General features: G+C 44.1%; 2 protein-coding genes across 2 annotated transcripts; both read left to right on the top strand.

The window, feature by feature from the left end:
• Positions 1-29,824: 29,824 nt before the first annotated feature.
• Positions 29,825-35,224, top strand: prdm8b (PR domain containing 8b; the record flags this gene model as incomplete). The annotated part of the gene is made up of 4 exons (XM_080852309.1): positions 29,825-29,934; positions 32,068-32,292; positions 33,056-33,287; positions 33,882-35,224. The coding sequence occupies exons 2-4, from the start codon at positions 32,074-32,076 to the stop codon at positions 35,222-35,224; spliced, it is 1,794 nt and encodes a 597-aa protein (XP_080708435.1). The 5' UTR covers positions 29,825-29,934; positions 32,068-32,073.
• A 14,568-nt stretch (positions 35,225-49,792) lies between these two features.
• Positions 49,793-57,783, top strand: fgf5 (fibroblast growth factor 5; the record flags this gene model as incomplete). Its single annotated transcript, XM_080852667.1, has 3 exons — positions 49,793-50,006; positions 51,390-51,493; positions 57,415-57,783. 3 exons carry the CDS (start codon positions 49,793-49,795, stop codon positions 57,781-57,783), a joined length of 687 nt encoding a protein of 228 aa, XP_080708793.1.
• Between the last annotated feature and the right edge of the window lie 14,306 nt (positions 57,784-72,089).

The raw sequence follows: 72,089 nt of genomic DNA, 5'->3' as shown, positions 1-72,089 counted from the left end.
CCCTACCCCACCACAGCAGCTGCAGAGCATGACACCATACCAGGCCAAATCTGCCATAGCCATCAGATGTCTCCTCAGGTGTTAAAAATATTTAAGAATGAAAAACCATATGCAATCACTTATGAAATGAAAGGCACTCTGCACAAGTATTTTTTTAATCAGACAGTTGGATAGAAGACACTGTCAGAGCACTGAGGTATTTTGATGTTTATAGGCCACATGGATCACAGAATGAATGTCTAAACCATTGACTGTAGACCTCTACATGTTGTGTAATGACCTGTTTACTGTACTGTATGTAATTTCCTATATGCACAGTCTTTAGTCTAAACTAATACATTACTCAAATGTAGTTTGGGGTGTATGCAGTTATGTTTAATTGCACCATGTGTTGTCTATCACAGTAGTTCTGTATCCTCAGCCAGTGTCATTGAAAGTGAGACTAGTGAAAATCAAACAGCAAAGTTAATGTTTTTAAAAAAATTCTGACATAAAGACATGTAAAATGTTTCACCACAGAGATCTATCATAATTTCTCCAGTTCATCTCTGTGAAAACACTTGCACTTATTCTGTGAGAAACGCTCAAATACCAAAGTGACAAATATGATGCCATCTGTGTGTTATACTCACAGGCACAAAGGGAATGAACACACACACACACACACACACACACACACACACACACACACACACACACACACACACACACACACACTCTCTCTCTCTCACTCTCTTCTGCCCTGCCATGCAATACGGCCCCTTTTACTATTTACTATCATACACCACACCAGTTGCAATAATCCAAACTGAATATTCACAGAAAAACTAGGAATCAGAGCATGTTGCATGCTATATCATGCTGTAATACACTTTAAACTAGTATATTATCTATCCACAGTTTGCATGTTGTGATCTCCTATACTCTCTGTATGTGTCTGGTTGTTGGAGGAGAAATACCCTTAACATAAAAATGACATCATAGGCCTTTGAGCTAAGTATCATCATGTTTAAACAAGTAAAGCTCTTACACAAGTTCCTGTTCTCTTGCACAAACTCACTCATGTGTCTCTCTGTTTGCCCAACCAAGGGGTTTTTCAGTATTCCGTCACATGTATGCTCTTAGCATTTCTATCATGGACACCTGGCTTGCGACTTTGGGTCATTGAAAAGCGCATTACAAATAAAAGTTATTATTATTATTATTATTATTATTACCTCATCAGTGGGAATCTTCATTTCACGTCTGGAACATTTCCTATGACAGGTTTTCAACAGGAAGTGACTGACAGGTGGCTCAGATTTGGGAGCGTAACAATGGGCAACTTAAACGGTGGTATTGTATCCAATTCCTCCTACAATACAGACCTGTTACACAACCTCAAATATGGCACACAAAAACTAAAAAGCCACTGTCCGCATCCACAACTTCAGTGCTGAAACAAAATGGCATTGACACTAATTATTAGGCTGAAATAATCAATGCCACAATGTTTCTCCCCCAAAGCACTGGCCTGCCTTTAAGGAGCCCGTTTACTGCCCAGATGTCAATGGGCCTCATTAATAACTATGTGGAGACACAGGGGGATCGGTTTCCCTGCAGGTTTGTGGTCTTCTCTTCAAAATGGCACCGACAGTTGAGGCCTGTGGCTGTGGTGGCTGATGTGGTTACAGCCCCCACTCCACCACTTCTCCACTCTGCCCCAACACAAGGTCTACAACAGACAACAGACAATTGTCTCTATTACACCAGGCATGCAGTGCCAAAACAGTGATGTTGAAATAGGGCTAGCTTGAGGGTGTGTTTGGCCAAAGTCACTTTTCTGCTGAAATATTCTTATCAGAGAAATTGTGAAACAATCCTGAGATCTTCTCAGGGGCATGTGCAGGACACATTTGTTGTACACAGTTTTATGATATATTTGTTGAACAAACTGGTCTACGACTAAAACTTTGAATGCTGGCTCTCTCCATTTTAATCCACTATCAATCTTGTATCATGTATGTATAATTGAATCTTGTATGCATCATGTATAGATGAATGCTTTTTCCTGATATGTGTTTTAACTAGTTATTGTATTTTTTTATTTTTATTGTTGTATATTGTATTGTTGTATTTCATTATTTTTAAATATGTCGTAATAAAACACCTGCATTACTACTGTGTACATTATATTTAAAGTGTATAGTATCTTACAAGGTTTTCCTCTTATATTATCCTTCAGTGTTAATTATGAAAATATTTCAAAACAGATTAGTCATACAAATGATTAAAGTAACTAGACTTCACAATGTTAATAACATAAGTTAGTTGTTGGACAATAAAAAAGCATTGGAGTAACCAGTGGCGCACCCACCTGTAAGCAAAAAACACATACAGTGCATACGCGTTTGATTGTTTAAAATCCAAAAAAAGAAAGCAACCTAAGTTTAACTGAACTTTGTACCACACACAAAAAATAGCAGGCAGTGGAGCCCAACTCAGCCATCACTGAGTTAGCATAGCGATGCCCAGTCTGGACTTGGCACATGTGGAGCTAGAACTTGAGCTAGCACAACAGGACAATGCTACAGGGAACTGATTCAGAGACAGTGGACTTATGACCAAACATTCACAATATATTTAAAGTTCTACTGACGATGCCTGTCTCGACTGCAGCGGTGGAAAGGACATGCAGCTGCTTGAGTGGTACAAGGCATACCTTATGAACAGTATGACAGACATATTGGCTCAAATAATAGGATTGTCTCTAATAGTGTTAGAAGGCTATTCATAAAGACTTTAAAATCGTAACAAGTTTTATTCTTTTAAGTGTTAGGCTGAGGTTGTAAAACCAGGACTGGGTTAAATTTGGTGCACATAATAAGCTAATAACAAAGAAACACATTTGTTTCAGCATTTATCTGATCAACATTTATGCTTTCTTTCAAAATGGGGTTTGCTAGCCCTCTATCATTTAATTAACCGCTAGCAGGTTAGCTAGCTAGCATCTGATATCCCATTTACACCTGACACACGTTTTTGGTGATCTGATTGCAGTCGGATTGTGCTTGACCACATGTAAGTACAAGTGTAAATGCATTCAAGTTGCATTGAGAACGGATGGTGATCTGATCGGCCAAAGCACCTCTGAAGACAGTCAGGGATACGTTGTGACCACACTGAACGCAAGTGTAAATGCAATTGCGTTTTCAATCCACATACAACAACTATGTAGGCGAAAATACAAAATTGCACACAAACTGTTCCAAACTGGCAAGGTAGCAGCCACAGCTGAAATAAAAGCAGCTGCGTAATTTAGCATTCTCCTCTGCTTTCGTCCAGTTCTTCCCTGTTTCATAAAGCAAGCAGGTGCAATAAGATGCACAGGTTCATCTTCTTTTCTTCTTCCTGTATCTTTTTTATTTGCTCTATGTTTTTGGACGAGAGGAGCATGTGACGTGACGTGAACACAACGATCTCAGTCATATCTCAGCGTGGTCGCCAGAGACATATATATTAATACCCGGTGTAAATGTAATCAAGTTAAAATAATATCTATATACTTTCTGGATATGAGACATATTTTAATGCCAGGCTGTGACACAGAGCCAGCAGAGTGAGACAAACATTAGTCTAGGCTACACAACACGACACACACAATATATTGGTACATTTTGAGCTGCGGCTAACTTCGAGCCAACTAACATTGTCAGTGCACACGCAGGTTGTTTGTAGCGCCATCCCCTCAACGTTACCTTACTGGATCATCTTCCATGTTCATACACAGCCAAGGGCGTCAGTTTGTTTTTAAAAGTGGTGGGGACAATAACCATAAGCTTGAGAGTGGTTTGAAAAGTGCTGGGTACCCTTATGTTATTCATCCATTCAACGTTGCATTACAATATGAGTCTACAGTGTATTGTCAGGGGTTGAAAATCCCATTCAAACAATAAAAAATAGATAATCTTGATGTTGAAAACAGCCCCAGCTTGCTTATTTTACCAGATCATAACGGTCTCAATTTAAGACATACCGTTAGCTAGGCTAGCTGTAGGGAACGTTAACTCATCTGTGAATAGCAAGCTAACATTTGCCAAGGTCAACGCCTCATCTTACCTTATCACTGTTACCAGTCGGTGGCTTTCCAAATTAAATGTAGGCTTGAGTAATTGACATTTAATAACACCAAAAACAAAATTAGACTGACGAAAGAGATTGACAGAGGCAGCGACGAGCTGTGCCTCATCCGTGTTGGGCTAGGGCTGACTGCACACGTCACTACGGTTGCGTGCCTGGCGGGGCGTGTTACGTGTATGTATGCACATCCAAATTTAAGAATCTCTACCTCAATTGGCACAGCTGAGAACACTTTGGCTGTGTAAGAACCAATTTTCAGGTGTTCATGGATAAGGTGGAGATATTTTCTTACGTTGATCTTCCGAAGTCCGTAAAACACATTTAAGTGAAACGGCTTAAAGAAAAAAGTATTTTTAACTAATTTGCTCCGTACGCAGCCGGGCAGGTGTGCATGCTGTGAGGATGTCATCGTAGGCGCCTATCGCATGATTTAGACACGATGATTTCAGTTGAGTATTTTTTCGGTCGCAATTGGTTGAAACATTTTTAAAAGTGGTGGGGACAAAATTCAAATTATGAATAGTGGTGGGGACATGTCCCCCCCGTCCCCCCCGTAATCGACGCCTATGTACACAGCTGTAGTTAGCTTAAAACATTACGCACACACATAAGGCAAGTTCGGATCTTTTATTTACTTATCTTTGTTCATCTAAACGAGAGCTGCATTTTCCGTTGCTTCACACTGCAGGACTTCCTGGTTTCCGGGTCGAAGGACCCGATCTACGGAGGCCGGGGTGGCATTGTAGTGCCAGCCTCGGGCACGAGCCTAAACTTGTGCATGGATTGTGAATTATTGTATGGATTTATGGTAATAGGGTATTTGTATTATTAATTATGATAAATGTTAACATTTACTTAAATTGTTAACATTTACCTAAAATTGGTAACTGCATGGTATATGTGATGGTTGCAATGTAAAATGGTTGGTCTCTTCCAGTGGGGGGGGGGACAATGTACTGTATCCAGCCCTCTGATAGGAGGTAGAGGCGAATTAGGGTGTCACAAGTCTAGTATGTAGTCATGATAATGTGCTTGTTATACAAGGCTGTGAATTAGTTAAACTGCAATACTATTTATATGGGAAACACTTTGGGAAACCGAACCCAATAAACACCTTTTTTGGCATAATTCGTCACATTAAGAGCCTACGTGACACAGGTGAAAAGGGGGTCAGAGTGATCTTAAATAGGAAGCTAACTTGTTCATGAAAAATATATGGCTGATGTTTTTAAATCAAATATTGAGCCAAATCGTGTTTTGGCGGGAGCGTTCATTTAAACTACATAAACAGGCTAATTTATATAACAAGATAATGTTCCAATCAACTGATGTCTTTTCAAACCTGACTTGTTTCAGAGTGCAGTCCCACTGTCCGATACTCCAGGCACTTCCATTCAACCCTGTTTACCTCAATAGATGGTTTCTCTACTTTTACTGAAAATGAGCTCTATGGCGGCTCAACTTCCTCGAGTGTGGGTGCCATGGACGAGAACTAACCACTGTTTACTTGTTACTCTCTTTTAAAATCTATTTCACAGGTCTTAGTGTGATTTAGTGCACTCAAAACCCTTTCAGACATTTACACACACAAGGCCCATGATGCATTTTTGTCTGAGTGAATCCAAGCTGATCAAATTCAAATGATTCTAATACATCATATGACCAATTGTGCATCTGAAATGGTGGAAGAGTGTTGCTAACATGAGGAGGGTACCTTGAATTGGTGATTATGGAGATATATTTAAAAACCCGTTGGGTTGAGAAGTTTGATTCCAGCTATTTGTCATGGGCATTAGAGTTGTATGTGTAATTAAAAGTGACAGGGAAAACAACACAACTAATTGTGATACGCACTGAGGTGTTGAAACTCATTAGGACTGCAATTGCTGGTTAAATGCAAAGGTGCAATCATAGCCCAATGTTCCACTTATTTACAAACAAATAAGGAGACAATGATACAGAAAAACTAAAAATGAATGCAAAATTGAGAAAGGCAGAGTAAGATATTGTGGTTTAATACTTTCTTTCTTTCTGGACTTAAATTGTGTCTGGGGTGGCTATTGTCAGGTGTCAAAGATGATGGTTGATTTTCAGTTTAAAGGAATTTCTAAAAAATGACAAGACCTTATTAAATAATAATATAATAATCTTTTAAAAATAGCAAAATACTACATTTAAACATCATGACATTATATAAGACTAACTTGTCAAATTGTCCTTTTATTCTTCTCTTTAACCTGTAGTTAAGTAGCTATAATATAGTATAGTTTTTTTTAAAGTGGACACAATACTACGTTAAGAGACAATAAATAAATAAAACATCTCTGGACCAAAACTGAATTGGGCCTATACCACCTCTGCTTAATTGGTTAGCTCAAATCCTCCAAACTAGAGGCAGGGCGTTCATGTAGGCTACAAGACCTTGACACGTTCTACAAAACTCGCATAAAGAATTATTTTTCAAAGCGAATTGATTTCTTCAGATATCCTCATCATGTGAGGGAGTATTACAGGAAAGGGAATCTTGCCTAAGTAAAATGAGAAGTGCTCCTTATCGAGGCTAATCGAGGCTAAAACGAAGGCCATATCAGACTGAGCTGTGCGCCGCTCAATGGGCGTGCGAGATGAGCAAAGGCAAGGTTGAAGACATCATACGTTTTGGTCAGAATACCAGAGGAAAATATGGATTGGTATTTTGTTTTCTTTCATATTTTGATTAAATATGTTGGGCATAGAACCGAAATGTACATAGTAAATAGTAAAACTCGTACAGGTACTTTTGATAGGAGAAATTACTCAGTCAACATTTTGACAAAAGGAACAGAGGACCCGCGTAAAAAGCCATTATTCAGGCTAATTAGTTAGTGATGGAATGAGTTCGTTCATTTAATAACTGATTTGATTATGATAAAAGTTTCCCTTTGTGTTGCACGGATGAGTCGCAGATTCCAAGGCGTTCAGACGCGCGCGTTTCCCTCATCGCTGACAGCACAGTGGAACGATTAAGGAATTCCAAATCAGAGGATTAATCTAGCCTGAGAGTCTTTTTCAGTTCTCCCTTTAGAAACATGTTTCACAGAGACAGCGCCTCTGCGCTGATGGATAATTGGATTAAAAACGTCTTCACTAGCCTAATACATTTTAGACTACGGGCCGGAGCAGGTGATAAAGTCATCTCAAAGTACCTTAACTTCTCGCCACAGAAACTGTAGATATGTCAAGAATTTTAGCAGCAAACGGGCTCTAAAAGGAAGGTGCGTCTCTCTCTCTCTCTCGCTCTGTGTGTGTGTGTGTGTGTGTGTGTGTGTGTGTGTGTGTGTGTTTGTGTGTGTGAGGAATAGCTTAATAGCGAGCTCCACGGGGGCAAAACTGATTAGTGTCAGAGAATATGCACGTGTCTCTTCTACTCAAATACTGTCGGGGGAGCGAGAGCAATGGCCTATTATGGCTGGGACTGAGGGAAAATCAAAAGGAATATCCAAATATGTCAAACATTTGAATAAAAAAAACAGTTCATGCATCCCAAAAGCCATACCCCTACATCACCTGTCAAATGACAACGTGGTAACATTTTACACCAAATGAAATGTTATCTATTAATCTATTAAATACTATGCAACATAGCTCCATAAAGTCTCAAAGGAGGCTGTCAATTACATTTCCTTATGGACAATTTAGAATCAGTCTCCCCTCAAAATATTGGGAGTTGAAAAAAGAAAAAACACTTCCATGACGATGATAAACTAATGATCTTACTGACAGTTAATATGGACATGTTTAGAGTAAGTAAACTTTCCATTGAGATGACTGAAGGAGTTTCTTTACACAGAGCATCCCTCTGCCAGAGTGAGTATGGGCAGTTCCAATACCGCCGTCCTCTTTTACTGACTTTCATTGATGAAGTGACAAACCGCTCAAAGTGGGTAATTTATCTAGGGCTAAAAAAAAAAAAATGAAATAAACAGCTACAGCCCCGAAACCAAAGGCAATGCTGCCATTTTTCTGGACAGAATGAGAGTGGATCTCGATAGAAGCTTGGCCGGATCCAGGCCACGTCTGCCCCAGAGACGGCCTCTATCAGGGTTGAAGAGGGACATGGGGAGGACACTGGTCTGCCCGCCCCCCTGCGCCCCAACCCATCATTCTCTCTTCCTCCTCCTCCTCCTCCTCCTCCTCTGTCCAGTGGAATGAGCGGTGCTTTCGGGGCGGACGCACATAGTAGCGGCTGCTGGTGCTGGGCTTGTCAGCTCAATCAGCTGCTTCTCAGGAGATCCTCTCCTCTCTCTTTTTGTTCACCACTCAAAACACACACACACACACCGTCAAACACACACACACACACAAAAACACATAGACACACACCCATCCTCTTTTCCTCCTTCAGTCCTTAGTCTCACTCCACCTCAACAACACCCCTCCTCCCCCCCCCCCAACACACATACACACTCTCACTCTCTCTCTCACACACACACACCCACCCATTGTAAGCACTGTGTGAGCAGCGATGGAGAGCGTGCTGCCGTGCTAACCCGGCGGTTATCTGGTGGATATTGGAGTGGACAGGCTCACATTAGTGTGAAAGATTGACCTGTAAAGACCACTCAATCAGGGCAGTTAACGCGGCCCCTCTGTGATGGCTGCATGGCAGTGCCACCCTCTCCCTCTGTCTCCGTGCCCATGTGCGCATGGGTGCCCAGCCGGGTGTCCATGTGTACCTCACGCTATGCAAGGGAGGGGAACGAGAGAGGGAGAGAGATAGACAGAGGGAGGAGAGATACTTTGATTTTAAAAATTATTTTTCAAAAATCAATGAATTTAGAAAAAAGCAGGTTAAATCAGCAATAGATTTGAGAAAGAGAGAGAGAGATTTCAATTTCTCCTACTTTCCAAAGCATTTCTGTGATATTTTCACACTTTCTTCCGCCAAACATTACACAGAAATGGCAAAGTGTGCAAATGGGTTAATGTTTTTGGTCAGCAGATTCTTGCAACAGACCTATTTAAACTCCTACCCATTTCCTCTACTGCAACCAGCACATATCCATCACAGGCTGTGGGGATGCAAATTAATATTTTCATAGAGATTTCCTTTGTGTCTCAATTTGAATTTTCCATTTGTAGAGGCTGATTGTTTGTTTTCTCTCTCCCTTCTTTCTCTCCCCCGTCTCTCTCTCTCTCTCTCTCTCTCTCTCTCTCTCTCTCTCTCTCTCTCTCTCTCTCTCTCTCTCTCTCTGTGTGTGTTTGTGTGTGTGTGTGTGTGTGTGTGTGTGTGTGTGTGTGTGTGTGTGTGTGTGTGTGTGTGTGTGTGTGTGTGTGTGAAAGGCGGTGTTGTGCTGGCAGCTTTGTCCATCAAATGGCACCTGCTCCTCTTGCTTGTTTGCTCAAGCTCCTGTCCAGACCGCTGGAGATAAATGTCAGTGTTGTGCTGCAGCCATCTTTGTTTCTTCCCCCTCTGATGAAATGTCTTTTAAGCCCGGCAAGGCACGCAGCCAACAACCAGCCTGCATAATAGATGCATAAATACAAAGCAATGAGCACAGAACACACACACACACACACACACACACACACACACACACACACACACACACACACACACACACACACACACACACACACCACGTGCATTCACACACATGCATCCACATGCACATAAAGAGAAATACACACACACAGGTCTTTTAACACAAGTGATAGAAAATCATAAAACAGCACTTGATATATGTGAAAATACACAACCTCAAAAATTGAAGGCTGTTAACACACTATTTCTGAGACTGACACACAGAAACCATATCCAGGCACATACACAAATATAAATACAAAAAAAATATAACAATGAAATACGAGAGAAATACAATACATTGGAGGCTTTACATGCAGTTGCAACACACATACTTCTCGAGAGTGCTTTTCCTGGTCATGGAGTTTTTTAACGTTAATTTAAAATGTCATACAAACACTTTTTTCACTTTTTAAAGGACTTGTCATGATGACGATAGGTGTGTGTGTGACAAAAAATTATTTTAGAAAATTCAGGACATTTTGCCTTTTATGCATGCACTCACACGTACACACACACACACACAAACATGCCCCCCACACACATATAGTCTCACACACACACAGATGGAGTGTGTGGGAAAGAGAGGAAAAGATGAGGAGCAGGAGGAAGAGGAGGAGGTGGAAGAGGAGGAGGAGGATGCAGACCTTGACAGATCCCAATCATTAGGACGCCACGCCAACTCCCGTTAACTCAGCGCTCCGGCCTGCTCCAAGAGCTGCTCCTTCCCATTTCCTGCCTGCTGCCGCTAAACGGTGACAGAGCATGATTGCTGGGCGGCATCCCTTTACAGTGTGCTGATTGCTGACCCTAAAGTCCCTGGAGGGGGTAAACCCACTTTCAAAGAAGAGAAAGTAGAAGAAAGTTTGTGAGTCCCGCTTGCTGCCTAATGTGCCGCAAACATCACTGCCGCATCCTAAACGTCCGTGTTCCGAAGCCAGCGTTCTTGGGTCCTCTCCCGCTCCCTTTGCCCCGGGCTCTTCTGAAGAGATGTCAACGTTTCACCCTCGCACCCCCACCATCCCCACCTCCACCCCCAACCCCCATCTCCCCCCACCACCGAAGGTCTGAGTTGAAATCAGAACGTCAACACATCTTCAAGACATTTACTTATTCATCTGTGCAGGAAAAGAAGAAGAAAAAGAAGAAGAAGAAAAAAAAATTCTCCACGGGAAGGTGTTTGTCTGCGTGCTCTTGTTTTGTTCTCTGTTCTCCTCTTCCTCTTCCTCTTCCTCTGTGTTGGCGGGGTAGGTAGGCAGTGAGCCCGTGGCCTGTGTGCTGGTGCGTGCCAGACGCATGCATTATTAAGCGAACACATTGAGTTGGATTGAAGTTACCGAAGAATCCCATGGTGAACAAGAATCACAACGTACCGTGCGCGTGTGTGGTGTGCATACCTGACACCTGTGCCAAGAATACAGAGGTCCCACCGCCACTGGTAGATAGAGGGACAGCACAGGTGTGTGTGTGTGTGTCTGTGTCTGTGAGTCTCAGTGTGTATGTATTAGTGTGTCCGAGTGCACGTGACTGTATGCTTGTGTGTCTGAGTGTGTGTGTTGTATATGTGTGTGTTTATAAGCGTGTGTGGGTATATCTGCATGTTTGAGAGAAGAGTGTGTGAGCTTGCCCTTTACTGTACAGCCGACTGATTAACAAAGGAAACACTGATCTGTGATGAGCTACACGGGTTAACTCTGCAGAGGTTAAGTGCCCGAACCCACACACCCCACTTCACTGCTCTCCCTCTCTTCATCCTTACCAACCCTGTAACGCCCCCCCCCTGTCTCTTCATCCTCCTCTCCTTCTCTTTAATAGATTTACCTAGGCAGTCAGTCTCCACCTCACACGCTGGGAATATCTCCTCACTCAATCTGACAAGCCTGCCTCTCCACATTTACTGGCATGTCAGGAAACGTCCAAGTCCTCAGACGACTGCGAGGGCTGCACCTCGTGCTCACACCCCCACCCCCCATACACACACACACACACACACACATACACACACACACACATACACACACACACATACACACACCGCACACACACACACACACACACACTTCTCACCCCACCCTCCTCATGTCAGCTTGGCTGACAGCTGCCATTTCCACTCCTCCGTTCCTCTCTACTACATTCCAAGCCCCCACTCCACACAGACTCCATTAAGCCTTTACCTTTCCTATTGAAAGTTTTATTACTTTTTAATAATTCAGATTATTTGTTTGTGGTGTTTAATATTGTCTCCTGACTGTAGTCCATCTTATAGTCAAACAAGTTTACAGGACAGGATATGAAAAATACCTAACTAAAGCATCCAACATAAAATAAATAAATTGAACATTGAACTCTGTGATACATGTTCATGTCTCAGGGGGTTTGGTTGTCCTGATGTACATTTTAGAAATTAAATTAAAAGTATCATCACTTATGCAGTAGTTTGAGCATAAGGTTTTAAATGAAATGTACTGTATGTGTATATGTGTGTGTATATTTGTGTGTGTGTGTGTATACAGTATGTGTGTGGATGTATTCTGTTAATCTGAGCAGGCATAATGCTCTTTTAGTATCAATATGCTCATCCAGGGCCTCCCTAAACCACCGTGCTGGAGAGTGTGGTGAGATGTCGACACACCTCTGTAAACCCTAACGCTGTCTCCCGTCCTTTCCTCTTCAGTAGCTCTCATCCACATTCCATGGCGTCCGTCCGAGGTGCCGGGGCCCCCGTGCCAGCGCCTATCAGAGATAATCATATCAGTGCTCTCAGCCAAGCACGGGGATTTTTGGCCGAGCACAGGGGCCTCGACTGTGGCCACAGCTGCATGAGATGGCCACTGGCCACTGGCCACTCTCATGCTCTCTCGCAGTCCTAGAGCGCATCGCCGTGCCTGCGTCCGCATCCGTGCCCGTTCTTCTGCGCCCACCGCACCGCGTCATGCCAATCGCTCGCTCGTCCTGGAGCTGCACCAACCAAACACATTTTTCAGACAGATGGACTCACACACACCTTTTTCTGGCACCCCCTTTTTACGCTGCCAGTCGCTGAACAGAGGAGAGGAGAGGAGAGGAGAGGAGAGGAGAGGAGAGGAGAGGAGAGGAGAGGAGAGGAGAGGAGAGGCGAGTGCTGCATGCAAAATGTGTCCCAACTGGCGGGCGGTGCGTCTCAGTGTGGGAGACACACAGCCTCGCTCGGGCCACTCACGGATCCCCTTGCCCTTGTTACAACACAGACAGGAACAACAAATCCTTTTAGATGAAACAATGTCTCTTAAAAAGAGTTTTTGGTGCTTTGTGTTCAGGTTGGATTTGGCTTGGCTTTGCTGAGACATGGGAGTCAACTCTTAGATACATCTTTCCGTATCCGTGTATATCCACGGCCTGTTGATGAAATACACATGGGGAGACCAACGCGATGATGGATGCTGCAGTTGTCATGTTGTTTAAAACCACTGAGCCTTGCCTTTCAGGCGGAAATGTCTTGTAACCTAGCAGACACCAAAACAAGCATGAAAAGAAAAGAAACAGCTAAACAGATGCCTGTAAATAACAATGATGTTTGCTGCTGCTTGCCACCATTGTTCATAGCAATAAGGATGTTATGACAAATCAAACTGAATTAGATTGTGATGACAGGAAATTTCCCCAAAAATGATGTTGTTGTAAGCTCAACCAAGCAACTCCACATGCCTTGTGAGAATTTTTCCTTTGCTTTTGTGCCATTGATTATGGTGAAATGTTTTTTTCTTATGATTGAAGTGTTAAAAAACACGGCTATCAAGACCTTCCTGCAACCTTCCACTCTCAGTATAGGCCATTCAACACATTTCAATGGCGAGTCCTTCCACCACCACTTCATGATGACACCATCATCCCATCATCCTATCCCATCACCATCACCTCTTATCATGCCTGCTCTCCATCCTCCCCTCCCTTGCACGAGCATAAACTTTTTTAAATGGAAAGTAGCTTGGCCGAGCTGACAGGGCCACAGAACAGGCATGCCTTTCCTTCAGAGGCCCCTGCGGTCAGCTCCACCGGCCCCTCTTAAGACAGCATCCAACTTCCGAGAGAGGGGGGGGGGGCTATTAGCTTAATCCTGAAGGACTTTGACAGTAATGAGTAGTGTGGATGCGTGGCCGCTCCACGCTATGCGTTTTTTCTTTTTTTTTTAAACGGTACCACACTTACGATACCAGCAAAGCCAGGGCCAATCTCCGCAATATTTAGCTGGACATTGAGCCGCAGAGCGTGGAGTGGTCAGCGCCCATTAAGCTAACAGGGAAGTGCTCCCTTCAGTCGCGAGACGCGAAGCGTGGACACTACACGACGCCCCAGTTGAAGTGGAGGACAGAGAGCAGGGAGCGGAGCAGAGGGGAGCGGAGGGGAGGGGAGGGGAGGGGAGGGGGGCAGTGAGATGCGTACACGGTACATACTTGCTCTGGCCCAGGAACATTTGGCTGTTGGCTGTGGAGGCATGAGCCTCGTCTGTGTGGAGCCATCTTGGCCTGAACGATGAAAGGGGTGGGAGAAAGAGAACAATGAAAAAAAGAACAATGAAAAAGAAGAATCAATGCTGCCCCCCTCCTTCACTCTCTCTCTTTTTCTCTCTCTTTTGCTTTCACACACACACTCTGTTCTCTGCTCGGGCCAAATGTGTGTAAGTGATTAAAGAGAGAGGGGAGAGCTTTTTCATCGCCATTTCTGGCCCGTTTCCTGGTTAACTCATCGCACGAGGGCTTCTTCCACAGCCTGTTCAAGGCAGTGATATTGCGCCTTCATTCCGCCTCACTGTTCTCTATAAAATGGAGGGTCATTGCGGTTTCACCTATACACTGCTTTTTCTCATTTTGACACACTGCCACTTAATGCATCTGCCCACGCATGTAAAAAGGTTTTTAGGCTTTGATATAGTTAAAGCCCTCTTAGGCTCTGTTAAGTTATGTCAAATTGATTACATGACATGGCTCAATACCACTATTTTTTCTCTGAGTGAGTCAGACCTTCAACATCAAATTGCATTCTAATGCAATTTAATGAGTTGAAAATATCCTAGTTCCGAGAGGTCTCGAACACAGCATCAAAGGTCAAGTTATCCCGCTACATTAAACGCCACACCTCTGGTTCTGGAACACTCGCATTCTTTCTAAAAGCACACACTGGGGCAGCATTATTCCGCCTCTGTTTGGCTTAGTGTAAATAAAAATTAGTGGTCTCATTCTTCTTACCGTAATGACAGCATAATGGGATGTCCGTTTTAAAAGGGCTACACACTTTCCCTGTAGAGCGCCCACATACACAATCACACATACAAATATACATACACTCACACACACACACACACACACACACACACACACACACACACACTCACACACACACACACACACACACACACACACACACACACACACACACACACACACACACACACACACACACACACTTCCTGCAAATACATGTGTGATCTGGGTGGATCTGAGAAAAGAGTGGTGCACCCCAAAACCTCCATCTCACCAAGCATTGTGGCAGGGAGGAGAGCTGCTGTCAGGCCCACTGACCGGAGCCCAGCGTTGAAGGACATGTGTGCACCGTGTGACCTCTCCACACAAAGCAATTTGCTGAATGTGCTCTCGGCATTCTTGCGTTTTAATGGGCCTTTTTAAACGCATGAGGCCATTCTCCCCCCAGGAGACATAAACTGGACCGCAGCAGCAGCAGCTACAACTACAGCAGCGCCCCTAACAGGAGAACCTCCTGGGGACCCCCCCCCCAAGGTCTGGACATTTGGGGGGGTTAGGGGTGAGAGTGTGTGTGTGTGTGTGTGTGAGATGTGACCCCGCATGTCCACCACTGGAGCGGTCATCATTATACGATCCCACCGGGCCCACCCGGGGGGGCTGTTTTTCAAGATGTCAGGGATTGAGTGTGTGTGTTGGGGGGGGGGGGGCGAGGTTGTGGGCCTGTGGATAATTGTGCTGGGTTGGAGAGGGTCAGAGGTGAACTCACCCCATGTCGTTTCACCCTTCAGTGAACACTGAGGGTGTATGTCGCGGGGTAGCAGGGTGGAAGGTGCTCCTACAGCCTATAGCACTGAACCCCCCCTACACACACACACACACACACACACTTAAAGGAAGCTGTCTCCACCAGAGGGCTGTGGATGGCTGAGGAGGGTATCCCTTGGATGTGGACTTGACGTTTGGACCCCACAATGTTTCACATCCAGAAACCCCACCTAGAGAGACTAATTGATGGGAGTGGATTTACTAGAGATGAACTGCAAAAATGGGAAACTAGTTGGCAGGGCAGATATTAGTGTGCAACTGATTAATTGTGAATACCACCACTGGGGTTTAATTGATCGGTATATTATCTTCCTGTTTCTATAAGTTTCATTTTTTTTCTCTTTCTACCTTTCTGATACATCTAAAAATCAAAAAATACCTTCCCCAAACTACCATGTGTGTGCGTGTGTGTGTGTGTGTGTGTGTGTGTGTGTGTGTGTGTGTGTGTGTGTGTGTGTGTGTGTGTGTGTGAGGGACTTTGGGACTTGATTGACCTTTACCAGGTCAACAGTCTTGGCCTCCCTTTGCCTCTATTACGGGCTCAGTCCTGGACCCCCATACCCCCAACCCCCCTACCCCCCTGCCCCCCTACCCGCCCGCTGCTGCCCTCTGTTAAGAGGATGTTGTCCTGGTGGAATAGGAGCTGAACATATGAGACAACCTCGTCAGCCAGCTTCATGTTTTGATGATTTCAGGGCAATTACCAGGAGAGAACGGACATGAATTAATTTATTAATTTCATTTTCACCGCACAACCCTCACCACCTGTCTGCTCTCTTTGATGTAAGGGTGCCTTTGTTTTTTATTACCTACCCCATCTTTTTGTCTCTCTTTCTTTTTTACCAAGTAAACATTTTTTTTTCAGATGAAACTTTGATGAACTTTCTTTGTGTGTGTGTGTGTGTGTGTGTGTGTGTGTGTGTGTGGGTGTGTGTGAGTGTATGAACTTTCATCCCACTGCTGCCTCCCTGCACTGGGGGCCCAGAAGCAAGGCCGTTTACTCCACTGTTGGCGCTGCAACTCGCCATGGCAACATAGCAACATGGCACAGCTGCATCTGAAGTTGGGTTATCCTCAAAAGCACACTGTGGTTTCACCCCCAAGAGCTTGCCTCTGCTGTGTTTGTGGTTTGTGTGTGTGTCTTTGCTTGCAGACTTTTGTGTGTATCTCGATATTGACGGGCACATGTGTGCAGGTTCATGTGTGTCCACATGAATATTTGTTGAACTGTGTGACCATGTGCATGAATGTATGTGTTGGCATGTGTGTGTGTGTGTGTGTGTGTGTGTGTGTGTGTGTGTGTGTGTGTGAGCGTGTGTAGTGTCTGTGTGTGTGTGTTTGTGTGTGTGTGTGTGTGTGTGTGTGTGTGTGTGTGTGTGTGTGTGTGTGTGAGCGTGTGTAGTGTCTGTGTGTGTGTTTGTGTGTGTGTGTGTGTGTATGTGTGTGTATGTCTCTATATCTGTGTCTAGATCTCCGTGTGTGTTCCCTCCTCAGACTCTCTCTCTGTCTTTGATTCTACCTCCTGCGGTCGTCTCGAGCCGGCAGGGGATCGGGGTTCTGGGCGTTTGGGAGGCAGAGAACTGTGAGCTCTGACAGACCCTCCTTCAGGCGTTCAGCCACATCAGTCGACATGTCACCGCCAAACACCCCCCCCCCCACACACACACACACACCACACCACACCACACCACACCCCACTCTCCCCCGACCCCAAAAATGAAATAAAACAACCACTTAAATATGTACACAACCCCGTGCCTCTCTCCTGTGGTGCCTGATCATGTCATAGAACAAAGCACTAAAGGGACAAAAAAGACAAAGACACAAATGCACACACATACCCGCCGACACACACACAGAAACACACACAGCACAGACACTGTGGTTATGTTTGCTTGTGATTATTGTTGGTATAATTTCATTTGTTTCAGACTACAGCTGTTATATGATAAACGTTTGATTTAAAAGTTGAGTGTAAAGGGGTCTTCACTTTTTGGTAATGATTCTAATTAATGTAGATAGTTGGTTGGATTTATTAAGATTTAACCTTAGATTGTGTGGGTGATATGATATCAAAAGCTATAGGTACAATAGCAAACCAATGCCATGACTGATGATATTAACCCTCTCTATGCTTCTGTTCATTTGTGTACAAGATAGAAAATATGAGTCAATATTGAATATGTAATGCTTACTTTAAATGTGTTTAAAGCTTCAATGTGAAATATTAATTAATCATTAGCCAGAGATTTGAAAACAAAACTCTGCATTTACCACCACTCCACCACCCCCTACAACTCTGCCCAGCCACTTCCTTACATTTGTGTAAAGGTCTGATTAAGATGTGTCATTGAGCAAAACAAATAATCTTACTTAGTGTCGCTTTAAAGTGCTGCAGCATTTTTAATCCAAGACTCATCCATGAAGAAACATTGCTCTTCACTGCAATGCTAAATTCAAGTTGTGCCCTGGAATCAGACAGTCTAGGAGATCTGTACCAGTACATGGATTATGTCCTGTCTTCCTGTGTGTGTCTTCAACAGTCCTCTCCTCCTCCCTTTTTCTCGCTCTGTATGACTCTCTCTGTCACCCTGTTTTTCTTTTTCTGTTGCCTGTTCTAATATTTATTTCCTGTTCTCACTTTCTGTCTGTGGTAATGCATTGTACAGTATGTTCCCGTGCTTTAAGAGTGACATTAGACTGGTATCCTCCAGATCCAGGACCTGACTTTGAGCCTCTGACTGGCTGACACTTTGTCAGTCCTCTTTTTCCTTTCTTCCTTTCTCCATGTTTTTCTGCTTCTCAAACTTTCCTATCACACAGTCCCCCTCTTTCTTTGCCTCTCTCCCCACCTCCTATCCTCCTCTCTTCTATCTTCTCTCTGTATTTCTGTAGTGTGTACTTGTGTCCTGAAGTGTGTGCTGCACGGTATCAAAAAAAAAGCTCAAAGGAAGAGTCTGGAAGTAGCAACAGCTCCTGCTGGTGGCCGGTGTGATGACAGTGAGTGGAAGAATCTGGACTGGATCTCCACAGACAGACCCTGACGGGCTCACATGTGATGTACATGTGGCTGAGGCAGGGACGTGCAGTCATAGGTGGCAGGGGAGGCAGAGCCTCACCTGTCATTTTGAAAAGTAAAAAAAAAAATATATAAAAAAAATATATTTGTTTTTAAAATTATAATAATCATATATATTTATGTATTATAAAATAAATATTCATATTTCTCTAGTTATCTGTGTTACGAGTGTCATTTCTGCATGATTCCGATCATTTCGAGCATTTTTATTATCAAAATCGCTGAATTTGAGCATTTCCGGTTCCCAGTGACAGTGATCAGCCATAGACGTGCCGTGTACTGAGGCAAATGCATTGCTGTCTATGGACAGCTGAGCCAGTGCCTCAGTAGGGATTGCGCAATCACGCCAAACTGGGTTTTACGCATGTGTGCGCAAGCGCAGAACCTTTGATTTGAGCTCAAAATGCATTGAAAAATATTGCTACTGAGGCAGGCAGTAGCACGGATTCAGTGAAGGGGGCGAGCATGAGCGCGATTCTTGGGTATATAGTCTGACATTGGACTTCTTCTACACACTTCTACTTGACCTTGACGGCGAAAATGGAAGATATCATTGCTAACATGAAGCAGTTCTCAAAACTGGACTTTCAGTCCAAACAAGAAATGATTGATAATGGGAGACCAATGCCGGAGCTAAAATGTTTGCTTCAAACGACGGGACTGAAGTTATTGACATTGCATTGGAGTGTTTCATGTTTTCCAACGGGACATATTCATGCGGAACACAAACCTCGCTAAAGGCTGCTAGGTGCAGTAAGGCCGTGAATGGATTAGGAGCTTGCGAGTGCAGTGCACCAACTTAAAACTAGAAAATGCATTTCCTGAAGGAAATACCAGTGCATGAAATGCAAAAGTTAGGAAGGGAAGAAGAAAAGAAAGAAGAGTGAAAGAAGGAAATAAGAAAGGAAAGAAGAGTGGGAGAAGGAAAGAAGAAAGGAAAGAAGAGTGAAGAAAGGAGAGAAGAGAGGATGAAGAAAAGAAGAGTGAAAGAAGGAAAGAAGAAAAGAAAGAAGAGTGAAGAAAGGAAAGAAGAGTGGAAGAAGAAAAGAAACAAGAGTGAAGAAAGGAAAGAAGAGCGAAAAAAGGAAATAATAGTTGAAGAAGGAAAGAAGAAAAGGAAAGAAGAGTGAAAGAAGGAAAGAAGAAAGGAGAGTGAAGAAAGGAAAGAAAAGTGAAAGAAGGAAAGAAGAGTGAAAGAGAAAAAGGGAGTGAAAATATTGAAAAAAGGAGATAAAAATGGAGTGAAGAAGAGAGATTGAGTGTGAGAGAAAGTAGACTGAGAGGGATAGAGAGAAAGATGGAGAGAAAAAAAGTAGAGAATGGAAGGTGTCTTAATGTTCCTAGTTACAGTTAAATTGAGAGGGACAGAGAGAGTAGAGGTTCCTTTGATTTGGTGCAGCTGTCAGTGAAGCACAGGTGCAAGCCAGTTTAAAGACCCTATTATGATGTCATAATGGCCCAATGTAAGTCAATGGGAAAATTTAGATTAGTTTTTATTTAATATCTTAAAAAGTATAAAGTTTAGAAAAGTGAAAAATACATAGCATAAGTGTCCTTTACAAGACCTACGCGACAAAGTTTGAATGAAGTTTCTACGTTAAGCGGTTCGGGCTGAATTAATCGCAGAAAAAGGTAACAAGAATAAGAAGAAGAAGAAGAAGAAGAAGAAGAAGAAGAAGAAGAAGCCTAGGAATAACAATACAGGGCATTCCATGCACTGTAATTATACCGGTCCGTAGAACATTTTGGTATTGTGTGCAATGTGTAGCTGACTCTACTAAGTAATGGCTCGACGACTGATGTTAAAATAAGCTTTGCTTTTATTAAACTGTATGATACACCTTAGTCTACTTAACACCGTAAGAGTTTGACATCTCATTAGTAGAGTAGCATCCTTCAACTTTCCGTAATGAACTGAAATTACTTCCAGTGACCTTTTACGCGGGCAACCCTTTCACCTCAAAACATCCTGGTCACGTATATACAAAATAAAAGTCTTTGGTTCAACAAAATACAATTCTTAATATCTAATACTAAAGGTCTTTTGTACCACATTTGACATAGAAAAATAAAACATTTCACAATAGATAAACAGGGTTATCTACACTATGTCTGTGGTGGTTAACTGTTTGCTTGTTAATACGTTGTGTAAATAAATATGTAAATGTCAACTTCGAATTCAAGTGTCCGAGTTGCAGTGTTGGGCAAGCTACTTGGTTTTTGTAGTGAGCTAAGCTATCAGCTACTCTACAATAAATTCAGCTTCACTACACAGAAACCACCACTCAAAAAAAAAGTAGCAAGCTAAGTTACTTAAACCTGTCAAAAGAAGTTTGATATTAGAAGCTACTTTCAGTTAAACAAACTGCATGCCAAGTCAATGCAATTTTAGGGAACAACACAACTAAGATGACTTAGGCGGAAATGGCAGGAAAATGTGTGTGATTAAACGTTTGAAGAGCTCCAGGGTTGGCTGTACCTATCCAAAATGTTCACAAAGGGATTTCAATTAAAGCTTAGTGTCTCCCCTTTAAAATGATACCAAACATAACAAAATAAAATATTCCAATATGTCCAATATATGTCCAATATAGATTTTCAGCTATGTCAGTTTACGCATTATTTTCTCAACCTTAGTTTACATTATGTGTGATAACTCAAAACAGCTACTCTTGTCAGATGGCCATCATACATCATTGAAAAGCTGAGATTCCAGGCTTTCAGAAAATGTATGGTAGCCTTTGCCACTTTTTCGGTAACGGTTTCCATATTTTGAGGCTCTGGCTCACGGACTAAACTGTCAGTCAGATAAAAACGGTTGAATGGATGAAATTTGTGTGTTCGTATGTTTGTGTTGGATGTCATTGACGTTGACAGGAACTTTTTCTTTGGATTACAAAGAAGGCATCTGAAAACATATTTAGTTTCACTCGTCGCACGGACTTTTCACTTTTTAACTTTCATCATCTTCAGCTGTATCTAAATATCAACAGCATTCTAGTTATCCGGTTGTCTAGAATCTGCATGCAAACTACCCATTTAAAATTAGGGGAGAATTCATTTCAAATGTATGAGCAGCGTCTGGTGTACTTGAAATGACGATATCTATCTATCTTTTTTCACTCGTCTCGCCTAAAGTGATGCACTGCTTATTTTTTGTGTTTAATGGCTGCAGGGAAGCCTGTTATGAATGAACATCAGAAAGGTCCAGGATAAATTAGCTTTCGAGGACGCTACTGCGGTACTTGATCAATAAAAGAGCTTAGCTACTGAAAAGTTACTTGGTTTTGTAAATAGCGACATTACTGCCAAGCTACTGACAAATGTAGTGACGCTACTGCCCATCACTGCCGAGTTGTGTAAAAGGTTATATTTTCCCTAGACAAATTGAAATGAGCCATATCATTGGTGGGAGGGCTACATACGCTTCCTTGTAACGATTAATATCTTATTTGACACGGTGTAAAAGTTCAATTACCACACCGATTGTACGTTTAGCTGTCGTAAAAGTCAGTTAACTATTGAGCCGCATAACTTCTCGTTTAAAAGTAATAGTATTAGACAATAAAACATAACGTTTTTTCAGTTCTGGTGAGATGACAATTTTTAAAACATAAGCATATACATGTATGATGTATACATTTCTATTTTTTTTTTTTAAACAACTACAGATCGGAATGACGTAATCACTTCCGGTTTCTGTGCCTCACCAGCTGTGAACCTCACCGCACGTCACTGGGCTGAGGTGTTGCATGAACAGTGTGTGGAGGGTCAACTACAGGAGGAAGCGTAAGCACAGCTGTTGTTTCATCATCATGTTGGGCATGTGTGTTTCATTATGGCTCTGTGGGCCTCTGGTACTTTCATAGCCGACTGAAAAATTCCTTTCCGATTTTCATGCAACAAAGTATGCTGTCTTTCATTAGACATTTTGTATTGAACCGTGGACAGCTGGGGTTGACAAAAAAATTAATTAAATTAGCATTCGTTTCCATCCGTCTCTAAGCTGATGCCTCTGTAGCTGCCCTCTCACAGACGCAGCAGACCCAGAGGTCTCTGGGGAGCAAAACATTGGAAACGATGAGAAAAAGTCTTCACTTACCCATCGCAAGGCCGAGTCTATCTTAGTATGCAAGGTAGATAACCAGTCTTGTCTCTCTCTCTCTGGTCTTCATTTCCACACTAAAGGGCCCAGGACCAGAGCCAGGGGACTGGGACTGTTTTGATATTGATAAAGCACGAGTATGTTGGTTTATTTCTGTATTTTGTTTCATTTTTGATGTCCCGCATCTGTCTGTGTTAAGAATGGCGATGGTACCGGAAGTCGCCACGAAGGCCGTGACGGTGACAGAGCTGCTGCAGAGATACCGGTGAGCGGACCGGCAAATCATCAACGCCACGCCGAGGCTCCCCAGCACTCTCAAGCCTCACCGAACACTGAGAGATCAGACAGCCTCACGCCAAAACACCGATCCCCCCTGCCTTTATCTCTTCATCCATCTATCCATCTCTTACTTTCTCCCTCTCTCTCCATTCAGCTTGTCCTCCTGTCTTCATTGTTTCTCTCATCTATCTCTCTGTCTCACTTTTTGTCTTTCTCCTCATCTCGCTCTCTTTCCCTCATTTTTTTTCTCGTCATCTTTTCTTTTGATTTTACCCTGTCACTCATTTTCGCTCTCAAAATCTTTAATGCCCTCTCTGTACTCTTTCTCTATATTTCTGTCACTCCCTCCATTTCTCTTTCTCTCTCTCTCACTCCTTCTCCCCTCTTTCTTCCTCCTCTTCTGCACAGCTCTTGCTGTGTTTTTGGCAGTTACAGCTGACCATCATGGGCGGTCGTGCCAGTTTTTTTTGTGAAAGCAGCACATATGGGCGCTGAAGTGCCATATGCCATAACAGAATATTTTTGGCTGTTTCCACCATTTGTATAATCGCTGGATCCAGTATGAAAGTGGCTCATTATTAATTTATTCCATCCCTAGTTTTTCTCTCCAGAAAAAAAGGGGGCTTGGAGAGGTAATTTAAGGTTTGGCTGGATGAGAAAAGGATAAGAGGGAGGATCAGGAGAGAGGGAGAGAGAGAGAGCTAGATCACACTTGTAATAGGAAGGTTATGTGCTCATAGGTAGTGGAAACTGACAGTGTGTGTGTGTGGGGTGGGGGTCGGGGGGGCATAGAATAACATCTCAATAACCTGGCCTTACCCCTTGTCTCTCTCTCAATCTTCCCCTCTCTCTCTCTCTCTTTTTCTGTCTCTCTCCCTCGGTCTCAATCTTTGTCTCCCTTTCATACACACACACACACACACAGAGTGAGAGAGTTTTATGATCTACTTGTCCAACCAGAGGTACAAATTGCCCTGTTTGCTGTTGCAGATCTGGTGTTTGTTTCTTGTAAGGATGATTACTGAATCGGTTCATAAACGGATAGAAAGACATAGAGATATGGAGATCAAATACATAGCTATTTGAGTTTGAGCATTTGTTTCTTGAATATTTGAATATTTATTCATATTGATTGATGATGAGTTTGACCAACATAAAAATATAAAAAAGCATACATTACACTGCTAAAAGTGGAAAAGCATTTTAAAATAAAACATTAGTCAGAGAAAAAAAAACAATTAAGGATCCAGTTAAACATGTTCTTTTTAGGGGTTGATGCGACTCCAGCTTAAGACTGTCTCAGCACAAATTCATCACGGCAGGGAGACATCATCGTAAACGCTTAAAAACAAAAAAAAACTGCTCTGTTTTAGTGTCAGCCTCTTTAAAATTAACATTCACGAATGTTGGCCATGTCTGGAAAAGGCAAGCTTAATTCAATGACGTCCATGTAATTATGTTTTTAATAAAGTCTCCTGTCTTGTAATCTTGCATTGTTTTGACCCATTTCACGCCCACATCATGTCATCAGTTCACCCTGTACATGTCCTCTATCTCTCCCTCCCTATCTCCCATATGGCATTCTAGGAACACATGCCTCTCACATATTTTCTGTGCCGGACAAATCAAACACAGCACTTGTGCCTTATGCGTCTCCAGCCAAAAGGACAAACAGGGAACATGGAGAACAAGGCTTAGAGCGTGCCCTTGGTCCTGTGGCATCGTGTTTACTCCCCAGTCGGTCTTGTTCACTCTATATTAACCTACAAAGCTACTTGTAAGCACTAATCAAAACAGTTATGAAAAAAGCGCCTTGATTTCTTATGTCAGAGCCTAATCCCTTTTGTAATTATGGCAAGCTGCGTGGGACGTCTGCCCTAAGCTGAGAGATGAACAGTCGTGTTGTTCTGGTGAGTCTCTTTTAAAATGACAAGGTACAAGTTGGGTCTGGTAGCTCTTAATTGTCCCGAGACTTAACATCTCATGGAGGAAAAATATGCTAATGCCTTCTTTTTGCTCTTAAAGAAGAGGTATCATTGGGTTAGCAGATAGAAGGACACATTGCAAACAATAGATGCAATCTTAATCTGCAAACTGCTTAAGAGAAAAGGAGTCCTCCACCTCCTTATTTGCCATTGGATTATATTTCCACAGACACATTTTAATAAAGACAGAAATTCATATTAGCATAAAATATTTTATCCAGTCGAGTCCTATAAAATTCAACCTTCCTTATGTACTGTTCCTTTCCCTTTTGTTTGTTTTAGATTGTTCCCCTATACATATCTTCTTCCAGCAACCTAAGAACATTCAGTTAGCACACTTGACATTTTCTGTTCCTCTCTGGGTTAAAGTGAGCGCACAGTGGGGCACACTGTGTTTGTGTGTGTGTGTGTGTGTGTGCGTGTGTGTGTGTGGGTGTGTATCTGTGTGTGTGTGTGTGTGTGTGTGTGTGTGTGTGTGACACAGAAGTTAAGAAGGGCAAGGGGTCGGCACCCTCTAAATTCGCTGGTGATAACAGAGCCATTTGTTGTAAAACAATGTCAATGAATGTCTCTCTGTCTTTGTATGTGTGTACATCTGTGTGTTTCTGTCTGAGTGAACATGTGTGTGTGTGTGTGTGTGTGTGTGTGTGTGTGTGTATGTATTCATGGGTTTTTGTGACTATGCAAACAAATAGAAGTGTGTTTCTCTCTTTCTCTCTCTCTCTCTCTCTGTCTTTCTGTGTGTGTGTGTGTGTGTGTGTGTGTGTGTGTGTGTTTGTGTGTGTGTGTGTGTATGTGTGTGTGTGTCCCACCAGCCTGAGTTCTTGACCCTGAGCTAGTCAGCAGAGACAAGCAGATGGCTGGCAACTGGGCTAGCGCTGTGGCTTTAACACAGCCCACTGTAGAGCAAGAGAAAGAGAGAGAGAGAGACAGAATGAAAAAGAAAGAGAGAGAGAGAAGGGACTTATCATGCTTGGCTAGGCAGAAGAAGAGCAGGAGGAGGAGCTGGGGCTAAGAGCACGTGAATCTTTTAATGTCTCTGTCGCTAAAAGAGGGACACAAACACAGCGCTGGTCATGACAAAGAGTGCTGAACAATGAACACAGGTCCAGAGAGAGCAGCTGAGGTCCTAAGCTGAGAAAAGCTGATGAGTTCTCCTAGTGGATGGATCTCAATGGTCTTTTTCTACATTTCAAGGAGTTGGGAGTTTGCTCTCTCTCTCTTTCTAATCCTATATGTGCACATGTTTGAGTGTGTGTGTATGTTGCTCTCTCTCTCTCTCTCTCTCTCTCTCTCTATGTATATGTGATTGTATTGCCGCATATGTGTGCGAGTATATGTGTTTGTGACTGTACGACTGTACAAAGTATTATGATTTTGGCATTTCTTTGTGGGTCTGTGCATATAGTATATATGTACACGTGCTGTCCATTTGTGTATGTGGGCATGTGTTTGTATGTATGCCTGAGAGTGTGAGTGGCGGGTGTGGACATGCATATGTGTGTGTGTGTGTGTGTGTGTGTGTGTGTGTGTGTGGGGGGCGTGTCTGTGTCCATGTTTGTGTCTGCATATGTAAACAACAACCCCCCCCCCCCCCCAGACCCCAAGGACCCCCAGACCCACTCCTAACTTTAAAACCAAAACAAACAGAAAACTACTCCCCACTTCTGGCCTCCCCCTCTCTCTCCCCCTCTCTCTCCCCCTCTCTCTTCCCCTCTCTCTTCCCTCTGCATTGAACTTCTCCATATCACCTCTGCTTAGTTCCACTTTACTGCCCGGCTGCCTCTTCAACTCATTACTCTATAATCCACCATAGCGATCACATGAATTGGAAAATAACAACACTAACACATACAATAACAATCCCCAGTCTCTTCCTACAATGATGGAGGCAGGAAATCACTGTTTCACGCAGAATTTTTAACGAGTCAGTCAGCTGTAAATTCAATTGTCTTGATGGCACAAGAAATATCTCCCCTCTAATGTGCTTAAAATACGCAGACTCTCAGGAACTAATCATATTAAAGTGTCAAAAGCTGGATGAGAGTTTAGGAGACTGTAGCAAAGCTCTTGCGGTAAAAGCATCGATCTCAACATCTTTATATCGTGCCCTGTCTTTTAAATGCCACTCCAGAGTGCTGTGGTGTCAAACAAACAAATAGATCAGAAGTTAAAAAAATACAAAAAACATTTGTTATGAAAATAGAGACAAATCCCACAATCGACACGTCTTTTCAATAAAATGGCTTATTGAGATAGTTTGTGGCAAAATACATATAAAGCCTCCTGCATATAAAGCCTATTTGTGTTGATGCAAACAAGACCTCTATAATGTGGACTGATAGACAGATTTTATGACCTGGGTTTACCATGTATGAGTTTCACACACATAAGCTGAAGATAAGAACAAACACACTGGCTTTTTTTAAAGGCTGGACTGAACAAATAAGCACGGTTTTCAGTAATTTTTTTATGCATATTTCCATTTATGAAGAACTAACTGTAACATACCTTCAACTGCATTGCAAGTATCATTCACAAGACGAAAAAAAGGCTTATTGCGCATACAATAAGATAATTAATTGGTATCTTTTGATCAAACTATTAAAAATATATATATTTAATTAATTAAATGATACACCAACAGGAAAAAGTTGTGAACACCCAAATATGATACACGCACACATACACACAGAGGCAATTCTGCAGTACAGAGACGATGGGTCGTAATTATATAGGCGTTTTAATTATAACAAATGTTATCTTGGAAGATGAAGTACAATGTATTACACCATTATATGATTTCCTGTTCAAAGGAACGTGCAGGCAGCAGAAAACGCTTTGAGATTAGTAATATTGATAATTATTGTAGTTGTCGGTTTATTTTAATCAGAACATCCTATTGAAAGTGAAGTGACTTTTGTATTTTGCCTTAATAGAAGTACCAATGTGGGCGAATTTAGATGCATACTTGAAACATGTTTTAGCCTCCTTGATAACAAGTCGTCGGAAAATCCAACAAGCGGATTCCAACTTGACTATGTAAGCTATACAATGTTAAATTAAGTCAAGTAGGCTATCGCTCACTGAATGGAAAGCTGGATCTTGGATCTTTTCGTCCCTTGCCATGAAATACAGCCACTGGACATAGAGAGAGGTGTGAGGTCTCCGCAGGTGGTCATTACGAAATCAATCTGCTTCATCAGTTTTGACAAGTTTTTAACCCCCGGGATCAAGGCAAAGAACCACTGCAGTTTGTTTTGTGTTACGGATCATGGAAGCTCACTGAAGACCAGGTTACTCCGCTGGGATCGACATAGGCTAACCCCTGTTTACCCAAATTAAGTTACGCTTACCTCAGGAGTAATACTTAATATGAATTAAGCTTCTTGGATGAAAAGACTGGTTAGCCTAAGCGGACTGATTTTAGATTTCAGCATCTTCGGTATTAAAATGCAAAGGGATATTCATCATACTCACTATGTGTTTTAACATCTGTGCTTAATTAAGACATCTTGCATCCGTCCGTGCGGCGGTCGCGATGCTCAGCTGAATGATCTCCCCGCGTGCCCTCTCGTTACGATGCTGCTCTAAAGCAGGTGCTCATGCCACGAGCCTGCTGGGCGCCTGCCTCCTCGCGTGTCCGAGCAGAGCGACGAGAGGAAGAGTCGCTAGTGAAAGATCACCCTACCTGGAAGGAGAGCTTCCGGCACGGACACATAGTCACAGCGTGAGTGTGTGTTTTGGCCAGAGGTAGAGAAATATGTTCTCTTGAAGGCGAAGAACATCCAAATACCAAATGTACACCCATTTCATGATATTCAACTGCATAATCAGCCTGCACTGTAGACAAGGCTATAGGGCACTTCACCGCAGAGCCTTCATCTGTCTTTTTACTGACTTCACAGCTGTGATGTCTCAGTAGGATCCGTGCTAATGAAGTCATTGTATAGGCTATCAATTAGCGGCAACATTCATAGCAGAATGGTGATACTAGTCCGTAATAATAATAACAATAATAATAATGTATCATTATTAATAGTTATGATGATGATGGATAGTATTATAATTATTAAATGGAGAAGATGCATAATAATTATTTAAAAAAAATGCTATTTAATAACCACTATTACTGTATAATATATAAGCGACTGGTTTAACAACAGCAGAATTATATTGCTTTACACACATACACAAACCTGTCACGTCTACATTCTGTCGTAAAAAGGAAAGAAAAAATGGTTTTCACGTGTATCCCCCAAACAGAGGCAGCTGTTGTGCTTCCGCCATGGCAGCGCACATTAAAACATTATGGGGAAAGGCATTCTGGAGGTAAATCTCGCCTGTGACAGTCGGCCAGGGAAGAGTTAAAGGGAGGGGACGCGGACTGTGACACGCCTCATTGGGCAGATTATGTGCAGCAAACAAAAAGTGTGTATGCGGGCGCCAGTCAGCCAGTGCCGCGGCCCCATCTGCGTGCCCCTCTAGCTCTCTCCTTCTCTCTCTCTCTCACTCACTCTCTCTGTCTCTCTAATCGCGATTCACAGGGCGACCGACAGCACTGTCACTTTCAGCAGTCGCAGGGACATGTACTGACGGCACGGGCTTCAAGGGAGACACCGAGCGAGTTCGCTTTGGAAGAGAGCTTTATTTTTTATTATTTTTCCCTTCCATTTTTCCTCCAGCCTTCAAGCTGAACTTTGTGGATTACTAGGCCTATCATTTTTCAATTTAGCGAAAAGGTAAGTCGTTTGCGATTTTAAAATGGTGAGGGGATGCTACTTTTACCCGTCTGTGCTTCGAAGTATTTGAAACCATGTCAACGCTGCTCTACACCCCCAAATAATAACCCCGCGTGCAGATCGTCAGGACGAAAATGCCCTGTGAAATGATGGGTCAATGAGTTTGCCCCGTCTCATTTAGAAATGCGCATATATTGCCGTCTCTATTCTCGTATTTAACTGAAATGCATATTCATTGGACCTTTTGTGCGATCTTCCCTCCCGCGAGAGAGCGGACACAAGGGTTACAATAGAGACGACTGTGTTTGGGGTTGCGATGGGGAAGGATTGTCTCGTTTGAAAGTGGTCACTTTCAGCGTTTCGGCGACGTTTAAAAAGCACAAATTGAATAGCTTATGCTCTGGTCTGGCATATGCAACAACAACTGCTGTCTTTTCAAAATAGCGAATTTCCAACCAACAACACACAGAAAATGGTAAGTTTCATCCAACCTCGTACGCTCGTGGAATGATAATGCAGCGGCAATACGCGCATTGCTGACAGACTGGAGTTGAATAGGCATGTAAGGAAGTCCTCTGAGAAAGATCTAAGATCTACATACATGTAGAAAGCTATGAACGGTCCATCAAAATGATCTTGTAAATGTTTGCAGTGAAATTGGAACTGTAATATGGCAGTACCTGCTGTAGCCTATTGCCTACATAAAACAGATCCACGTTGTTTACAAATATCGACGCTGTTTTTCGAGAACCCGAGATATCTTAGGAAAAATGCAAATGACTAAAAATGGGCATATTAAAACTGGAACAAATATGACTTTGACGTTGGTATTTGTGTTAGACAATTCTTTTCTTATCCTCACTGAGAAAATAAAAACTACATTTGGACTGAATAATATCATTGTAGTGTAAATCATTTTAATTTGAATCCCTCCAAAACTATTTGTCCACTACAAATTGTATTATTTGAATAACAGTTAGTTTATAATGTCTTTGTCGCTGACGTGGCATACTGGAGAAATGTAAAGAAAAACTGCTGATTTAGTTGTGTGTTTGCGTGTGTGTAGGGCAGAGAGAGAGAATAGTGTGAGAGTTTGTCCTGTAGATCTTTTTCATATTCTCAATTAGGAACTATATTCTTTTCCATTTTTCCTAGTTAAAAACTTTAAAATATCGAATAGTGTAATTTTCAACATATATCAAAATCTCGCCTGATTTTGCCAATGCAGACTCCTGGGCGTGTGTAGAATACGTTAAAGAACATAATAATTGACTCCGCATGCTGCCTTAATTGAAGTCTCGGAGGGAAAAGTGGCGGATTATGCAAATAGCCAAACATACGTTCTGTCGTGTAGTAAGGAGGCAAAGGTTAGCTGACATGAGATCACCGACTGTGACAGTCCACTCCAAATCCATTCGCTATGCCGTCCAGCTCCAAATGCTCCACACATTTGCCTGTGATGCCGGATGTGGTCCTTGGTGGGCCCATAAAATAGCAAAGAGTTTGCTTTCTCTTGCATGATGTCATTGATGCCTAAATACGGTCGTTAAGAATATTATATTTTATTGGGATCATTTTGTTCAGCCATAAATGTTTTTAAATTACAATACACATTTGTCAGTGTGATCAACAATTCTGGAAAACAACAATACTAATGAATAATAATAATATGTATAATACCACATATAAGAGTTAAAGAGATAGCCTACCTATTATACTGTATTATCATTAGCAAAAAAATTATAATATTTTAATACTTTCAATTAAAATAATTTATTGAAAACTCATAAAAAAATATATTTAATTAACTCTTATTATTTTATTACATTCTTCTTAATTCTACCCTCTTTAATACTTATCAACTAATCATAACATTTTTAGCATTCAGATCGAAGTACATTTAATAATCCTTGAATGACAATGGCCACTGGAAAGGTAGAGCTACATACAAAATGAGTACTTTATTATTTTTTTGTATTTACTACTAAGCATTATTGTAGAATTTAATATTAATTGTGGGAAACCAAGGCCACACAACATCCCCTGTCTTATGGATGGATGTTGCATATGCTACTTCTCTATCGGTAGGCTATTTTCCCCCATGCTCAACTGTCCCTCTCCTCTCTCCCACAGCCAACCATGGAGGAGTCGAGCTCCCAGAAGCTGGCGTGGGACAGCGACGCCAAGGCAGTGCAGCAGTGCCTCACGGACATCTTCACCAGCGTCTTCACCACGTGCGACATTCCGGAGAGTGCCATCTTCGGACCCTGCATCCTCAGCCACACGTCCCTGTACGACAGCATCGCCTTCATCGCCCTCAAGTCCACTGACAAGCGCACCGCGCCATACATATTCAGGGTACGCCAGCATTCAATATGTTCCTGGTTCTGCGTCATCATGACAACAAAAGCTTGTATAGTACAGTGTGCTCTGTCACATATTCCATATGCAGATAGAAGTAAATGATGATGGTGATTTAGCTGTACTTTTTTGGTTGATGGGAACCACTGAGATGCATTCATGGGGCTTACCTCTCTATCATGAGGCATCCTGACATGGTTCACTCTGCCAGGCTGGCACCATCTCTGGCAAATCTGGTGTGGCAGTGTGGGGTGCAGGAGAAGCGACGGCTAAGGCATGACTGGGGGGTGGGGGACGGGTGGAGGAGCAGCTGGGTATAGGCAGGGTATCAGGCGAGTAGTCTGGAGTGGCAATGTGGTGAACGTCTCTCTCTCGCCCTGTGGTGGTCTGGTAATCTGTCTCTCTCGCTGGGCTTGTTTTAACCGTCTGTCAGGCTGTGGCATTGCACTGAATGATGATATGTCTCTGTGGGGACATGCTCCTGGTCTGTCTTACTCTATAACTCTCTTTCTTGCCCTGACTCACTTTCCCTCTCTCTTTCTCTCTCTCTTTCTTTCTCTTTTATCCTGGCTTGTCTGAGTGTCTGTGTCTGAGGACAGCAGGGGTCTGAATAATCTGTCTCTCTCTCATCATGCCTGTGCTGTCCCCCTCAACCTTCTGTCTCGCTGCTTCTGCTGCTGCTGTGTGTGTTTGGTCCTAACGGTGCATCTCTATCTCTCTCTCCGTCTCCCTCTCCCTCTCATCTCTCTCGGCCTGGCAGGTGGACACGTCCGCCGCCAACAGCACCTCAGATGGCCTGATGTGGCTGCGGCTGGTCCAGTCGGCTCGGGACCGCGAGGAGCAGAACCTGGAGGCTTACGTGAAGAACGGCCAGTTGTTCTACCGCTCTCTGCGTCGTATAGAGAAGGACGAGGAGCTGCTGGTGTGGTACGGCAAGGACCTGATCGAGCTCCTGCTCCTCAGTGCAAGCAGAGCTCCCGCCAAGACCAAAGGTGGGCAGCAGTCTCTCCTCTCTTTAACCTCAACGACATTACAGCACCTAGCTTAAGCCCAGCCTCTTAGCACGCCTGCGAACCATAAGGACGACAATAAGCACAAGGCTAAGCGGGCTGTTACAGGCACATAGTGCACATAGTATACATATTGAATATAATGATTTAGTGCATACATACATATATAGTTTTATCCAAAGCAACCACAACTACAGCAACACTACAGATATCTGATACATTATACGAGTATGTTTGTTCCTTGGGTATCAAACCCATGTTGTTAGTGGTGAAAGCTAATTTTTCCATCAGTTGAGCCTCAGAAACATGTTGATCCTGTCTCTTCTGTCGTTGCCTGTTTTAGTTTTCCTTCTATTGTCTGTATCTCTCTCACTCTCCTTTATCTCTGGGTCAATGAATTCATCTTTTCAAATGTTATAGTACATTAATGTCTGTGTTATATGCTAAAAACAAATTAATTGTCTAAAAAATAGAGAAAACAACATAACTTCCTACCCTTTTACCTATTGTGAAGGACATTCTGGGACTTCCATAAATAATAATAATAAAGTTTTCCTTTCTCTCTGTGCTGTGTAGGTTCTCCTCCATACCTGTGTCCCGACTGTAGCCAGCGGTTTCAGTTTGAGTTTCCCTACCTGGCCCACCATCGGTTCCGCTGCACCAAGAGACTTCAGAGCCTGAACGGGTCCGAAGAGGAACCCAAGGACAGCAGTGAGCAGTCGGGCCCCACCCTGGCCCGCACCAGCCCTAAACTGGGCCGACCCGATGGCTTCCCCAGCCCCCCGGAGGCCGGCAAGCCCGCCACAGACTTCCACAACCTGGCCCGGGACCTGGAGAACAACAGAACCAGCCCGCCCAGCGACAAGGAGGCAGAGATCTCCAGCGAGAGCTCGACCAAGAGGAAGTTCTCTGACATGGAGGAGAATGTGGGCCCGTTGAACATCAGCAGGAGTAGTGGGCTCTGTCTGCCCATGAAGTCCAAAGAGGAGCTGGCCACATCAGCACGCGAGTACCGGGGAGCGTACGGGCTGGAGGAGAACCGACGCGCGTTCTCCCGGCCGGGTTCCGATCAGCCGGGCGAGGGCAAACGAAGCGCCTTCACGGAGGTGCGCAAGTCCCCTCAGAGCCTGAAGCACGGCACCGGCAGCAGCACCAAGAGCTCCGGTTCCTCCTCCTCCTCCAACGCTGAGAACAAGGAGTCCACCCGGCCCGGTGCCAGCCCCTCGGAGAAGCACTCTCTGGTAGCACGGCAGGTGCTGGGCGAGACGCAGTCACCACCGCAGTCGCGCATGGACCCTCCACCGCCTCAGTCGCCGCACCTGGCCAGCGCCTTCACCTCCGTGGCCCAGCAGGTGGGTGGCGGCGGGCCTGAGAGGAAGAGTGCCTTCAGCCAGCCCTCCCGCTCCTCTGTGTCCTCCTTCCCCCAGCTCTCCCCACTCGTCATGGCGCCCAAGCTCCTGGACTGTCACCCTACCGTAGGTGACACCGTGTCCTCCAGCAGACTCTACCAGGCCGACCACCTGGCTGCCAAGCTGCAGGGCTCGGAGCTGGGGGGTGCGTGCCCCGTGCCGGGCAGCCTGGCCAAGCAGAGCCCCTTTCTATACGCAGCGGCAGCCGCCACGGCCTTCTGGCCCAAGAGCTCGGCCCCTATCCAGCTGCAGGTCCCGTCGGCGCTGACGCTGCTGCCACCCTCCTTCACCTCGCTGTGCCTGCCTGCACAGAACTGGTGCGCCAAGTGCAACGCCTCCTTCCGCATGACCTCCGACCTCGTCTACCACATGCGCTCGCACCACAAGAAGGAGTTTGCCATGGAGCCACTGGTCAAGCGGCGACGCGAGGAGAAGCTCAAGTGCCCCATCTGCAACGAGACCTTCCGAGAGAGGCACCACCTGTCCCGGCACATGACCTCGCACAACTAGCACGCCACTTCTCCAAAACAAGGGACCTGGGGAGGGGAGGGGTTCGGGGTGGGGGGGTGCGTGGGTATTTTTTGGGGGGTCACCCCCCCCCCATTTCCTATCACTGTAAGACCAAGACTGGCATAGCGCACTGGAGACACACATTGCCACACATCCGTTTTCACTTTTGAGATCAATTTTAAAAGTCGTCATTTTTCTTTCCTGGTTCAGGATTGTTCAAATGTCATTGGTCTTTATTTCGGTCTGCGCAAAAGACATTTGACTTATGAGGGAAGAATAAAAAAGAAATATATTTATCTTATGAAGCACTTATAATTTGACAAAGAAGGGATAATAATGCTATGTGTAAATGTACTTTGTATTTTGTATATAAACATGTATAATCTATCAAAGAAACTGAAATGTAGTTCTATTTCACAGAGAACTGCAGTATGATCAATGATTTTTTTCCATGTGTAAACTTAAAGTATCAATATTGAAATGAACTCTGAGTATGATGCCAGACTATATTTAAGAGTGCATGTAATATTAAATTGATATTGGTTTAAGATGCAGTCTGCCCACAGCACTGTAAATACCTGTTTTGTTTGAATACAAAGTGTAATATTTTGTGTCCGTGAGGAATAGATTCAGTGTCTCTTCTTTTTGCTGAAATCTACTATTTGATAGTTTATCTAATCATGTTGAATGCTTTGACAATAAAATAGCTTTATTTTCAACTGAATGTGTGACGCATATTATGTTCTATGAGGGGGAATTAATATATAAACGTAATACGACCTCCAGTGCATTTAAATTCACCTTAGATGTTTTCCCTTGTGAGAGCTTCGAATAGAAAAATACGAATCATGGCGCTCATTCTTTATTTCGCGCTGGCTCCTGAAATTTACAACGAGTATTCGTTGTAAAAGCAACCGCGGTGCAGCGTCAGCCGTGGTCACTGAGACAAATATAGGCCTAATTTGTTTGAGTCTATGCTGCAATACACGCAAAATGAAGTATAGCGCAGAATAACTGTGTTATTTTCCTTTTTTACTAATAGGCCAGTGGTAGGCCTATAATTGTTATGGTTTTGAAAAAAGCAAAACATATTAGAAATGTTTTGTGATATTTCGCGATCGACTTTGGTAAGCCAAATTACATGCGTCTAGATACTCCTTCGACCTGCTGTGTCCAAAAAAATACGACTAATTACATAATTATATAATAACTAAACTGGGTTTTCCTTGTGTAAGCTCCTCTCAGCGTTTCGTTAAAAAGCCACTAAAACAGATCTAATTTAATTCCTATAATTAACACAGCCTATACATTTATTTTCTGCAAAATATGATGACAGTGTACATTATCACAGCCTACTCTCTGTGATAACAAAAGAAAGCTTTAGCCTTATTGCAATAATAATAATAATAATAGTAGTAATAATAATAATAATAATAATAATGACAATAGGTTATTTTAAACTGAACACATATTCCTTATGTTGCCTGGCACCGCTGGAAAAATTCCACTACAATAGCAAGTGGCCAGATTCATGTTACTGCACAAAATAATAGCTTTGCCAATTAGCCTATGCATTTCACCCGAGAAGAAAGCAGCGCTGTAATTTTCATTAAAAATAAATTACATTTTCATCAAAGGACATGTTATGGACACACCGGTCATTACATGGGACATCTTGTTAAACCACCAACGAATTATCAGTCGTATTTCAAAGCATTTCCTAACTATTGAACAATTAAAGGGCATACAAGTAATGAATTACTATACAGTAGTCTATATCTTATTTCAGCATTAAGTTCCACCAACCAATGTTTCGCAACATCCCTAAAACAACAAACACAGAAAACTCTCGCGTCATTTCAATATTATACCAAATGTGGGCCATATATTGACCTTTTTAAAACAACATGATGCATGGATGTATAATGCAACTGTCATAAACACGTTGTATACGCTATGGCCTATGAAATTGTATATCTTGACAGTATCCTCATTTTATTCAAAAGAACAATGCATTGTGCTTGAGATGTGTGTGCGCGTGTGTGGAAGAGAGAGAGACTCTAGAGTGTGTGAGAGAGAGAGAGAGAAAGAGGGAAAGAAAGAAAGAACGAAAGAAAGAAAGAAAGGAAGGAAGGAAGGAAGGAAGGAAGGAAGGAAATTGATTATGTTTAAGGCCACAAAAGTTAGTCGTGTTTCGTCACTTTTTCCGATATATTTTTTTTATTGGCGCACCACATAAACAGATGTTGACTGCCCGTAAAATGATCCTCATAACAAGTTAATAATAATCTGACCACCCTAACCATGCTTTGTTTTGTGTCTTTCCAATGAATGAATGTTAAAAGCACTCTTCTTGTATAAGCACGAGAGCCATTTAAAAACTAAGCAGATGCACTTTATTTAGGAAAATAGCTAAACAGCGCCTCCAAGCGAACAAGTGGTATAAAATGTGTAGAAAGGAAAAGTTTGCAGTATTCCTGAAAAAATCACGATCCTATTGCGCCCTCTTCTGGTGCATTTTAGCGAAGAGTTTACCAACTTTTTGTATTAGTATTCTCAACATACATCCTTACAAAAAAGGAAGCTACATTGCAGAACCATCAAGTGTCTGATGCAAGACAGCATAACACTGTGAGAACACCCCTGTGCAATACCACTTAAATATCAAATGATTTAGGGTAGGCTACTTGATCTTATGTAAAATTAAAAACTTTGCATAAAAAATACTGAAAATACACAGAAGGAACTCAGTAAAACAAAAAAGTCAGTACCTATATTTCATTACTGAGATTCATACATTATCATTCATACATTTTCTTTTTTACTTCGTATGCACACCTTTATATTATAAATCTCAACCCTCCTCAGCTTGGAGGACACCAACGTTGCAAACATTTCTGGAGATGTGTTTTACTATTCTTTAAAGTAATATTCTTGTTTTTCAGCTGGGCTTTGCAGAAGGGATTGTGTTGCTCTACCTTTCACTTTGAAATACCCCCAAAATATGTTATTGGATTCAAGTCAGGAGACATATTTGACCAAGTCACAATTTTCTCTTTTTTCTTCTTGAGAAACTCTTGCGTGATTTAGCATTGTGATTTGGATCGTTATCATGCTGGAACATTCCTGTTTTGCCAAGCTTCTGGAGAGTCGGAGTCATCTTCTCAGCCAGTAGGCCTACTTATGTCCACAGGCAAAGCGATATTTATAAATGTCATCTCCTCAACACCATTCGCCTAGCCTGGTGACACCAGCCTACGTATTTCCGCCTGAATTGATTTCAAGCTCATACTCAGTCTCATAGACATGTATACATTATATATACAATGTTCAGACAACACCAGAACATTCTCAAATGTGGACCTTTGGGCTGTGTATGTCTGCATCATGTCTCAACATGGACATACATTGCCAGAGGAATTTCAAAGTCCTATTTTGACACTTCACAAAGATGGAGGATACAGGAAGATCGGTGACCAACTAAAAATCAGTCGAGTGGCAGCAGCACCTGCAGGTGTGTTCTGGTGTTGTCTGAACATTGTATATATAACCATGTCCATACAGTTAGGTTTATAGGTTAACCTAAACATGTGTGTCAGTGAGCAGAGGTGTATTCACATTTGAACTATTGCGTTTCTGCTGCTGATCCGAAGTTTAAACCGGGGGCCTTGGCAGGATAAGGCCAGGATCAATCGGACAGTGGGTGCTCATAGTCATAACGGCGGATATTTGTTGTCCTCCGTACCTCAGTGCTGGTGTCATCCTCCCCTCTAAGCCTCCGTAACATTTGTCACCACAGCACTCAGCACTTGGCTGTCAGGGACAGTTTATATCCACTCACATGCGTGTGGTGATGGGCGCGTTGGCTCACTTCCCCGCGCTCTGCTGGAACGGTGCGGGCAGCATGCGACGGTTGTGTCCTGTGATGAACTTAAACCTGTCACTTCCTCTCCTTATCCTATCGGTTGCGTAAAATACACATTTGACGCAGTGCACCAACAGCAGCGAAGCATTCTGTGCGTGAAGGGTTTATTTAAAGTGTTATATGTATTAATAGATAATTCACACTTAGGGATACATGCTGACCCCCAGTTGCAGAAAAACACGCTGGTAATTTAGACGCGTAAATCCTGTGACGCTGCTAATGACCCATTAGCTTTATTGAGATCCTTTCAGTACTGTAACATGATATAGCTAAGATGATGAAACTTCATTTACTGTTGAGTACAGAAGAGGAAGTCTGCTATAGGGCCGTGTTGGAGAAAACTAAGCAAATCAGTTTGGTAAATTGGAAGGTCAAGTCCAGTTTAGTGTGCACAACATAGGTCTGTATATCCGAGTATAAACTGCACGTGCCTTGTATAATGTTAAATAATGCTATCTTCAAATTATGTTGTAATGTATTTAGTAAAAATATTGACTCTGTAGGCTTTATGAACTCAAACCTTCAATACTCTTTCAAGTCTAATAATCCAAACAAATTATAATTAATTATATATTTGTACCTCTGATTTTTGCGATGTCTATTATGTACTTTTGTCAAAATGGCACATGGTGGGTGAAGCACAAGAGAAACCTGGCCATAAAGTCTTCTTCTATTCGATCTTAGCCTGCCTACCGTGCTTGATCAGGTGGTCTGTGGCACACACACACACACACTACGCTGTGACCGAAAAAGCTCTAAATATATCATCGTACAAGGCCCTTCTCGCTCTATTTTGGCTCTGTCCATTCAATCTTTCGCGACGCTGACAGGGACAAATTTACACGTACTGAGCACTTTGAAGACAATCAATCCGACTTTATTTGCATGCCTCTCAAATGCGCCGCTAGGCTCTCTTTAGCCAGCCGCCGTAGCTGTCATACGTTTGGGTCTTGCTCTCCGAATTACCCACATTGCACGAACAGAAAGATCTGAGAACGGGCCAGCTATTTAGGTTACACCTGTTTCCTCTCCTCAAGTGTCTAGTCATTTAGGTAACACAGGGGGGTCGTTTGAAGCATGAACCAAATGCTCCTTCAAACACATTTTGTTTCGTTCTTTTCATTCCTTCTGCTGCACTCTGTAGAATGGTAAGGTTTGTGATTGATCTGAATGGCACACACATACTACATATATTATTTATGTATGGGTCATGATAGAATAACTTTATCAGAGAGAAGAGTTACATTTTGTTATCTTGAGGAGTCAAAAGGGTACAGTTAGAAGTGATAGCATTTTATTGAGTATCCCTTTTCTCTTTGGATTGTAGACTGGTTCTGATAGTGTTCTGCACCTGTGATGTGCTCTGATAGTCCTTTGCACCTTAAAAATATCTGAACACACACACATCCCCACACAGACACACACAGACACACAGACACACAGACACACAGACACACACACACACTCTCACACACACACACACACACACACACACACACACACACACACACACACACACACACACACACACACACACACACGTATACACAGAAATACACACACACACACACACACACACACACACACACACACACACACACACACACACACACACACACATACTCACCACTCACTCACACACACACACACACACACACACACACACACACACACACACACACACACACACACACTACAGCTTTTCCAAAAACCAAATCCAGTCTCACTTCCAGAGCTTGATCTCTACATCTCATACACCGTTCCCCATCCCCCACCCACTCTCTCTGCTAAAAGAACTTGCCTTCATGTCAGTGTGTTTTCTGTTGAGTGTGCCCACATAGAGGTGTCCACAGTGACCTGTGAGTGCTAGGGCAGAGTAGTGGGCTGGCACGCCTGCAATGGAGCCAGATCCAGTTACTGGAGCCCCAGAGCTCACTACCACTTCCACCTGCTGCCCACTAGGAGAGGCAAGGGGACCGGGAGGAGGGAGACTGTTGCTTTCTGTAACATGTACTGTGTGATGATGCATGTGTCTACACGTGCAGACATACAAACACACATGCGCACATACACACACACACAGACACTCTCTCTCTCTCACATACACCCAGACACACACACTCGCACACACACACTCACACACACACAGGAAGAAGATTTGCTTGCACAACCCAGAAACTATTGTGGAACACATATGGCTCTGGAGTCTGCCACAAGTGTGCCAGATTCAGATCTGGGATCAGCCCGTGTATTTATATGCCTTCACAAATCACACTATGGCATCATTTGTAGGACTGAAGCCACTGAACCCACCTCAACCTCTGTAGTCCGCCTGCTGCCTTGGGTCAGGTAGAGGGGACAAGACAAAGAGAGAGAGAAATGACAAATGTGTGTGAGTGTGCGCACACAAACATGTGCATATGCACACATACACACACCCACACACAACCACTGAAGACACACATCCCAGAAGCATCCCAGTTTTGCTTCATTTGTATGGCTTTACACAGGGAGGCACATGCATAGAAGAGTTGCACGTTACGTACTGAAAATTAAAACTGAGTTGACCACTTGATCACTTGATACTTTGTTTTTTTCTAAATGGTTCTTCTTGGACCCCACATGAACGGGCACCTATCTGTGGGAGAGACACGGCTCTAGCCTGTGCCACCACAGTGAGTGCCAAACTCAGTTCCATGGTCAGCAACTCCTGAGCCTGCCTTCACAATCTGCCATCACGTGAACCTCAGTGCCAATGAAACACCTCCTCTGCTGGACAGCCTCATCTTGTCAACAAATGACAACTTTTTATTTACTGCCCTGGGAGAGGTGGGCGTGTGTGTGTGTGTGTGTGTGTGTGTTTGTGTGTTTGTGGGGGGGTGAGGGCACCTTTAATCCCTGTCCATCTCCCTGAAGTAAAAATATAGGCATAGGAAATCCAGTGTAAACCAATACGCAACTAAGCTGTCAGCACTCAGACAGGCCCCTGGTCGTCTGCTCTGATTACGCCCCCCAGCTAGGCCCCCCATGCCCCCCACCCCTCTGAGAGAGACGTCAGGTAGTGCCCCTTAGCCACAGGTGCCCACGGCCATGGGAAACAGACCATAAAACAGCCTGGTGATTGAGTGAAACAATGATGGAAGAGAGTTTTCTTTCCTAAGTAACCAGAAACGTGAACTTTTCAGTTTTCATTCTGAACCCACTGGATGGTTATCAGGATGAGGAGTGGGTTCCTTTGGCAACCTTTGGCACAGGGGAATTACTTTGTAGAAGCAGGAGACCAATGTAAGAGTGTGCTGACAAATCAACAACGTGCAGAGATGAGACAGTCAGTGTGGATGCGTGTAGGTCTGTGTGGATCTCTGACACTAGACAGTGAGATTGTGTGGTTGTATGTGATTTGACATTTTTCTGTTCGTAACTGTGTTGCCGCATATTTAGGTTTCTTTGGACCTGTGTCCTTATGTGAATGCTCTCTCCCTAGCTTATCCACTATCAGTTTGGTATGTATCATGTAAATATCATCTCATGTTTGTATGTATTGACCTGTACATTTTGAACTTCATGTTTGGTTTGTATCAGTAGTTTTAGTATCAGCACATTTATCAGTTTTTGTATGACAATTAAATATAGTATTAATATTAATTAATAGCATTAGTACTATATTGCCTGTAATAATACTGTAATTACACTGTAATATTTAATGATAATTAATGAATAATATTAAAAGTGATATACTAAGCTGAGCATACCTAAGTAGTAGTGGTAGCTTGATAGAGGTTCTCCATTGTGATCAAATCAACACTTGCACCACAGCCACAGCATAGCAATGAACAGAGCAATCAAGGCACATGGGATGAATGAAAATGAAATGAAAAATTCCAATCTACCAAGCACGGAAAACCAGAGTCTTAATGTGAGCCATGGTCAAAACCCCATTTCAGTGCTGGACAATACCTCCATGAGAACACATGAGAGCAGAGGAATGTGAAAGAGAATAATAAAGATGACAGGGTGAGGCTTATTGTTTTAAACTATTTTAAGCTGTGTAGATGCAGGCAGCTGGCTGACTGGCACTGAGTGACATTTAGTGTGCGTTTGTTGGGATGCGTGCAGTGAGCTCATAACAGTAAATGAAGTTGGCGCTATACACGTAATTGTGTGTGCTGTTTGAGGGGTTTTTATATCCACGGAAGTATGACCAGACCCACTTTAGGAGATGGACAACGGCTAGTTAGCATGTTGGCGCACGCTATAAGAAGCCAAACTAAATTTAGAAATATCTGTCCAAATCACAACAAATTAAGAATTGGCCCCTTTGTAAATGAGCAAAATAGACTCCCTACCTGCCAACCCAATTCAGATCAAGACAGCAGCATATGAATTACCTTGTGGACCAACTCCTTGCATACTGCACAGGTGAGCTAGAAGATAGATGATAAGTCAACAAGTGCACACAGTACCTTTAAGTCAAGATAAAAAATAGATTAGAAGAGGTCTGACCTTCACCTTTGTCCATCCCTGTAAACCTGCTGAAGTGTTTTATCAGTGTTTAACTAAGGAATTTCCACTTCAAATTCATTCATTCTGGAACTGCATTATATTAAAACACTGAATTTTATACTTTACTCTTCTTGCTGGCCACCCTCCACCTTCATAATATCAAAAAAAATAAGTTTACAAAGGACAGGCAACATCTGTTTCTATGGTTTATTTCTGGTAAGCACTGTCTTCTGAAACTACTAAGTGAACACAGTTTTAATCACCACTATGTGCATTATGGCATCTTATGACATCTCAAAAATGGGAATAATATAATGTAATGTTTGGAATAATGTATTACGAAGAGGGCCCTTCAAAGTTAAGCATGTGGCAATGGCAACTATGACAACTATTCCAGGGCTATATAACATAACATATGTTATATGTATAGTTAGCACTCTGAGATTCTGCTGGAATGAAGAGTGCACTACAAATAAAATGAATTATTATTATTATTATTAGTATTTTTTTTTTTGCAGATGGATGTCTTATGCCAGTGGCATCAACATGCATGATCTGTTTCCAAAATGCCATTGACCCTTGTGTAGTCTTTGTAACATGTATGTGAATAAGGATGTGTACATATCATATACATATTTCATATATATACATTTGAAAGGTATATATGAAAGGTACGCCAGTGCCAGTTATGTTTACACGTGTGTGTGTGTGTGTGTGTGTGTGTGTACGTGTACGTGAACGTGAACGTGTACGTGTACGTGTGCGTGTGCGTGTGCGTGTGCGTGTGCGTGTGCGTGTGCGTGTGCGTGTTTGTGTGTGTGTGTGTGTGTGTGTGTGCGTGAACGTGAACGTGAGCGTGTGCGTGTGCGTTTGCGTGTGCGTGTGCGTGTGCGTGTGCGCGTGCGCGTGTGCGTGTGCGTGTGCGTGTATGTGTATGTGTATGTGTGTGTGTCTGCACGTGAGCAAAATACACACTCCCCGTAGGGAAGTCAAGGGCACCCAGTGACAGACTCATCAATGGGTGAGGCGTGCGGTGACAGGTGGCTGTGTGTGTGTGTGTGTGTGTGTGTGTGTGTGTGTGTGTGTGTGTGTGTGTGTGTGTGTGTGTGTGTGTGTGTGTGTGTGTGTGTGTGTGTGTGTGTGTGTGTGTGTGTGTGACGGGGTGAACAGGTGTCTCTTTTTTCATCAGAAAGTACGCATGGGAGCAGCGTGCCACCGCAGAGCCGGCTCTTTACCCACCCAAACGAGGATGGCGAGTGCCTGGCACGTCTGTGGTTCGGCGCCAAGATTAAATGAACTGTCAGGCTACTCCTGGTGAAGGGTGGTGAGCGTTGGTGACAGGATCTTTTGGGGGGTGAGGCTTTCAAGCGTCTGCAGGGAGCATGTAAGCACTGCTGGGGTCAAGGTTGGGCTACATACATCAGGAAAGAAACAAACTGAGAGACAGAGAGAGAGAGAGACAGAGAAAGAAAGAGAGAGGGAGAGAGAGAGAGAGAGAGAAAAGAAGAGAGAGAAAATACATACAGAGAATACAGGGAGGACAGATGTTCTGCATTTTTTCTGTTTTAATGTTTTCTAACACTGTTTCCCTTTGGATGGTCATGGCAATACAGCATACTGAATTGAACTGAATTGAACTGAATTGAACTGAATTGAACTGAATTGAACTGAATTGAACTGAATTGAACTGAATTGAACTGAATTTACAGAGAGAAAATGAATGGGCAGCAGAAAGAAAAGAGAAAAAGAAAGAGAAAAAGGGATCCAGAGAAAGAAGGGGGTGGGAGGGGGCTTGTTTGATTCCTGCTATGCTATGCAGGAATGCCAGGTCAGTGCAGGACATGTTCGCAAGGGATAGCTGGATGGGAAGAGGGCCTTCCTGGGGTTACTGGAACCGTGAACCGGGCCGAGTGTTTGTGGATGAAATGACCCAGTCCATGCACACCCGAGGGCAATAATGTGTACCCCCACCCCCACCCCCTTGTCAAGACTCCAATATCAACTCCATTAGCAGCTCATGTTGTGTTGATATTTGCATGGAGACTAAACTGGACCACGTAGTGCTGAACAGCGGGAAAAAAACAGAGAGCAAGAGAGGGAGGAAGAGAGACAGAGGGGAGGGAGGACATAGGGGTAGAGAGAGAAACAGAGGGGGAGAGAGAGAGACAGAGAGAAAGAGAGGGATACAGAGAGAAAGAGACAGGGGAGAGAGAGAGAGACAGAGGGGGGGGCAGAGGGAGAGAGGGGGGAGATAGAGAGAGACACACACAGAGAAAGCGAGGGAGACAGAGAGAGAGAACTGGGGAGCTTCCACAAGCCATTAGCAATGCTCTTATGTCAACTCTCTTATGTGACATGTACATGATTACTGATGCTGGCATTGGGACGGAAATATGTCATGCATACTAAAATATGTCAACATCCAACGCAGGTGTTTTAATTCAAATGAAACAAGGAACCTATAATTATACTCTCCAACAGACATGCTGTACAAGACATACAATGAGCTTAAAATAAAGCTGCACAAACAGTGAGGTATGACAGGGCATCACATGACTTATTATGGTTATGGGGGTGTTAGTTCCATGTCTGTGACCTGCACATGATGTGTTGATAAACAGCACAGAACATACAATCACCCTCCTGTATAGCGGTTGGCCGATGGATCCAGATCTTGTCTGTTATTTATTCTCCTGTTTTAGCTCCTTTTTGCTTGATGTGAGTTGTGTCTTTATCTGCCATATCTTGTACCATTTGTATCTGAATGTGCTCCGTGGGGAAAAAACACAATGACATTGTGATATAAGCATTAAAGAGAAACACGTAAAGTGAATCAAAATCTGAATCAGAACAGTGCCAGTTAGAGTCAGCTGCTGTCTGGGTTCTACCCTCACTGTCTGTTCTCTAGAACCTTCTAGGTTATCAGACTGTCTACTCGAGAACCTTCTAGGCTGTCAGAGAGTATCCATCAACAGCAGCCTGAATTATTGATAGGCCATGCTTGACTTTCAGGGGCTTTAGCTGACGAAGAAGCACTCAAACACACGGTCCAGAATGGACCAGCCTGCGTGTAGATGTGAATCCCAAACCATGTCCATCCACACCTCACAGCATCATAGTGCAAATAGACAGAGCTTTTTCTTCTTTGTGTCTAAAATAAGAATTCAGGGGTATTTCCATTTCTCCTACACGGTTACACATCTTTGTTAAAACATGAGGACTCAAAGCTAAAACTTTTACCTCCTTTTTACAAGGTTCACATAAAGGTGAATTTCTAAAGAATGTTTTCAGTGGAAGATAATTTTATTTATTCATTGAGATCCGAGTGTGTTAGTTTGTTTATGCTTACAAAGAGGAGTATCACTCATGATTTGAGAATCACTAATAACTTTTAACTTTGCATCTAATCAGACGTCCACGTAACAACTGACCAATTGAGAAAGGACCATCTTACCCATTAGGAAATACTTATAGCTATCCCAGGGGAGTCCTTCAGTAATTCATGTTAATCACGTCATGTTAATCACGTCATGTTAACATAATGTCACATTCACCTTTAAAGTGTTTGAAATCTTGAACCTTACCCCATGAAAATGAACCACTGAGATAACATATGATCACTCAAATTGTTCAGGAATTTGATCAGGATTTGGTCTTGATCATAGAGGCCGGTGGGGTTTACAAAGTCTCGAAAACAACTGTAGTCCCTAGTCACATCGCACAGCATTTTGCTACAGGGGCTGCCTGTGTGGAAACTCCCAAAAAGGTGAAGCCTGGGGACCTGAGTGATCTATCTAATTTCATGACAGTCCTTTCGGATTGCAGGGAGGTGGGTTAAAGGTGCAGTTTTAGCTGTCCAAAAAAAATGCTCGAAGACACACACTTCTTTTAAAGTGGAGTGCACTTTATGCACGCCCTGCAATCAACACGAGACTTCATGCATGAACCAGAGACTCCCTGATGGACCGAGATGGAGTGTAAAGGATGAGACTACACACAGCATTCTTCTGAGGCACCTCAGACCGGAGCAGATGGAGCCTTGAAGTGTGTGTGTGCAGTGTGTGTGTGTGTGTGTGTGTGTGTGTGTGTGTGTGTGTGTGTGTGTGTGAATGTGCATATGTGTGTGATCACTGGCTGAAGGGGGAATCAATCAGAATGGCCAGCCAGTTCACACACATACACACACACACACACACACACACACACACACACACACACACACACACACACACACACACACACACACACACACACACACACACACATCTGGAGATTACCTCAGCGGCATAGCTGGAGGCGTCTAGCCTAAAATGGATGTCCCCACAATCTAGAGAGTAAACATCACTTCAGAGTTTCCAGTGAAGCCATCCGTCAGCTCTTTCAACATGTACAACAATTTAAGGCAACCACCCAGGCAGCACACACATCCATGTGCAAAGACAGAGAAACACCAAGCCACCTATTTCTCCCTCGCCGACACAAGAAGGGAAGACGGTAACATTAATCAGAGACACCAGAGAAAGATTTACACCTTTTCTACACTACTTCAGTATTACACAAACTCAATGAAAGGTATGTAAGGAATGGGCTATTAGATGAAGAGGTGACTAGAGTGAAACAAACCTGGCTATGGATACATTTAGAGAGTAATGGTCCTCGTAAGTGGTAATGATAACACTTTGAAAAAACACAAAATGCAGGGAATTAGCACTCACATAGAATTTGATATCTTAGTATAGTATGCTGGCTTTCAAGAATATAATTCAAATGTGATCTCACTGCAGGGTGCTATATGTGTCTAATCCATGTTGTTTGTCTAATCTCTTTAACTGCTGAAAATTCATCTCAATTGTGACATTTTATTTTAAGATATGAAAATCTGATATTGTTAATGAGCCATAAGATACAGTAAAGCAGCAAAGTGTGTTTACTGAATTAATCTCTCTTGCTCTTTCTGTGTGTGTGTGTGTGTGTGTGTGTGTGTGTGTGTGTGTTTTCTTGTGTGTGAGCTCGTGTGTATGCATGCATATGTGAATGGAACATGACATTATGTGTGTCAGTACCATGACTGAATAAACATCGCCCCCTCAGTGAATATGAGAATAAGATAATAATAGCAGGCTCATTGCTCTGCCATGTCCATGTCAGTATGAGGAACTGTAGCCATTGTGCAATTGGCTCAGTTTTTCAGCTAGCCATAATGACATGTGCACTGAAGTCTGTGATGGTCCTGGGGAGATTGCTTTTACCCAAATGTGCCATATTATTGCAGCCCATTTGTGCTGCAGTCATTTACAGTGCCCTGCTTATATAGCTACACTATATGAACACCAGAATAACACTTTGGGAAAAATTATAAATATGGAATGAAATGATTTCCCACAGGGATTTCAAAGTCTGAAAGAGGAGAACAATATGCAAACATTGCATGGTGGGAGATATTGGGAAACGGTCTTTTGATTACATCACTGAAATTACTGTTAGCAACATTATCATTTAAATCTAGCAGTGTTTTGGCAACAAAAAATGCAATTCATCCCGTTTTCTTGTGCGTAATGCTAAGTGAACCTTTTAAAACTGACCCGCCACCTGTGGAGTTCGTCTACCAAATCTATATGTTGGACTCGCTGATTGTCTGGCTGAAAGTTCAGTTTGGTTTTTAAAGCAGCTGCAGAGAGAAGAGAAGAATAACTGGCACTGCCAAACGACCTCTTATTCCCGATATGAAATATGTATGTAGTCTGATTATCTCCAAACATGTTTCCTCGTGCGTAAAATGCGGCACATCTGCATCCTGTGGACTCATTGAAAGATGCGCACCCGCAAATCAGTTTGCGCAAAATAAATAAATAAATGAACCTGCGCAGGACTACTCTTTCTGAAGGGGAATCCTGATGAGATAGCGCGTCCTTCAGAACTGAGGCATGCATCAAGCAGTGAGATCATTCGTGTTATAAATATCTCCTTGCCAGTGGAACTCCTCTCTACTCCAGCGAGCGAGCGCGAGCGGCCAGGGTAATGCCCACCAGAGCTGCAAGTGCATGCGTGCGCGCACGGTTCCTCGTGCAGACGACCCGAGACCGACGCAAAAATGCTGGAAGTGGACTCCTAGCGCGCAAAAAGTGTTCCGTCGCGGAAGAATGAATGTTCCTCTCTACGTTGTTCTCTTCGCTCAGCTGATTCGCGCCGCTGCTGTGACTGGATCTATCCGCGTTTCCCCGGAGCAGCAACTGCTGGAGGCTAGCATATCAGGACGCAGGACGGGGAGACTGTACTGTAGGGTCGGCATCGGTTTCCACCTTCAGATTCATCCCGATGGCAGAGTAAACGGGAGCCATGAGCCCAATCAGTTGAGTAAGTTCAAAATAAAAAGGTTAAGTATTCCTTTTAACATTGATAATATACATGGGCTCACAGTTATGAACTGTTGAACTTCTGTACATGAGATTAAAAAAAAACATTGCCAAGGCACCTACAGCACATGCGTCATTCTTTGTACCTTGTCCTCTATGAGTAATAAACTATCCAGTGCGCATTTTTAACAATGTAAAATTTCGCAACTGAAATTAGCTCCAACGTGTACAGGTCATGCTCGCACAAGATTTTAAATACATCCCGTGGCTGCAAAAGTACCCGCGATTAATCCAAGGCATACTTCTCTTGCCTTCCCTTGAAATACGATCGTGAGCCTGGGCACCAAAACATTACACTAGAGCCGTTCCAAATAGATACGCAATGACACTGATGCGATGTGACTTCTCCGGTCCCGGTTAGTTACGTGTCAGGCGTAGGTATGCCGCTCCGTGAGTGATGTGAACCCTGGCGGAGCTCTCGGGCCTGGGGTGCCTGTAAGAGCCTGTTTGTATGTATTGGCAGGTAGGGCTAACAGGTGCGAATGCTCGGAAGAGTGGCTGTGATCGTTCCCATGCCATGTGCAGGATAGTTGTTATCCATTGTATAATTTGAGACATCCCGTCTGGTTAATGTGATGCCGTGTAACATGAGTGAAGTGGGGAGATTGCCACACATAATTATGACAAAGTTATAAGGGACCAGCAGTTTATGGGGCAGCAATGGAACCGGAATGGTTTATCATCAGTCATTTGCAATATATTAAGGAGGCCAGTGATGCAGTGAAGGTAGGGGCTGAGTTTTTTGCTTTTAAAACATTTTAGTTCAAAGAAAACGGTTTGGATCCAAGTGTCATGCTTCATATTACCAACACTACAGTGTGTATATGGCAACAGTGCACATAACTGGAACCCTCCATGGGGTAAATTCAGTTTAACTACTTACTACTTGGATCATTTGCTCTTGTACCATGAGTCTATGTAGGTGTTCTGTTGTTTACTAACTGTTATATGACAGGATGGCCAGTACTCAAGCACAATGCCCCGACAGAGTGTCAGCATTGAGGTGTGAGAACGATATGTTATTGTATTGTAAGTTTTTTTTTATATATATATATATATATATATATAAAAAATATAAAAAATATATATAAAAAATATAAAAAATATATATATATAATGTGTTTGTATAATATGTTTTTTTCCCTTTCACTCTGCATTCCTGTGTATATGTACTGTTTCTCTGATGTGCATTCTAAGGGGACTGGTTTATTCACAGTGCCCTATTCATGTTAGATGTTGAAAGGGACAGTCAGGTTTAATGCTGCACGGTAAGGCTACAGGATTAAGGTGATGCTGAGAATGTGTGCTGTCATCCTGACAACAGGTGTACTGGAGATCTTCGCAATCTCTCAAGGTGTTGTCGGGATCCGAGGAGTTTTCAGCAACAGATTTTTGGCCATGAACAAGAGAGGACGTCTACTTGCCACAGTAAGCAAACACTCATCTTAATGCATCCCATTCCCAAATTACGAACAGGACACAGATACACAGCATGCTACTGATGGGGTTCTAATGGGAATTCAATCATAACTTTTTTAAATGGCTTTACATTTTAAATGTTGTTTCAATAATACAGACACCTTAAAACCCTGTAGCATTTACATATGTAGGCAGTCAATTTGGTCACTGGCAGTTGTGGCTAGCAGAGATCAGGCTTGCAGAAACCTGGCACCTCTGCCTTCGGTTTTCTGCTTTGCTTCAATGAAAATGACATGTAAATAAGAACCACGCGCAGCTGTGTGTATGGCTGCTCTGTCGGCACCTGGAGGTCACTGTTGTAGCTACTCCGCTTAGGTGATGTCCATCGTTTATGCAAAGTTTTGATGTTGGTCAGGGGCAGATCACCCTCACTATGATAATCTATGAGTTGTGATCCCCTCGCTAGCAGCCCGTTTGTGGACATTCGGACATATCAGATTCATATTTACATTTATTTACACTGCATGCTCGTCTTCAAAACAAATCAAAACAAAAAAAACCTCATTCACAATGCAAGCCACTTCTGTATACACACGCCTCACTCCGGCACCTGGCTTAGCAAGCTATGGTCGGCCGCCTGACACAAGCCACTGCTTATTAGCATGTGTTAATGGGAAAAACAGATTGAATCAACGTTCACAGGATAATGGATAGTATTGTGCGGGAGAAACTAGAAGGGAAAATAAATGTCAGTCTACTGGTTAAGTGAAGCAGAAGCATCGGCTCAGCAGAGACAATGACTCAAGCCAAAGACTGTACAGCACTCAGGAATCCCACTGCACTTGCAGAACAGAGAGCTTGGAAGAGAAAATGCGGCACTTGTGTCTAGTCATTTACGTCTAGTATGGGTTTTTTTTTGGTTTATATGGGAGCAAATGTCGTTTAGTTGAGTCTTGCATGGGTCTTTCAAGGTTAAGTGCAGCAGAACTATTATTAAGTGGAGCCAAAAGGAGTTCTACTGTGTAGGAACGTGAAACAGACAATGTGTCCCAACTTGTATAGAATATAAAACTGAACATCAGCGTGCGTTCCTATGAAAGTTGGTCTGAGGGTGCCATTCGGGAAATATTAACTGGGCCATACCATGCAGAGTTTAACTCTTGGGCCCACTCCAAAACAGCCTGCCTATGCCCATATAAAATGCCCATATAAACCTGCGGTGTTGAATTCCACAGCCTTTACGACAGTCATCATACGATAGTGTGTCTGTGTACTCAGGAAAGGTCTTAATATCTTCCCTTTCGTGTGTCCTCTTTAAGAGCTCGATGGTGGCAATGTTTCAGAACCTCTGGGCTAGGGGTCACTGCAAAGCACTCCTTCCATTTCCTCTTCACTGTACACTCCAGACGACGCAGCAGCTGATGCATTGTTGCCTCTGAAGTCCTCCTGTCAAAATGTCGCTCGACTGTATCAGCCACTCAGATACACAGAGAGTGTCAGCGTGTAAATTTGACAAAAAAATAGACAGAGAGAGAAAGTAAGATGGAAAGGGCAGGAGTGTGGTGTTTGAGAGATGAGAGAGAGAAAGAGAGAAGGAGAGAGAAAGAGAGAGCGAGAGAGAGAGAGAGGAGAAGAGGTGACTAAGAGAAAGAGACAAAGATGGAGGTAGAGAGGTGGAAGGTGAGTCAGAGAGTCTGGGAGAGTTTGTGTGAGACACTGAAGAGAAGCAAGTGAGAGTGAGGTAGGAAATGGTGTGTGTGTCTGTCTTTCTGTCTGTGTGTGTGTGTGTGTGTGTCTGTGTGCGTGTGTGTGTCTGTATGTGTGTGTGTGCGTGTGTGTGTGTGTGTGTGTGTGTGTGTGTGTGTGTGTGTGTGCATGTGTGTGTGTGTGTGTGTGTGTGTGTGTGTGTGTGTGGTGAGGGGGGCAAACAGAAAGGGGATGAGGCAAAGAAACAAAGAGAGTGGATGACTGAGTCAAAGAGATTGATGGAGACAGAAAGTGGGAGACAGCGAAGGAATGAGACAGCGAGGGTGAGCGAGGGAGCAGAGGAAAGCATGAGAGAGAGAGCAAGAGAGAAAGAGAGACTGAGTGAGAGAGAAAGAAAACACATAAATCTAAAGATGAGCCCCTAATCCACCGCAGACATAAGCAACAATCAGGGCAGCTGTGGCAGATCCATCAGTTGCGAATTAGCCCCTGATTCTCCCCAGCCCCGGCTACAGTTGCAGACGCTTGTTTAATGGCCTCCTTCAGAGCTCAGTGCCCCTGCTCCGCGCACGCGGCCTCAGCGAGGGGGTGGGGGAGGAGTGTGGCGGTCTGAGTGTATGTGTATGTGTATGTGTGGGTGGGGGGGGGTCGAGTATCAGGTGACACACACCGTCTTATGTAGTTGCGCCGCTGTCATATTTAATATTTAGATGTTTTCGCAAGCGGGCGATTTATCAGCCGAGCGGCGGTGCAGGGGACAGATGCACGCTGCTCGCAGTGACCCGACCCAGCACGCCATTACAAACATAATCTTCCCAAAGGTCACAGGGTCACCTGGATTTATTGAGTAAACACTGAGAGAGGGAGAGTCAGTGAGGGAGTTTATGAGAGGAAGATACACAGAGAGAATAAGAGAGAGAGAGAGAGAGATAGAAACAGAGAGTGAGAGAGGGAGAGAAAAACAGAGCGAGAGAAAGAGAGAGAGAGAGAGAGAGAGAGGAAGAGGCAGGCAAGGTTCCAGACAAGGTTACATTAAGAACGTGGATAACAACCCTCATTTCCCTCTTATCATTGCCCCTTGCTGTCCAAGAAAATGAAGGACTTCAGAAAAGGAAGGCGTGCTCTCTTGGGCCAGCCGTCTCCATAGACCCCACTTGACCCTTGGCCAGACCTGGACCAGACCCGGGCCAACTTTCTAGACTCTAGATCCACACACACACACACGCACGCACGCACACACACACTCACACACACACACACACACACTCACACACACACACACACACACACACACACACACACACACACACACACACACACACACACACACACACACACACACACACACACACACACACACACACACACACACACACTCACACTCACATCTCACATCTCACATTTCTCTCTCAGAGAGAACCATGGGAAAGGAAGTGATGCGGAGCGGCATCGGACGGCCACAAATCACTCCGGCCTCAGGCAGGTTAAACAGCTGTGACATGGCCGGGGGTTTTACTGCTGGACGCCTACTGCCCACTACCTACTGCCTCATTCCCCGCGGTCGTCACATAGGCGTTTCATATGCCGCCATGCACTCCCTTAAGCTTGGAGGAATGTCCGTGTAATGCCACCAACTGGAGTCTGTCTGGGAGGGGGGGGGGGGGTTAGCCATTTAAACAGCCCCCCCTTTGAGCTGCTTGTCAAAGCTTGACAGAAAGCACATCTGTAAGGGGACGGCTGACTGTCAGACATATTGTTGTTCAAGAGCATTGACGTAATTATCTGTTGTCCTAAGCCCTGAGAAGTCTCTGATTAAAATGCAAAATAACACCCTGAGGCAGTGGTGGTGGGGCGGGTGCAGAGAGATGGACTCTTGGCGTTTGTGTTATGGCAGGTCTGGCTGTGACTGGCATGTTTAGAAAATATTGTAATGGCTCCGTTTTTCTGCTATGCTGCACTCTTCGACATAGCAGAACTGTTGTTGTTTTTACAGCATCCAGAGGTTAAGCAAGGCCTGTCGATGATGAGAGAGCAGTCATCCCTGCGCTCACATCGTGATTTCCCAGAAAATGTATTTTTAGCGTTTATGCGAAGTGCTTCGCAAAAAGATATCCCATTATCCCAATTAAGGCTGAGACGAAATACAGGAAAAGCTCTTCATACTAAATTGTTATTGTTGCCAGGGGCCAGGTTCATTGCCTATGTTTCCCCATTTGTTTTTAATCATTAGTCATTTTCAAGAATTGCTGGGAGGGTCGCTACATTTATCGAACTGGAATGGCATCAACACCTGCCCTGACCATACCTCTTAAGCGTGTCTTTCTAGTCAAACATGAAGAGATGACGTAACGGGAAACGCATGTCTAAGTGTGGGTTGGGTACTCCATAAAAATGTACAGCCTGGAGCTCTGGCAGAGGCGTTGACCTTTAGGGTTACGACTGCATTTGTGAAACCTAAGCCCACTGCGGGTGCCCCCCCCCCCCCCCCCCCCATGAACCAAAATGATTGGCACAAAATCACAGCTTATGTCTTCCCCTCCCTCCTTCTCCCAGTCCCTGCCCTGCCCGGGATAAAGTTATTTCACGGATTAATGAGTTTTCAGCTTGTACAAAGGCAACCCTAGCCCCTGTCAGTCACGGACACCCTTTGATAGGCCAGAGTCATTTTGATGACTTTGAGCCTAGCGCAGATAAAAGTAAGTCCCCTGTTATTATCCGGTACCCCCAACCCACTTCCCCCTTCCCTGCGTCCCATTCTGCGGGATCAGGGGCTGTAATCTTGCGGGCTTCATTTCATTAGCCTTCATCGTTCGGACTAACTCAATCACTGTGCCGCGTGGCTCTATCTGCAACCAGCTGCAAACCCTGGCCATGGACAATGCACCCATGATGATAACAGGCTGGACGGACGCGGCGCGAAAGCCTTTGTCACTGCACTAGTTTCTATTTCTGGATTTAAAAAAAAGTTGAAACGCGAGATGATAATGGAAATTAGGTAGCCTACACAGCCATGGTCGCAGAAGTCTCTGTTGGTCTTAGTGAGACCAACATGGAACTGAGTTATTAAACTAAAAGTTTTATTATGGAATGTTCAGGAGCAGGTTGGATGACCAAGGTGTTGAAGGTGTTAAAGTCAAAGTATCATAATGTGCCTGATCTCGCTGCCTATACATTGTGCGGATATACTTCTTTAAAAAGCTGTAGACCTATTTATTCAAATGTTAAGTTTTTTACACTTTTTACAGTGGTAATCTGGTGTTTTGACAGAACATTTCTGGGGAGGAATGTAAATATGAGGTTAAGATTTATGATCTTTTTTGGGCTAATATCTCTTTGTATTTCACCACTCATATCCCTCTCACGGCTGAAGCTCTCACTGTTTGCTATCTATTGGGACTATCAGCTATAACTGAAAATTAGATAATCATAGATAATCGGTACTATTTATCCCCCAAGATGATTCCCCAAGAGTCTATTTACTTTTCAGTCATGCCTGATTGTCACAAGAGAGGTCAAAGGAGTGATAAACACCAAACAGCTAGAGCTTAGCAGTAGCTTTTACTATCCAATACATCAACTACATTGGGCTCAACAACACATTTCCCCATGATGACACTCTCCTTTCTGGAATGATTGTTATCTTGGGGATAATTGTTCTACTGCCTGAGGATGAAGCAATGTAGCCAACTGTCTTGAATATCTTGTAGCCCGCGTGTGTGTGGGGAAGAAAAAAAAACTAAACGTTTATTCGATGAGTAGTTCCCAGAAAAGGACTCTCTTGGTGATTTCAGTTTCTCAGACTTAAAGGCAATTATCTAATTAACGAGCAGCAGGAGACAAATAGCGTAGGTAACAGTGCACTAAGTCAACACCAAGCCCAGATGGGTCCCAGCTGAAGGCTTGGACCAGCCTGCGACAGGGAGCCTGAGCATCGTTTGCTTACTGTGATTAGTGCGGTGTTTAATGCCCAAAGGTTCGACTTTCAGTGTCAGCCCTAATTTATCTGCTGCTCGACGCCTTGCATGCTCGTCATTATGTTCACATGTATGCATGCATATGCTGTGTGCCTGCGGGGCTGATGGAAGGTTAAACATATGCGCCGCTCCTTGGCCCGCCTCTGGAGCTGTCAGTGTCCTGTCAGTCCGGCTGCTTGTTCCTGGGTGGGTTTGTTTGGTTTTGTTTATTGTATTATATTTCCCTCTCTCCCTCTTTCTCCCCCTCAGGAGACGTTCACAGAAGACTGCAAATTCCGGGAGCGTTTCCAAGAGAACAGCTACAACACGTACGCGTCGCTGGCCCACGGAGGGCGCCGGTCGGGACGGCAGTGGTACGTGGCACTCAACAAGCGCGGCAAGGCCAAGATGGGCTCAAGCCCGCGGGTCAAGGCCCAGCACGTGTCCACTCACTTCCTGCCTCGCTTCTCGCTTAATGAGAGGGTCCAGCATGGGTTCACCATCACTGAGCGTGGCCAGGAGACCAAAACTCCACCACACCGGGACTCTCCTAAAGCTCCTGCACCAAAGACATCTATCGGTACTAGACAGAGGCAGACCCAGCCTGTTAAATACTGGCCCAAGTACCGGTTTGGGTGAAACACACTTCGTTCTAAAGCGGGACTAAGGATGGGGACAGAAAGAGGTGTTGTGGACTTCAGGTGCCATGGAGAAGCAGATTCCTATTTGGGAAGTTTCTGGACGAGTCACGTTCAGAGCTTGTGAAGCATTCCGAGCGTTACTTAAGTGTCAACCATAGAGCTGGTTGGTCCAGTCATGGTATGGTAGTGGAAGAATGGACAAAACAAATACTGTGCTTTGCCCGTGTGTATGAACAGGGTATATTCTTCCCAACATGCCACATAAGGTGTGACTGAGAACAGAGGAAACTATCTGCCTTTGTGTTCATGATATTTTATTTTATATTTTGTACAAAAATGGATGTACTTCCTGGTGCATAAGACAGCATACTTTATCCTACAGACTTAATTCAAGCTGTTTTAGAAGAGGTTTATCCCTTTTTATTTATACTACCAAAGGAAAATCCTCATTTTTATATAGTAATTTATATAGTCACATAACTCTGTAAATGCTGTATTTAAATTTTGCAACATGAACTTCATACTTTATAAATATTCATCATTAAATAAAAAGCAAACACAATTTTGTATTTTTCATGTAGCCCACAGTGTGAAATGACTTGATAAACTCTCAAGAATAAGTCTGATTGTAAAAGCTGAAGATCCAGTTTCCCCACAGGACAACTGCAGAAGCCCATTAAAACTATCATTTCAACTAGCTGTCTTGCAAACACACACACACACACACACACACACACACACACACACACACACACATATATACACAGAAATACACACACACACACACACACACACACACAAACACACACACACACACACACACACATATATACACAGAAATACACACACACACACACACACACACACACACACACACACACACACACACACACACACACACACACACACACACACACACACACACACACACACACACACACACACACACACACACACACACACACACACACACACACACACACACACACACACACTCACCATAAAAGCATCCCATCCTGACCTGGCAGCATTCCGCACAGGAGAGGCGTTCCATGCGGATAAAGATGTCTCTCTGGAGCCGCTCCTCTCCGTGATGTGAGGGAGCAGGAAGCCCACGGCCCCCCGGCCCCAGCTCCGGCCCCAGACATGACTGTAGTCGTCTGCGTATCGAATGGCAGGCGGCAGTGGAATGCTGTGGCTCACGGCAAAGCTCCAGCACTGCCACTACTGACCCCATCCGCACAGCTGCCTCTGCTTCAATGAATTTCCCCCCTTTCTTATCTCTGGAAATTGTAAAATAAATATAAGGAAAACAACTAGGACCTAAAGGGATGTGAAGCTTGATGTTTTTTCTTTTCTCCATAGTCTATAGTGATAATTATGTCGTGAAAAGAAACAAATGTCTTGTCAATGCCAGAGAACCACGATGATGTATTTTTAGAATGGCAATGAAAAGATTGTGATGTGTTACACAGGTGCATATATGATACTACATTTCAAAGAAAGGGTGGTTAAAACATTGCTTTATGTAAAATTCAAGGTTTCTTAAATAGTACTGTCTAAATGACCTTCACGTTTCACATCTACAGTGGATGCATAGTTATGTGCCAGTCACCGGGGAGCTGAGCAGTAATTTCCATCCAGATTGGCAGCTGAGAGGGCATGAGAGGGCATGTAGGTCAGCCTGTCACTGGAAGCAGTGATGAACACAACATGGGTTTGTGCGTCCATGCCCATAACCTCAGCCAGACCACCAGGGCTGGGTGGTTGGGTGGCACCGTGAGCTCGGTGGAAATGGACAAACCTTGATTACAGTTTTTTAACAATCATTTTCACACTTCACTCAATACCATGTCCTATTTTTTCAAAGCTCGTAAAACACACACCTGAGCACATCAGTTAAGCTTTCATGCAAAATGCACTACGAGTGCAACCACCAAAACACTTCATTCTCCAATAGGAAACAAAAGGTTTTCTTAAATGGAAGCCTCTCAAACCCAAGACATTTACAATGTGGAATTCCTCAGGGATCCTCATTAGGACCATTGCTCTTCTCAATTTTTACAAATGATCTCCCACTTGTTTGTAAAAAAGCCTGTATGTCTATGTATGCAGATGATTCAACACTATGTCTGCACCAACAGTTAAAGAAATCACCTCAGCCCTCAACAAAGAGTTGCAGATGGTATTTAAATGGGTCTCTGATAACAAACTGGTCCTTAACATTTCCAAGACTAAGAGCATTGTATTTGGGACAAAGCACTCACTAAACTCTAAACCCCAGCTGAACCTGGTACTGAACAATGTTGCTGTTGAGCAAGTACAGGAAACAAAGCTTCTGGGTGTAACTTTAGACTCTAAACTATCATGGTCAAGACATATAGATCTACTGGTGCAAAAGATGGGTAGAAATATATCTGTGGTTAGTAGATGCTCTTCTTTTTTAACACCTCATCTGACCAAACAGGTTCTGCAGACCCTGGTATTGTCACAACTAGATTATTGCTCGGTAGTCTGGTCAGGCACCACAAAAACTAATCTAGGGAAGCTTCAACGGGTACAAAACAGAGCATCTAGGCTTGCCCTTAAGTGCACACCAAGAGCAAACGTAAAAAATATGCATGACCGACTCTTCTGGCTGAAAGTTGATGAGAGGCTAAAAGCATCACTTCTGTCTTTCATTAAAAAAATTAACACATTCAAAAACCCCGACTGTTTGTTTAGGCAGCTCACACTCAGCTCTAATGTACTGACATACCCCACCAGACATGCCACCAGTGGTAACTACACAATTCCAACAATAAAAACAAACTCAAAACAACGTACAGTATTATGCAGGGCTATATACTGTACATCTCAAAAACCCAGAAGCTGGATTCAAAAAACAAGTGAAGCAACACCTCATGGCTGTTAGCACTGGATACTAGTATGTATTACTATTTTTTATTTATCTACTCACTTATCCTTTTTTCCTATTTGTCATCTATTGTTTTTGTGTGTTGATGGTTAGGTTATTTAGTTTTTTTCCTTTCTTTTATCTGGTGTTTGTATGTTGATTTTTCTTCTTTGTTATATGTCTTTTCCTTTTCCTTTATCTGTTGTTTGTATGTTGATTTCTTCTTTGTTATATGCTTTTCCTTTTTTTATCTGTTGTTTGGTACGTTGTTTTCTTGTGTGGACCCAAGGAAGAGTAGCTGGTGTCTTTGGCATCAGCTAATGGGGATCCGAATAAAATCAAAATCCACCCAAAGGTGAGGTAACTATAGCAAATACCGTCACTCAGCAAAACTACTGTGGAAGTCAAACTACAATGAAATAAAAAAAACAAGCACATAACATTTTGAAGCAAAAAAAAAGGCCTATTTATGATATGGTGCCATATCCACTAATGTTTTTGCATAAATAGTATAATTAAGTATTTGTAAAAAAAAAAAAAAAAAAAGTATGACATTGTTTTTTACAGAATATACTCTAATAACAAACGAATGAATCTGAAATACTGGAAGATGATTCATCACAGCAGTATGTTGTATGCTAACATTTCTGTGGTATAGTAGAACAAAAAAGTGTGTACATGCTTTTCAGTTCACTAAGTGAAACAAAAACACAACATGCTACCATTAGATGTCTAATGTAGCCCTAATGCTGATCTATCGGCTTGCCTTTTACAATACTGTAGATACCACCTTTGAGTATGGCATCAGAGGTAGTGGTTAGTTCTCCTACATAACAAAAAGCCAACCCGGATCCAGTTCCTGGCCAATACAGGATGCCATTGTAAGTTGCTTTGGGGAAAAGTGTCTGGTAAGTACCAGACCTTTACGGTAGTTGCATTTGTGAGTCACTTTTTCTCATTGATACCCCATGACCTACACAACAGTAAAAGTGGAAAAATCTCTTCAGCGACAACTAGATCTATATTTTTCCTAAATGCATGCACATTTCAATGCAATGTGTTGTATTACATTAAAACAAAGCAGGTGTCACTGCAGTATTCACATCAGAGCTCACTGGCCCGCCCTGGGAGAAGTGAGGTCATAATGGACCACTTACCATGGTAACGGAATTCTTTTGCCTTTAATTTTTTTCCTTCTTTTTGTGTGTTTGTTTTTGGATCGCTCTAGTGGGAGTCCAAGGTTCCATTCTCTTTTGGCATTAGAGGATTACAGCCCCCCCTTCTAAAGCTTCCATCACAGCCAAGACAACCCCCCTCCACACACAAACACAAACACACACACGCACACACACACACACACACACACACACACACACACACACACACACACACACACACACACACACACACACACACTCACACACACACTCACTCACACTCTCTCTCACACACACACACACACACACACACACACACACACACACACACACACACACACACACACACACACACACACACACACACACACACACACACACACACACACACACACACACACACACACACACACACACACACACACACACACACACCATCCTCCTCTCCACTCCTGCCTCTACTCCAGGCCCTGGCCTGCTGTAGAGAACCTCTCCATCTCAGACACAGAGGGAGGGAGCAGAAGCTCTAATCAGAACCCACAGCTGGCCAGTGACACCAGCATGCTGAGGGGCCTGAACAGCAGATAAACCCCATCAGGCCTTGGTCAGGTGCAATCTGTTCACTGGGGAAGGGGCGGCTTACCACGCTGTGGCCAATTACGAGCGCTGTAGCTGCCTGAGCTTCTCTCTCTCTCCCTCTCTCTCTCTCTCTCTCTCTCTCTCTCTCTCTCTCTCTTTCTCTCTCTCTCTCAACCACTCACTCTCTATCTGTCTGTCTGTCTGTCTGTCTCATCCTCTGTCTCTCTGTCTGTATCTCTCATTCCCTGTCTCAGTCTCTTTCACCCTTGATTCAGTGTTTGTCACCGCCATCCTCTCAATCCCTATTTTTCTACTTCAGTCCCTGGTAATTTATTGCCTATTTAAAATTCATCCACCGACACAATTATTCTGTGACCAGATGGTCACTTGATGGCATTGAACACATTTAACATTATGATTTGTTAGGGAATGACTACTGACGATAAATAAATATTACACTAACACGACCACTTCAATGAAATCATACAGAAACATTTACAAATACATATAACCACGCTATATAGTACTAAACTATACTATACTATACTTTTCTATAATTTGTTGTCAGTGTTGCACAGAATACGCAGCCTTTCCATTTGCACAGTATATGTCTACAAACATTACTCCTATGTTTCACATTGTTTTATCTTATGGTGGCACAATATACATTGTGATGTACTGAGTCATTCTTTACGTCACACATTATGCAACATACATACATGTAATACAGTCAGACCCACTCCGTTCATACGGAAGGCCAATGTTTACTGCCATCCCATATAACACATCATTGCACGGGCCTGGCGAGGTTAATGATTCACCTTCTTCAATCCTGCAACATTTCCTCATTCCAACTAGGTCATTAGCAGACTGAAAGACTGAAGGACAAGACTGGAATGGATGCAGATGACATATTTCTGGTGCTGGTCCTGAGTCAGTCAAGGCTTGGTGTAGCCACAGATACTCTCCCTCCCACCTTTTTAACCCCCCCCCACACACACACAGAGTTTGGTCTTAATTACACCTCAGTCATGTTCAGTGGAGCGTGTCTCTGACTTCAGACTAATCTCAACATGGAACCCCCTGAATCTGACAAACAGTTTTAATGGGGACACATTTCATCCACGCAGGGCTTGCAAAGACCCGATGGAGCACATTCACACGGGGTGGAGTTGGGGGTGTTCTGGAGAGCACCCTCGGTCTCTAAGCTGTGGCCCAAGCTGTTTTTCGATGATTTTTTGAGGAACAGAAATGTGGGGCCGTTTTAGGGGAAATGTTTCATGGGATTAATTCCAAGATGAATGGAGGCTATCAAAACTAGGGGTTGCTGGCTCCTAACAACTATAATTCTCAAGCTAAATCTAACGTGGCAAAACACAGGTCCAAATCCTGAGGCCCCAAATGGCGTGAAAGGGGATCACATGAAACGGCTGGGGATCTGTTGGATTTCAGTACCCTACGAGATCAAAGACACTCAAACAAAAACAAAACTGGGAAAACTCAATTCAGTTGCATAAGGCCATTTTGCAATACATGCCCATGTGCGACACAAGCCAGACGTGAACCCACACAAACACACACACAAACACACACGCTTGATAAAAATGTCAACACCCTTACACACATACAGAGAGAGAGAGAGACAGAGACTAATACACAATGCATTACGTCATCATACTGATCCCATCCCATAACCTCTAAGGGGTAGGCCTATTACCTTAGAGATGCTTATTAGACGGCTCTTCTTAATGCTGTAGAATGCTCCATTCACTTGAATGGGGCTTCCCAACGTTCTGCAGTCCGTTACTTACCGATAGCGGACCGTTGCTATGCAATAATGACCGCTGTCAAGGAAAGTGGCCTTTTTGCCTCTGATTCACGTCTTTCGTTTGTCTGGGAATTCCCCGCCCCTTTACTGCATTTCATTTGCTCAGTTGGTCTGGCGAACTACTCAACAGCGCCACTTCAGTCCACTTCAGTCACGTAATTGGACACGCCTTAAACCAATCAGACCAACGATACTATACAACGATACAACGATCGGTAATAAAGCAAACACATATTTTTTCTGCATGAATTGTTCCAGGGCAAGTTTCTGTTCTGTTTTCAAAGAAAACTTGCCTTATCGAAGTTTTGTGGTGCTTCGGAGGCCACCATGACCAATGTTTAAAAACTCACATTGCTGTAGCTTTTGTTACGTAGACGTGGTTATTTTAAATCCGCCAATGGCGCGCCAGGTAGCCAAAAGCCAGTTTGTGATTGGCCCCAAGGATCCTTACAATGCTGAAATGAACTTCTATAGAAAGTTTGCCAGACCCACTTCTGAGGCAAAATCAAATTGGCCGGAAGAAGAGGGGCGGGGCTTCCCAGACAAGTCTTTCGTAGCACTGCGCAAGTAGTCCGGTAACTTATCAATGGAGTTTCAGCGGACGGTTGAGCAGCTGTGTTCTAAAGAAAGTTTGTTAAATGTTTGAAGTTCAACGTCTTTGACGAACTATTTCTCTGCTTTCTCCGCTTTTTAATACTAATGTTAACAAATAAATTGTAAAGAAAACACACTGTGTGAAGTTATTTTTTCGTGTTGGCAAGTAGCCGTATAATAAGCGGGATAATGTATAGAACGCCGGTCATACATTATCCCTTACATAACACACTCTCCTCATCTTATGCTGTAGTCTCTACGTATAACAAAAGCATTGCCCCCACAGCATCATTCAGGGAGAACAGAACAGTGGCTCCAAATAAATAATTTACAGGTGTGTGGTGAATAATAAAAATGTCTCCTAATGTCTGGATGTAAAAATACAATGCAGGCAGCTGAAAAGGTTAAGTTTGCGTGACTGGGCCAGCAGACATTGAGTCAGGTGTGTGGGGAGGTGTCATGACTCCATGACCTTGAGAACATAACAATGCACTCAAACAGGAGAGAAGCGGAGCGGGGCACAGAGCGTGGAGCGTCTGTCCCATGTCAGAAAATGTGTTGTAAAATAGAATATTTCTAAGATTAACTTTGCAATACGAACATTTTATGAATATTGATATTTTCTACATTTGCCTATTTTTGACTCAAAAGTTACAGGGGACTTCTATCCATTTTTTGAAAAGTCACATTTACAAGAAGTGGCCAAAAGTCAAAAGTAATTTTTGTGATTTTAGTTTTTTTACTACATAATATTTTTATGTGGTTTCTACATTCTACATTTTTTAAGTGCATTCATAATATTTAAACAATGTAATTAAAATGTCAGTGGACTGATTGTTCACGGCTGAAATCCTAGCCTAGCTCACAGAGGCAGGTTAGATGTAGTCTCTGAGGAAGATAAACATTATAAATATATATATTTTAGCTTTCAAAATCATACACATGCACAGACTAAAGATTGCCATTTATGTCACATCTATCCCCGACCTAAAATGCAGCAGATCCTCTTTGACTGAGAGTTTGTGTGCCATTACAACCCACTTGACTCAGGGGGATGTAGGCCAGATGTGGATCCGCTGTCAAAATGCAAAGAGAAGTATCAATGCATGCTCTTTTATACATTTTCCAAATGAATGAAGGAGTGTTCATTCTCATAACACCATGGCATTCAGGCATTTGTTTCAAAATATAGACCAGACATGTTTCTGAACATACTTGGTGACTGATTGTCATTCTGGTCTACATGAACAAAAGTCTGCACACCAACTGTAGCCGGCATGCTGTGTTCTGTGAATGATTAGGCTATACTTTAACAAGTTTAAACCAGTTTTGCTGCCACAATTAGTCCATCTGAGGCTGCCACAATTAGTCCATCTGAGGCTGCCCTAAGCATGTTTGATTGAGGCAAGTGTAATCATAGTGCTGTTTAGCTGATTAGTTGAATTGGGTGCGACTGGGTAATCATAAATGCCTGTGATAAGTTCAATAGGTATTCAGGGCAGAGGCAATAACATGTAAGGCCTCCAGGAACAGGATCAGCAGACTACCTTATTGACTTTATCTAGAGTATCCATGTAATTACTGAAGCATTTCAATGGAGTCTCATAGAACAATACATAATATGTAGCTATGGATCCAGGACCCTGAGGCGTGCGGGGAAGATTATGGCCGACCCCTCCCACTCTGGGCACAAACTCTTTGTGACCCTCCCCTCCGGCAGAAGGCTGCGGTCCATCAGGACCAAAACCTCACGTCACCAGAGCAGCTTCTTCCCGTCTGCGGCTGGCCTCATCAACAAGGCCCTGGACCCCAGCCCCCCAACACGGACTAGTCCTGAACTCTTAATTGCACACTAGTCCTGCATTTTCCATTCAATACATTCTGTACATTTTCAAATATATTTTATATTTAGTTTTTCCTATGATTAATAACGTCTCGGTTACTTACGTAACCTCGGTTCCTTTAGTGGGAACCGCAGAGAGTACAGATGGGACGTGACCATGTCACGGCTCCAATTCGAATACACTATTCATTCACGCCGGAAGGCTGAAATATGTCAATCATCTCCTGAGCCCGCCCCCTCAGGAGCGCATAAAAGGCAGCGCTTGACATATGATCACTCTCTTGGACAATTTTGAGCGTAACATAAGAACACACCCACTCCAAGAAGAATGGACACTGTACACGCAATCTTTGTACTGTCTGCGGTTCCCACTAAAGGAACCGAGGTTACGTAAGTAACCGAGACGTTCCTTGTCGTAGGAACACTACGACAGTACAGATGGGACCGTATCCCTTCACGCGTGAAAAATACAGTGTCAATCAGCCTTGACCAGCTCCTCGTATTTCTGACCTCCCAAGAGGCACACACGGTAGATGGTGGTTAACGGTTCATCTGTGTTTGACCATAAAAGCTAATGAACACATATTTTTTTAATAACCATTCCATGTAGACTACAACGATTTCCAATCGTATGTCTACACGATATCCCCATATACCGGAATGTCAGCATTTAACCATGAAAAGGACTGACAACCGTTCATATTTAAGAAACCATTCACAGGCTCTGGGGGGCTATTGAATTTTCAGCGTGCAAGACTCCCTGCAAGAAGGAGGGGGTCGACACATCTAACATATAGAATCTTATGACGGTGTGGCGAGAATTCCAACTCGCAGCCTTAAATATGTCTTCAACTGAGACGCCTTTCAACAAGGCCCAGGAGGAAGCAACTCCCCGAGTGGAGTGCGCACGCAACTTCACCGGGGGCTCTAAAGATAAACTCTTATAAGACAAAACGATAGCCTCCACTATCCAACGGGAAAGGCTCGGTTTTGAAAGAGGTCTGCCCCTTGCCTGTGCGCCAAAGCAGACAAACAGCTGGTCAGTTTTTCTGAAAGCACTCGTGCGCTCCGTATAACATCGGAGAACGCGCACCGGGCATAGTTTATTCAGGCGCTCCTCATCCGCCGAAGCGAAAGGAGGAGGCGAAAACACTGCCAATTCAATTACTTTGGAGGCGAAATGGAGTCGAAACCACCTTGGGTGTGTAGGCAGCATTAGGTCGCATAACCACTTTGTCACCAGCGATCGCGAACTGAAGGCAAGATGCGCTGACTGACAGAGCGCGCAAATCGCCCACGCGCTTGGCTGACACCAGAGCCAGTAAAAGCGCAGTTTTAAAAGAGACAAATTTCATGTCTACCTCCTCAAGGGGCTCGAACGGAGGCCCTGTAAGAGCGCGTAAAACCACCAGTAGATCCTATGAGGGCACCAAGTGCCTGCCTGTCAGGCACTCTGAGACGCCTAACGCCAGCCATAAAGCGTGACGTTAAAGGGTGATTACCTGGGGTTTTACCATTGATGCCTGCATGACAGGCCGAAATAGCCGCCAGGTAAACTTTGAGAGTGGAAGCAGCCTTCCCCTCGTCAAATAAATGCTGCAGGAATTCTAAAATGACACTCAGAGCGCAGTTGATGGAGTCGTACTGACGCGCGACACACCATTGATCAAACCTGCGCCACTTCAGCGTATAGAGGGACCGTGTCGACAGAGCCCGAGCACTCTGAATTGTGGACACCACTGCATCAGACAGACCCGAAGCTATGAGCCTGCTCCTTTCAGGTGCCAGGCACTGAGCTGCCACAGCTCCGGTCGTGGATGCCATATCGTGCCGTGCGCCTGCGTCAGGAGATCCCTCCGTAGAGGTAGCATCCAGGGAGGCCGCACTGACATCCTGTAGAGATCTGCGCACCATGGTCGATTGGGCCAATGGGGGGCTACTAATATTAATTCTCTGCCCTCGTCCATTATCCTGCTCAGCACCTGCTGAAGGGGAGGGATTGGGGGAAAAGCGTAAAGACGCCTGTTCGGCCATTGGTGGCCCAGCGCGTCCACACCTAATGGGGGGTTGTCTCCCCCCAGCGAGAACCAGAGAGGGCAGCAGGCGTTTTCCCTGTTGGTAAACAGGTCCACCTGAGCCCTGTGAAAACGTAGCCAGATCTGTTTGATCACTTGAGGGTGCAGACACCAGTCTGCCGCCCGTGGATTGCCGACTGCGGATGCCCGTGGATGCGACTTGCCGCCCACATGAGCAGGCGGGTTGCCAGGTGATGCAGACTCGGCGACCGATCACCCCCTTGGCGATTGATATAGGCGATCGCTGACGTGTTTTCTGTCCTGACTAGTACGTGCTGACCGTTTAACATGGGCAGAAAGTGCTGCAGCGCCAGGAAAATCGTCTTGAGTTCAAAGACATTTATGTGTGACTCGGCCTCCGTCGCAGATCAGAGGCCGTTCACTGATTTCCCCTCGCAGATCGCTCCCCACCCTGCCGTGGAAGCGTCTGTGGTTATCACTAAGCGACGTGTCACTATGCCCATTGGCGCTGCCGCAGTGAGGAAGTGTGGCGTTCTCCAGATCGCCAGTGCTTTCAGGCACCTGGCATCCACTGTCGTAACTGTTCCTGGTGGAACTGAGTTTCAGAGAGAGGTACCACCATTGGAAGGGCCGTGCTTGTAGCATTCCGAGTGGTAACGCTATAGCGGCCGAAGCCATCATCCCCATCAGCCTTTGGCAAAGAAGGGATGAGACTTTCTTTTTCAGTTTGAACTGACTCACACACGACCTGATTGCCTCCATTCTTCCTTGAGATAAACCAACCGTCATAGAGGTGGAGTTTAAAGTCATGCCTAGGAAGAGAGCGGATTGACTGGGAATTAAGACGCTTTTGTCCCTGTTCACCACGAAGCCCAGACGATGTAGGTGCAACACCACTAGATGGCACTCCTGCAACGCCGCTTCTTTTGACTTTGAGCAAATGAGCCAGTCGTCTAAGTAATTGTGAATACGCAAGCCTTGTCTCCGCAAAGGGGCGATGGCTGCTTCTACGCATTTCGTGAATACCCTTGGTGCCAGAGCTAGACCAAAAGGCAGCGCGCAGAACTGATATGCCTTCCCTCCGAACGCAAACCTCAGAAACTGTCTGTATCTGGGGTGAATCGGGATATGGAAGTATGCGACTTTTAGATCGATGGAGGTGAACCAATCCCCTGATCTTATGTATTGAATTAATAGACGAGGGGTCAGCATTCTGAAATTCATCGTCATGAGCCCTTTGTTCAGAATACGGAGGTCTAAGATCGGTCGATATTTTCCGTCCTTTTTTGGAACCAGAAAATAGCGACTGAAGAACCCCCTGTTCTCGTCTCCGAGCGGTACAGACTGAATAGCTCCTTTTCTCAGGAGGGAGTCTATTTCCTCCTGTAGGAAGACCGCTTGATGCCGTGGCACTATCGTTTCAACTACGCCCCTGAACCTTGGGGGGGGGGGGGGGGGGGGGCGGGCAAACTGGAGCGTATAACCCACTGAAATGGTTTTTAGAACCCAGGGTGACACTGCGCATGCGCGCCAGCTCTCCACACAACCGTGCAGGTTGGGCCGAGAGAGAAACAATAGGTCGAGCACTAGCTCGCTCATATTCAATCTGACTATCTCTAGATCTGTGCTGGCGGAGGCGCTGGTGAGCGGAAGCCGCTGCGCTTGGATCCCATGGCTGGTGTCGCCTGATCAGAAGAGCGCTGGTCAGAGGTAGAGCGTGGCATCCAGGCTCGGAAAGCCTCGCTGCTCTTTTTCTCCACCTCAAACTGGGCGGCCATCGTTTCCACGGACTCACCGAAGATCCTGTCGGTGGTGAGTGGCGAGTCTAGGAGAGGAGCCTTTTCTTTGTCGCTGAGCCTCGCCAGAGACAGCCAGAGCGAGTGAAGAGTCGCGACAGACTCGCCCATGACTCTCCCGTGTGCCTGCGCTGTGCAGCGGGTAAGGCGGAGAGAGAGGTCAGTAGCCCGGCGCAGCTCGGATACCACCTGGTGTTCGCCTCCCAACGATGCGGCTAGCTCAGTAAGCAGCTTTGCTTGGTAGCGCTGCAGGAGAGCAGAGGTGTTGGTGGAGCAGGCGGCTTGCCCAGCCGCCAGGTACGCCTTCTCAGCCAACGAAGCCTGGTGACGGGAAATCCGGGACGGCAGGGTGAGCTTCTGGCCGAGACGCGCTGTGGGATCAGAGGGCGAGAGGTATGCAGCCACCGCCACTTCTACCTGAGGGACGGAGAGGTAGCAGCTCTCCTTTGCCTGGTCGAGGTGGAGGTAGGCGGCGAAGCCTGGGACCGGAGCCCGTCCAGAGTAGGGTGTGGCCCAGGTCGCTGTGTGCTCCCTGTGCACCTCCGTGAAGAAGGGGAGGGGGCTGGGAGCTGAGGCTGGAGGGCCGCCGTAGAACTCGCCGTCCAGCAGGGAAGGCTGCACGACGGGAGGTGACGGGAGAGGGAGACCCAGGTAGGTCGCAGCCCTCAGTGCCACCTCATGCAGTTGTTGGCCCAGGGTCCTGGAGGTGACGGGCAGCTGCTCGGTCACGTCCATCTCCTCGCTCTCAGACGAGAGCTCCTCGAGTTCGGGCAGGCTCTCGGTGTCCAGTCCGAAATCCAGCTCGAGGGTAGGCAACTCCTCAAAGCAGGAGGGCAGTTCCACCGCCTCGCGGTCCTCGGCCACCAGTGGGGCGAGGGGAGGTATGGGAGAGGGGGGAAGGGCTAGCGGGTGAGGCAACAGCTCGAGAACGGTTGCCACACACTACGCTGCTGGAAGCTGACGGAGCACGAGGGCCGAGTGGGGGAGCCCCCCCAGTCGGCGCTGGAGTACGCGCACCAGAGCCGCTGCGTTGCCAGAACGCATGGCGCTTCCGGACTCTGGCCAAATCCATTTTGGCACAGAGTTCACAGGCGGGGTCGTCGTCACCAAGGGCGGCAGCTGCGTGGTCCAGTGCATGTGAGCGGAGCGGAGCGCCCGCAATTCCAGCTCCCCGCTCAGGAGGATGTCCGCTCATTCGCTCTGCCGCTCAACGTTGTGCCAGGGCGCTCCGCTCAAAACCGCTCCACGCTCATCTTAAATTTCCTGCCGCTCCGGCGAAATCGCTCCACGCTCCGCTCAAATTTTTAGGAGAAATTATTTTCTGACATTTTCCCTTCATGTAATTATGCCAGGGCCCTGGGACATATGGCGTTTGATTAAAATGATGTCACCGATACATGTGTCAAGTCTCATTCAGTTACTCGAAATGATGCAGACAAACGGACGGTCATATCACCTAACCTGCTGATAATAATGGGCCTTAACCAGTATGACTGTCAATTTTTTGACCGAAAAGTGTCACGTTTATCTTGCTGTACCAATAAACGTGTAAACAAATCGGAGTTATCGTCAGAC

This window comes from Sprattus sprattus (genome assembly GCF_963457725.1).
Source record: "Sprattus sprattus genome assembly, chromosome: 15".
In the NCBI taxonomy this organism is placed as follows: Eukaryota; Metazoa; Chordata; class Actinopteri; order Clupeiformes; family Clupeidae; genus Sprattus; species Sprattus sprattus.
This window is presented reverse-complemented; position numbering and strand designations above follow the sequence as displayed.